This window comes from Alnus glutinosa, chromosome 13 (assembly GCF_958979055.1).
Source record: "Alnus glutinosa chromosome 13, dhAlnGlut1.1, whole genome shotgun sequence".
In the NCBI taxonomy this organism is placed as follows: domain Eukaryota; kingdom Viridiplantae; phylum Streptophyta; class Magnoliopsida; order Fagales; family Betulaceae; genus Alnus; species Alnus glutinosa.
The window spans coordinates 9471050-9543138 of NC_084898.1; the positions used below are offsets into that span (position 1 = coordinate 9471050).

Genomic DNA, 72089 nt, shown 5'->3' on the forward strand with positions numbered 1-72089 from the left:
TCCTTAAAAATGTAGAAAAATGGAAAATAAGTAGAGTTTCAGGGTGGCATTCGAACGGCTGCTGACCCTTGTCTGGGTGACCATGGCAGTAGGTTGAGGGTTCGGAGCAACTCTGGACCGACCTCGGGACGAGATTGGTAGTAGGTCGCCTAATGCTCTCACGTCCAGACGGCTGTTTATACCCGTTCGGACGGCAGTCCCAGAACCGGTTGTTTTACGTATCCAGACCATAAGAGGTCATGTCCGGACAGCGCTGGATTGAAAAACTGAGAATGGGTCATTTGGACACATTTCTTTCGAATCCTATCTCTTTCCACATGTTTTCTCTTAGGGTTTTTGAAGGAAAACCCTAGATCAATGAATATCTAAGCCCCATACCTCAAATCTAACTCGATAAACGTGATTTACGCAAGAAGATCTACGTTTTGACCGATCGTTTTGAGGTAAATCGTTAAACTTGTATTTTTTAGATTTTGATTAAATCTTGTGAAAAATGAGTTTGATCTTTGTTTATCTTTAGGTTTTCTGCGGTTTGGATCTTCCCAAAGCTTCCCAAAACTCTGAGTAGCATTTGGGTGAACTTTTGGTGAGTTTCTTCAAACCCTAATTTATGGGTATTTGATTTAGAGAGTATTTTATGAATCTAACCCTAAGATTTTCTTATAGGTTGGTGATTGTGGTTATTGGGTATGTGTTTGGAAACCTTAAAATCTTATGCGTATTCCAATGGTGTAGCTCTTGAGCGATTCAAGTGATAATTAGGGTGTTTTTAGTTTAAAATGCCAAATGGGTTGCAATGTGTTATATGTTTTGAAAAATGAAAGACTTCTAATTTACGGTATGTGAACAATGTGTAACAAAATATCATAAGTGCGTAATTTAAATGAGACAGATATTTTGTTAATGAAGTGGAAACTCAATTAAGAGAAAAATTACTCAATGCAGCCAAATCCAAGAATTCTACTATTCAGAAGACAAAGGTAGTAACAAGACAGTAACACTCACATACCCCTATGAAGCGATCGTATCTTGCACTCTGACACGTAACCCAACGTGAACGCATCCCAGACAAATGACCTACTTGAAGGGGTTTTCAATAGATTCATTTACCTTAGGGCTCCTCCCTAAGATAGACTTCACACGAACACAGTAACAGCACACCGGCAACAGCTAGAGAGCTAGCAGATCTTCACAATATCTCCATAAACACCCTATCTAAGCTATAGAGAATTCAATACCGAATTCTGTAAATATTACATGCCTAGAGGCCTCTATTTATAGGCTTAGAAGATCTAAAATGAGTCTGTCTCTGATTTCTCTAGGCAGCGTCCGGACTGAAGCATAGAGCGTCCGGACGGTGAACTATGCAACCACCTATCCATAACGCGCTTCACGCGTTTTCATATTAAGGCCGCGTCCGGATAGTGTTGTCCTAGAGTCCGGACGGATGCAAATTGTCTGCATGTAATTTCCTTATCAAGGACTACGTTCGAACGGTGTTGCCATGTCATCCGAACGGATGCAGGTTGTCTTCCTAATCCGTGTCTGCAAAGGAAAAGTAGAATCTTCTCGAACTCTGAAGAGCGTCCGGACGTGTTGCCATGACGTCTGGATGGATGCACACTGGAGTTGTTCAGAAGTTTCTCGACATTGATGGGCTTCTGGACGCATCACTGGGCCGTTCGAACAGAAACAATGGATCCGAATTTTGCTGAGTTGGAATCTGCACAGAATCTTCTTGAAACATTGAAATAGCCTTCTTGAAGCTTGTGACACTGAAACTTGTCATAATAAGGCTCTTTCCATCTTAGAGAAATAAACTCTAAATACTTTGAAGATTTTAAAATATGCGGCATCCCTGTTAAAAACAACAGCATTACATAATAGTGATTTTTGTCAACAGAATGAAATCAATTAAACTAACAAACTCTCCATTTGGCCATTCTGGGACAAAAATCACTTGACCGGTTTAAAAATACATTCCCGGTCCAAAAATACAAATAATTGAAAAATAAAAGAGACTTCTAATTTACGTTGTGTATGTGTCAACAATGTGTAACAAAATATCATAAGTGCAAAATTTAAATGAGACAAATATTTTGTTAACGAAGTGAAAACTTAATTAAGATAAAAACTACTTCAGGGCAACCAAACTCAGGAATTCCACTATTCAGAAGACAAAACTAGAAACAAGACAGTAACACTCACATACCCCTATGCAGCTATCGTATCTTGTACTCTGACACGTAACCCAACTTGAACGCTTCCCAACCAAGTTACCAACTTAAAGGGGTTTTCAATGGATTCCTTTATCTTAGGGCTCCTCCTTAAGATAGACTTCACATGAACATAGTAACAGCACACCGGCAACAACTAATGAATTAATAGATCTTCACAATATCTCCCTAAACATCGTCTCTAAGCAATAGAGAATTCAATACCGAATTCTGTAAATATTACATGCCTAAATGCCTCTATTTATAGGCTTAGAAGACTTAAAATGAGTCTGTCTTTGATTTCTCTAGGCCGTGTCCGGACGGAAGCATAGAGCGTCCGGACGGTGAATTGTGGAACCGCCTTTCCATAACGTACTTCACACGTTTCTATATTAAAGTCGCATCCGAACGGTGTTACCCGATAGTCCGGACGGTTACAAATTGTCTGCACGTTATTTCCTTATCAAGGACTGCGTCCAGACGGTGTTGCCATGTCATCCGAACGGATGCAGGTTGTCTTCCCAATCCGTGTCTGCAAAGGAAAATTGGAATCTTCTTGAACTCTGGAGAGCGTCTGGACATGTTGCCATGACGTCCGAACGGAAGCACACTAGAGCCGTTCAGGAGCTTCTCGACACTGATGGGCGTCCAAACGCATCACTGGGCCGTTCTCGTCCTGTTCGGACGAAAACAAAGGATCTGACTTTTGCTGAGTTGGAATCTGCACAGAATCTTCCTGGAACACTGAAATAGCCTTCTTGAAGCTTGTGACACTGAAACTTGTCATAATAAGGCTCTTTCCATCTTAGAGAAATAAACTCTAAATACTTTGAAGATTCTGAAATATACGGCATCCATATTAAAAATAGCAGCATTACATAATAGTGATTTTGTCAACAGAATGAAGCCAATCAAACTAACATGTTTAGTGATACATTGCGGGTTGAGCTTAGGAGTCCATTGTGAGCCAATTATCCAAGCAGCATAGGTAAGTATTCTACTTACTAAGAAAAAATAAAATGCTATTTTTATGTAACTTATAGAAATGTAAATAATATGTGATTTTCTTATCGAATCGACGATATGTTAAGGATATATGTTTTGGATGATTTAAGTAGTTTTGAGTATATTGAAATTCTGCCAATGATGTTATTGCAAATTGAAATGTGTGTGAAGTGTGATTTGAATTGTGATTTAAATGTTTGACTGCCTGTTGTGGTTAGGATTTAAATTACGCAATTATTGATTGATGAATTGATGTGTTAAACTGTCTATGGTGTATATTGAAAGCATATGTTAAAGGCATGATTGTGAAAATGAAAATATAGTATATTATCAAGCATAAAGCATAAGCATATGGCATATAGAACTGAACGAAGTGGGGGTTCACGTCCCACGGGTAACAAAGTGGGTGTTCATGTCCCACAAGAAACGGTAACTAGTGGGGGCTCACGTCCCACTATAATCGGCGTGTAGTATTGGGGGTTCACGTCCCATGCTATTCGGTCGATATAAAACTGGGAGTTCACGCGCACGAATCGTATGTGGCATAGTGTATGCAAGTGTGAGGTCGAATCCGCAGGGAAGTGTGTGTAAGAAAAGAAAAATCAATTTCTATTGAAATAAATTTTGTTTTAACCTAGAGCCAAAGATTTGGAATTTTTGTCAAATAAAATATTAAACTCAAATGACACTAAATAATAACAATTTATGAAAGTACTAAGGTTTCAGAATCTACCTCGCCAAATCAAAAACACATTCTTATATTTTACTCATACACCCGATAAACAAGTAAGTTTTATTCTCTGTTCAAAGTTCCATAAAAATTATGTTAAATCATTAAATGAATCAAGCACAATAACAAATTACAACGAATATCCAATTAAAATTAAATCATCCAATGTATCCGTTCAATGAACAAATCACAATGGATATCCTTTTTTAATCAAATCATTCGATGTATCCGTTTGGTTGAAACACATCAAATATCCAACTTTTAATAAATTAACATTCAATCAAAAGACATAAAGCAAATAATTGAATTTGGACTTTGAACAATTTAGTGGAAAAAGAGTTTGGGATCGTATAAATAAAACAACAAGAATTTATCTTTATCAATGACGAGGTTTCATTTTCAACCTTAGTTGAAGATTTAATCTCTAATGGCTGAAGGCAAAAGAATAACAAAAATAGAAAACATAAAAATAAAAAAAAGAATAGAATGATGAGAAAAAGAAAAGAAAAAAACAAAATAACTTTAAATAAATTTAAAGCGATAAATTTAATATGACAAGAAAAAGAAAGACGAATTGAAAATTAAATAACATAAAAAGAGAGCTATGAATTAAAATGACAAGGAAAAGGAAGAAGAATTGAAAATTTAAATAACATAAAAATAAAGCGATGAATCTAAAAAGAAGAATTGAAAACCGAATAACTTTGAATTAAAAGAAATAACGAAGTAACAACTTACAAAAGAAAAGAGCGAAGACAAGTGCTCTGAAGAGAAAAACTGATGCTCTAAGTGGTGCCTAGCATGGGGTATTTATAGCAGAAATTTAGGTTAAACCTAACTTTTACAAAATGACACCTCTACCCCTCTAAATCCTAATAGGAGAAAAGAACGCTAGGGTTTAGGGCCATATTTTCAAAATGGCACCTCTACCCCTCAAAAACTCTAATAAGATAAAAGAATGCTAGGGTTTGGAGTGTCTACAGCTGCGAGGAGCAAGGAAATTCGTGTTTTTATATTGCAGGACACTTATGACGTAGCAGACATTCGAATTAGGAAAATTATATTTCACAATGATTTGTAGAATTTTGAATTAGCTTTCCAAAGCCTCTAATTTCACTTTAATCCGATACTTGATCTGAAAGTTATGGTCAAAATACTATGACTTGTGTAGAACCTGAAATTTAATCCAATCTGATTTTGACTTCCAAAATTTGTATTTTTCACTTTAAAAATACTATTTTCTTTTCATGATCTGCAAAATACCAAAATACAAAAACTAACAAAAAACATTAAAAAATAACAAAGCTTAAGGCTTAACAAATGTAAATTAAGGGGTCCAAATATACAATATTTGGCACTCATCACACGTCCCTAAGGAGCTAAACGAAACCGAGAGCTCACGTCCCAAACGAATGGAAACTTGCATGAGCATGTATAACATTGTCTTTATGAGTGTGATGTTTTCATCATATGATCGTAGTTTATGCTAGACGTATTAATATGCATATGAGTTTTAATGGGGAAGAACATATGTATATTTCTATCGACTAATTGCATGTTTTAAAAGCATTGAGCTTTAACATACACTGATGTTTTCATTGCTCAGAATTGGAAAATATTAATATTTTTATATAGATAGGCGAACTGTCATTTGTTCATCAGTAGAGACGTGCTTGTATCCTAGAGTTTCACTCAAGCCCATGCATGATCGAACTATTACATCAAAGGCACTAAGCTTCAATGTACCTAGATACGACATTAACCACTTTTAGTAATGCTAAGGTCTTTGTATAGTTAAGCAATATGCCATTGTCTTACTGTTTTAAAGAGCATTGAACTTCAACGTACTTAGATACTTGTGTTGCCTAAGCTCGGGAATACTTATGCCTCTATATAGATATGCCCTTGAGCATCAATGTACCGAGATACCAGTATTGCCTAAGCCTGGGAACACTTGTGTCTCTGTATGGTAGGCAAGATGCCATTGTTTTTCTTGCTTAAAGCTTATGTGTATGCGTGAATCCATAATGGAGTAATTGTGTGCACGTAAGTTTAAGCCACCTATCCAAAAGTAATGTATTGTAGATGGGTCTATATGTAAAGCTTCAAAGGTTGAATGTCTAGAACTTCTATATATGTTCACAGCTGCATAGTATGCTTTAATGTTTTCTTAAAGGTTGGTGTTTACGGTATTAGCTACACGTGTTTTCAAAAGATAAATGTTATAAAAATAAAATGGGTAGCTATTATTATATACGTAAAAAAAAGGAAAAGTCGGTTCTTTGCAAAAACTCAGTGAATAGTATACTACTGAGGTCTCGATATGTTTTATACTGAGACAGTGAACTCATTCTTTCACGTATACGGATGTGGCTATCACTACAACCGTATAGATGCTACTCCTTTGGTTGCAAGTACACCTGAAAAGATGGACGATGATTCAGAAGCTCTATATTTGGGGTATTACGACTGAAGCCTGACGCGACAGTTGTGATGTGTTGGACCATGTGTGTCTACTCTTTGTACATTTTGTATATGGCTTGTGACTTGGTGTCACTTATTCTTTTGTATAAGACATTCTTTTGTTATATGATGTAAATGTTGTTAAGCCTTAAACAGATAGATTGATGTGTTTCCGCTATTAATATGTGTTCCGCTGCACATTGATTATGTTTTCTGCTGCTTAGATGTAACTCTGATTATCAGGTACATGTTGAAAATAGATGACTTCTAATTTAACTGTGTGTGTGCAACGTGTACAAATATCAAAAGTGCGGAATTTAAATAAGACATATATTTTGTTAACGAAGTAGAAACTCAATGAAAAGAAAAACTACTCCGGAGCAGCCAACCCAGGAAATCCACTATCAAAAGACAAAGTTAGTACAAAGACAGTAACACTCACATACCCGATGCAGCGTATCTTGCACTCAGACAAGTAACCCAACGTGAACGCTTCCCAGCAAAGTCTCCTACTTGAAGTAGTCTTCTATGAATTCATTTACCTTAGGCCTCCTCCCTAAGATAAACTTAACACGAGCAAAGTAACCACACAATGGCAACCCTTAGAGAGCTAGCAAATTTTCACAATGTCGACCTAAACACCTTCTTTAAGTACAGAAGAATTCAACACTGAATTCATACAAATTACATGCCTAGATGCATCTATTTATAGGCTAAAAAGACCTAAATGGAGACTGTATTTGATTTCTTTAGGCGGCGCCCGAACGCAAGCTGATACCGTCCAGACGGTGAACTATGCAACTGACTTTTCATAAAGCGCTAAAAATCTTTCCTGAATAAGGATGCGTCCGGACAGTAGACGGTTGCACCTCTGCTGCACATAATTACCATAATAAGGACTACCGTTCGGACGGTGTAGACCTGTCTTCCGGACGTATGCAGTTGTCTTCCCATATCTGTGTCTGAGAAAGAAGACCTAATTCTCCTCGAATTCTGACTGGCGTCCAGATTGTATTGCCACGTCGTCCGGACGGATGCACTAGAACGCTGGAATCTTCTCGAACTTTGAAGAGTGTTTGGACATGTTGCCATGACGTCCGGACGGATGCAACTTTGAACTGTTTGAAGCTTCTCGACACTAATGGGAGTTCGAACAGTATTGCAATGTTGTCCGGACAAATGTTGCTGACTGACGAGCGTCTGGACCTTTTACAAGGCCGTCCGGACGGAAACAAAGGATCCGACGATTTTGAGTTGGAATCTGCACAGAATCTTCCTGAATTTTTGAAATAGCCTTCTTGAAGCATGTGACACTGCATATTGTCATAATAAGGCTCTTTCCATATCAGAGAAATAAACTCTGAATATCTGAAAACTCTGAAATATACGGCATCCTTGTGAAAACAGCAACATTACATGATAGTGATTTTGTCAACAGAATGCAGCCAATCAAAAACTAACACATGTTATAGGGCATGTGCCATATGTTGGTTGAGCGTCAAATAGTTGTGCCACTGTGAGTCCTTTTAATATGTTATAAAAAAAATAGGTCGTCACAGTCGCGAGTTGGAAGTTACATTCTGACTTCACGACATAGAGAGTTCAAATTCTACGGGTCTTGTGTATGAGCTGCTCCACCACTTCTCCCTGATGTTCAAACAATGAATGTCGGATAGAGTACACTAGCGTGTTTGGCTTATGTCTAAGCCAAGCTTTGAGCTACTTCTGTGGTGAAGTGTGTGAAATCCACACTTATCACCAAAGTCTCTTTGCAGATAGACTTAAATATGAGGTAATATAGATGGCTTGAAGTGCTAGAAGATCTTGATAGCAAGATGATCTACTATGCAGCTTGAGCCAATTTAAAGTTTGGTACACTAAGTAGGAAATCCCGTGATGGCGAGATTGAGTTTGTAGTGCACATGGAACAACTAGCACAACAGTTTGCGGTTATGTAGAGGGTGGAAGTGCTTGATCAAGTGAGCCCTTTAGCATACATGGTTGTGATGCCTCATAGTTTGGTAGGCATTCATGATGATTTACATGTCTCTCAGTTGTGCAAATTGTTTATGATCCCTCACATGTGATAAGCCTCTTCATATTCAACCGAAATTGACTTAGGAAGAGCTGCAAAAACAAGTGTTGGATCGCAAGAAGCACCAAGTGATGACCAAAATCATCCCGTTAATGAAAATTCTGTGGTGGAATCACGGTGTTGAGGAAGCCACATGGCTGCTTGAACAACGAATGCAGGAGCGATTTCCCCATTTAGTCGAGTAAACCCCGGGCATGATCATTTGATTCATACCATATCCTTGTTATCCTTCAAGTAAAATGCATACTTGCATGTGTGTTTTGAGTAAACGACATGCTTGTATCTATGTAAAACGACTGAGAGTTAAAATTTCGAAGACGAAATTTTTATAAGGAGTGAGGGATGTAACGTACAAGATTTTAATTAGATGTTTAAAATATAAATTGGATGTTTAAAATGTAAATTAAATTAATTAAATGATTAGATTTAGCAAAATGCCAAGAAAAAACCAAGAAAACACTTCGAAAACACTCAAAAATGAGTTTCTGAGTGTCGTGTTCGGACGGGCACCAAACGGGGTGCAGACAGGAGCTCCAGAGAGTTTGAATTTACTCTCTGGGGGTTGCATCTAGATGGGCTACACCTCCGTCTAGACGGATGCCACTGTGACAACCTGTTTTTTTTTTTTTTTTATACAAACATAAAACGAGTCATCACAGTGCCACGACTACTTGTCGCTCAGCCAACATATGATACATGCCCCATAATATGTACCTGGTAAATCAGAGTATAACATATATCTAACTTTGCAGCGGAAAACATAAACCTGAATAGCGAAAATCACATCTTATACATCTATCACAAATTAATTACATCAAGAGCCATTTAACATTTATCTATTTAAGTCTTATCAATATGATAATTACTTCAAAGAATGGTTTACAAAGAATAAGTGACACAGGTGTCACAAGCCATATACCAAACCCATAAAACAGTGGATACCCATGGTCTAGTAATTACGACTGTCGCGGCGAGCTTCAGTCATAACACTGCTACAAGACCATCAACTACGACTGAAGTACCTGTAGCCAAAGGAACATCATCTATATGGTTGTGGGGGTTTGCCACATCCGTATAGGTGAAATGATGAGTTCACCTTCTCAGTACATAATACCGAGACCTCAGTGATATTAAACTGACTGAGTGTTCGCAAAGAACCGACTTTTCCTTTCTAGTCTTGCATACACTATAACAGCTACCAATTTTATAAACTTTTGTTTGAAAAACCCCATAGCTGATACAGCAAACACCGACTAATAGAAAACATTTAAAGCATACTATGTAGTTATGAACATATATAAAAGTTCCAATCATCCCACCTTAGAAGTTTCTACATATAAACTCATCTACAATATATTACTCTTGATCGGTGGCTTAGACCTATGTGCACGCAATCACCCCATTATAGGATTCACACCTACACATAAGTCTTAAGACATGGCATCTTACTCTTCCATACTAAGATATCATCATTCTCCAAAATACAAGCAACATCATCTCTAATTGTATTTCAACTTCGTGCCCTGAATGTCAGTTGATCATACGAGCACTAGAGTGGAACTCTAATATGCAAGCATGTCTTTACTGAAGAACAATGACAGTCAACCTACTTACTCATAGACATACCATTACTCATATCTAGGTAGCATGAATATCCTTGTACATTCAAGTTCAATGCTTTTTAAACACATGCATCCAGGCAATAGAAATATATATATGTTCTTTTCCATTAAAACTCATATGCATACTAATACGTCTAGCAAAACTACTTTTAGCATAAAAACATCACTCATAAAAACCAAGCTATACATGCTCATGCAATGCACATGCTCATTGTTTTTCTCCTTGGGAATTTAACAGAAGTATAGTGCTTCAAGGGAATCTAACCCAAGTAAGCACCTCATGGGAATTGAACCCATGGTGAAGCACTTTCTGGGAATATAACCCAAGTAGGCACCTCATGGGAATCTAACCCATGGTCGAGGACCTCAAGGGAATCTAACCCAAGTAAGTACCTTATGGGAATTTAACTCATGTTTAGTTTCCCGTGGGCTATGAACCTCACTTCAACCTCATGGGAATCTAACCCATGTATAATCTCCCTTAGGCTATGAACCTCACTTCAATGCACGTTTAGCGTTCATATGCTCATGCCTCATGTCTTAAAACAATACATTTCATTTAATGAATCATGTCTTTATAACTCATGCTTTCAATATAAATCCATAAACAATTTAACACATCAATTCATCAACCAACATTTACATAATTTAAATCCCAACAACAGCAGGCAATCAAACTCTTCAAATCAATTCAAATCACACTTCCCAGTCACACATCATTTCTAATAAACATAATTGATATATCTCAACATAATTGATATTACTTAACACATCCAAAAAGCATATTATTAACATAACGTCGATTCGGTTATAAAATCATTTATCATTTGCAAATCTATTAAATACATAAAAGTATAGTTATCTCAATGAGTAAAATACTCACCTTGGCTGCATTAGACTCTTGACTTGAATATTCCCTTAGATTCTAGTTACTCAAACTCTACATTGGAGAACCAATTAAAGTCTCCAATCCGGATACGATCATACAAACATTGGTAACATTAGACAATGCTATTGAACCTATACTCTATGACACATAAAGTACTCGCGTGCTCACACGTTGCATCACTCGCTTCTAAAGCTAGTTAGATACCCTGGTTACCATTATGTTAACTAATAATAGCTTAAAAGTGCATATTTTCTCTATTAAAATAAGCATTATCATACTACATTTTATTCTAATTCTCGCATTTAATATTTAATTGTGGAATATTGTTTAATTATTAAAGTTGAGCTTAAATTGATATTAATGCAATGAATTGTCATTTTGTAGAAGACCAAAAGAAAAGAGGAAATAAAAAGAGAAGAAAAGAAGCTAAGGACATGCATGTCTTTTCTTGAGAATTAAGAGAGCCCAGATTCTTTCCAAGAAGAAGATCACGTATGATTCTTTCCTTGATAAACGAAGCAGCAGCTATGATTTATTTTCATAACGAACTGGCAGTACCACATATTGATTTGACAGTATTTACTTCCAAAACTAGCAGAGGACGTGATTATTTCTATGAAGACCTGCAATACAAAGTTAAGTTTTCTCATCTCTTGTACACATACATGGGTGGCATCAAACAGAAAAGTCAAGTTTCCTTAATAAGGAAAGTGCGACATTGCAGACCTAGCCAAATTGTCTATATATGCTTTCTTTTCTCTTGGGGGGAGGAAGCAAGGAGAAGAGCCAAGGAGCACGGAAGAGCATAGAAGAGCAGAGTTTGAATTTTATTTTCTTTGTTTTCAATTTATGTTTAGTACTTTGATTATGGAATTTATTTTCATAAACATGAATGGCTAAACCTCTAGCTATGGCTAGAGATGAAGCTTAATATTTTTATTATGTGTTCTTGAGACTATGTTATTTGTTTTTCATAGATGAATGATTAAATTTTGGGGATTTGAGGGTAATTTAATGAGACAAGTTTATTTTGATTCCTTATGATTTTTGTTTATATCAAATGCTTACTTTGTTTGATTTGATATGATTCAAAAATATATTGAATGCTTAATTTATTGTGTCATGTTTTTGAAATCAAATTCTCAATCAACCCATGTTTGATCTATTTTATATTTCTCTCATGAATACGTAACAAAATACTAGGTGGATCCTTGAAACCCTAGTCTTTTCCAATATTTTCTTCCAAAGCAAATCTATTTATTTTAGTTCCATAGTTTACTTTTTAATTTAAATTATGTTTCTTTGCTCCACTTTCGAGTGGAAACCAAAAGTAAATTCTTATTTTTTTTCTTTTCAATTATTCTCTTGTGTCTAATCATTCCCTGTGGATCAAACTTACCGCGATTTATTACTTGTGAAAACCTACACTTAGGTTTGCACCATTTTTGGTCGAACATTAACCATTGGTTATAGGTTCATATTTATTTCGCTTATTATCTCCAAGATGCGTTCACTATTTTATTTACTTACTCCTTATTATTACATCATATTATCATTATTAATCCTTTTTATAGATCGTTACTTATTTACTAAGTTAACAATGCGTATTTGACTCATGTACATGTATATGTATTTATATACATATATATACATACAATGCTTAACAAGCTTACCTAATCCAATGATACACTTAAAGATAGATAGACAAATTAATTACTTAGTTACCTTATTATCATTATTAACTATTAAGCCTTATAATTTGCTTATCCACTTAGGCTAACTAAGTGTATTCGGTCTATATACATATATAGGTACATATATATATAGAAGGCTTATTAAGCTAAACATAGTCTCCTAACGCACTTAGGTATTTCATATTACATAGGTAAACACATTAATCATCCAATTACATTTACCAAATGACTCCGGAGCCGATTCTGTATTTCCATCACTTATATATACTTATTGACTTAAGATTGTATTGGACATAACAACTCTATGTTCTTTTAACCTTAATCACTACATCTAGTATTTTATTCTTATTAGTTTCTAACTTTCCAAGTAGTTTAGATTTAAGACTTTAATCTTATTTAACATACTAATTTAATAACTCTTATTAAACTAGATTACAATTACATTTGTAACATATCCGTTTACTAAAGCTTAAAGCATATACATAGATTTCAAAGCTTGGCATTATACTTAGGATCAATTTGCTATTAGTCTAACACTCCTATGAATCCTATTAGTCAATTTCAATATCCAAACTATTATCTATGTTTGTTTGATACAATTCTTGCATTTCTTTCACAACTAGTTATTCACTTACTTTATCCACCTATTCTTTTATTTAACTATTACATTTTCAATTTATTCTATTCGAAACCACAACATCTCATTTTCAATTTCAACCACATTTGCCCTTTAAACCAAGAGGATCTAAATACACCAACTTCAAGCTCTACACTTTAACAACATTCCACAATCTAACACCAACATCATAAACCATTCCATATTAGCTCACCAAAATACTCCAAATTTCGGATTCCACCAAAATACCCATTAAAATCACTCTCTCAATTTGGCTACCACAAAACAATCACTATAGAAACCTAACAAAAAACCTAACAACTCATTTTAGAACATTAAACACAATCTAACCTCATCCAAACCGAAACCCCCAAGAGAAAAATGCTATTCGGCCAACCCCCCAAAAATCACCATAAAACCCTAGGTTTTCTATCTTAAATCAAACCCATTCAAAGTCCTAACATTGTGATACAATTTTCATGCTATTTAGGCAATGGGTAATCCAAAAATACAAGGAAAGGGTTATGGATTTTACCATTTTCGTTCCCCTTTTTCTGCAACGTGACCCATTGCAACTCGGGCTCTCCCTCTCACGATCTCCATCTTTGAATCTCTCTACTCGGGTTTGTGTGTGTGTGTGTGTGTGTGTGTGATGGGGAGGAAATATGAAAGGCAAATGGGCTGGAACCAAGAGAAGGAGAGAAAAGAGAGAAAGGAAAAGAAAGAAAGAAAAGAAAGAGGAAAAGGGAGATTGGTCGTGAGGGAGAGGGAGAAAGGAAGGAAAAAGAAAAGGAAAAGAAAGGGGGGGACTGGTTGGCCTTGTCCCAAATCTCCTTTTTCCTTTCTTTTATTAATACAAAAGGATAAGATATCTCTCAAGCCAACTACAAGATGACACATGGCATTGGATATGATTCTCTTTTATTTTAAGGCTTTCATCTCCTATAAATTACTCTCTAACCCCACCTCATTTTAATTATATCTTTTATTAATTAATGTATGACCCTTATATTTAATTCAACTACAACTTATCCTTACAATTAATTATTTACTACACTAAGGTTCATTAATAATATTTACTTCTGTCTAATAAATATAACCACTTAAAATCTATTATTAGTCCCATCTATTTTAATAAATACAATTTATCAAATACTAAACTTCCTATTTATTTTCTTGGTCTTTACAGCCACATAATGCAATTCTGCGACTTTTAGCATGCGCGTTCGGGAGGCTCGCGATATAAAAGCAAAAATGACCGATTTTAGCTCATTTTTTTCGGAAATTTCTCTCCCCTACATGATTTCTCTTGGGTTTTTTTTACCCAAAACCCTTGATCCAAGAAGATCCAAGCCCCAAACCTCAAATCTAACCTCGGAAACGTGATCTACAAAGCTCAATCTACGTTTCTACCGATTGATTTGAGGTAATTTCGTAAACCCTTGTCTTTTAAGATTTTGGGTTAATTCTTGGAAGATTGAATTTAATCTTCCAATATTCTTTAGGTTTTGCACGTTTTGGAGCTTCCCAAACGTTCTCCAAGCTCCAGGTTGTGCTTGGGCAAATTTTGGTAAGTTTTTCAAAACCCTAGCTTTTTGGGTAATTGTTCAAGTTGTAATTAAATCTTATGGGCTAGTATTTTGTGTTAACGGGAAGTTGATTGAAACCCTCAAAATTCTATGGGTTTTCCACGAGTCTAGCTCTTGAGCAATTTAAGAGCTAAATGAGAGTCTAGTGTTAGAAAGTGGTAAGTATTGTGCAATGTGTTAATTTTCACTGATATATATTGCAAGGCATTATCTAGAAGTCCATAGTTGAGTTTAATATCCGCGCAGCCAAATGTGAGTATTTTACTCCCTAAGAACCTACTTTGATTTAAATTAAAGAAATGCTATGTTTGAGATTTGTCGAGCCAATGTTATTTTGATGATTATCATTGCTTGTGGATTTTTTCAGTATGTTCTATTATATTACGAAATACTTTGATGATGAATTATGTGTTGATAAGATTTCAAGTGTGTTGTTTTGAGATTTGTATGCTTGTATGACCAAGTTTTCGATGTCCACGATTTTCATGATAAATTGATGTCATGTTATGACGTGCTCGTATACCTATATTCTCCGAAAATAGTGGAATATCTGTATACCTGTATGATCGAAATATGATGTCGTGATTTCCATGTATGGATGTACCTGTATACTTATATTCTCCAAAAATCGTGGAATATCTGTATGCTTGTATGACCAAGCAATGGGATCACTGATTTTATGCTTAGAAATGCCCATGTGCTTGTGTTCCCCGAAATTGCGGAATGCTTGTATACAAATATAACTAAGACATTTGCTAAATAAGTATGTGTGTATATCGTAGTAAGCTTTTCAGTTTATGGGCACCGGTGTTTACCCTATCAGCTGCACTACTTTTTAAAATAAAAGCATCATGCTAATAGTAACTGTTATTGTAAACAAATGGTATAAATAAGAGGATTGACTCATTACGAAAACTTAGTGAGTATTATACTGCTGAGACCTCAGTTTTATACTATTAAGATGGTGAACCCATACTTTCACTTGTACGAATGTGGCTAACACCACAACCGTATAGATGATGTCAAATATATACAATTTGGCATAAAATATAAAATCAAACATTTAAAAATCAAATATATACAATTTCCTAAACTACAAATCAAATTAGATTTAATCCCAAAAACTTAACATAACCGTAACAATCCCCGGCAATGGTGCCAAAAATTGATGTGGTTGTGAGTGTATCAATAATAAAATAAACCACTCGCAATAGAACGAATCTTTGTAGATAGGATCTATGTGAGGGTGTCGAACCTCAATGACTATGGGTTGTTGTTAAGTAAAATAGTATGGAGAAGATATAGGAAATTGATTTCACCACTAACCTCATAATAATGGTAAATTGCATTTAACATGGGAATTTCACTTAGATGAATGATATGACTCGTGTGTGTTTTTCAAGCACTCAACGATGTTTTCAAGAAATGTTTTTTATTAAGAAATAAGAATAGCCATCTTTGGTTGGCACGGATCGTCCACCTAACCACTAAGATGCGGAACGATCCATCTTTCCTAAGTATGAATTATCAAATCTCTTAATTAGCATACACGTAATCAAGGGATAAGCATAACTTATCTTTCGGCAAGGCATGAATTGTTATACCTAAATTAAACTAACTAGGGTGTAGAGCAATTCATCCTTCTTAGGCATGACCTATCAAACCCTCTTGATTTTCCATTAAAATCGTTGTAAAACCATTCTTCATAGAATCACAGAAAATACGAAAGTTGAGTTCAATAAAAATAAACAACTTTCTAAGGCAAGATAAAAGGTTTCTTAAAATTGAATATGAACATTAAAGCATAATCTCAAGATTAAACAACCATCATTCATGTTATAGAATTCCCAAAGAAAAACACAATTACACCATAATTACTTGGAAATGGCTACCTCAATACCCTATGGATGAATTACCCACTCATGGAATAGCTGGAAATTTTCTTTGTGAAAGAGAAATCCAACCCAAGAAGTTGCTAGAACTTTGAACCACTTTTCTCCCTAAAACTAGCCATCAATCCTATTGATTTCTTAAAAATAAAAACTCATAATTTAACATGTCTGATCAATTGTGCAACAAAATATTTAGATGCGGAATTGAAAAGAGACAAATATTTTGTTGACGAAGTGGAAACTCTTATCAAGAGAAAAACCACTACGGGGCAGCCAAATTCAAAAGATCCACAATTCAGAAGACAAAGCTAGTTACAAAGTACTCGTACTCACATACCTCCGATGCAGTAGTCATACCTTTAACTCTGACACATAAATATACGTGAACGCTTCCCAACCAGACCTCTTGTCCGAAGTGGTCCTCAATGGACTCCTTTAGCTTAGGGCTCCTCCCTAAGCTAGACTTCAATGGGTTGATCAAATCACACGAATAAAACTATAAGAGAGCTAGCTGATCTCACAATCCCTGCCTAAACACCTTCTCTTAGTACAATGGAATTCAATACCAAACTTTTAAAGAATACATGTCTAAAGACCTCTATATATAGGCTTTAGAAGACCTAATACAATTCTGATTCGGAGTTCTCTGGGCGGTGTCCGAACCTAGACAGTGGTCGTCTGGATGGTAAGCAACAATCGACTTCTTTTCACTCGGTCTCATGCGCTTCTTCATTAATCTTCAATCATCAAGTCCAGATGGCTTTGCCCTAGCATCCGGACGGTTGCATACTATCTTGCAGCCTTCATTTTGCTGTTCGGACCCCTGTGCGAACAGGTGCTCTTAGGAGTTGGTGTCCGCTGGGCTGTTCGGATATTTGTGCGAACATGAGTTCCCTGTGGTTGATGTCTGTTGAGGTGTTCGGACACTTCTTCGAATACTGGTGGGCATCCGAATACTTCCTCTAGGCCGTCCAGATGGTAACAAGGGAATCACCTTTGCTGAGCTGTACCACGCACAAAATCTTCTGACAACTGGAAAATCATCTTTCTTAATATTTGTGACAATGAACTTATCATATTAAGCCCTTTTCCATATTGGAGATATAAACTCTGGATATTCTGAAGACTCTGAATATTCTGAAGACTCATAATAATTATGGCATCCCTGGAATAGCAACACACTAATATGGTAGTGATTTTGTCAACAAAATGTAGCCAATAAACTAACAATTTCTTCTATGTAATGTAGCTTACCCTTAAATGATGAATTAGAGATCTATTTATAGAGTACAATAGCAACCCTTGTCCAATTCGTGGTCTTCTAGGACTTCTAGTCCAAGTAGAAGAATGAAAACTCTTTCCTTTTTCCGATTTTGCCTTGTTGTCAGCGTCTGCCGCGCGACTGTGCTCGAGCTCAGGTTGCTCTTGAGCCTATCCTGAAGTGCACTCGGGCTTGATGTTGTGGGTAATATGCTCGAGCTAAATGTAAATTGTTTTGATAAGATATTATTTTTATGATGATTTATGAGCTTTATGACATTGAGAATTGAGATATGTTTTGTGACTTTTGAGAAGAGTTAAGGATTGCATTATATGTTTTATGAATTATGAATATGAAATGTTATTGATCAATGCATGTCATGTTTGCAAATAGTATGAAAGTATATGATGTTAAATGATGCATGAGTATGTGAAAGCATGAACATAATGGTTATATGGCATGAACGCAGAGAGCATGATGTGAAACAGAAACGAGAACATGAAACGCTGAACTAAGACCGTTTAGGTGAGAGTCCCATCGACACTACGAGAATAAGACCGTTTGGGTGAGAGTCCTATCGGCACCATGAAACTAAGACCGTTTGGGTGAGAGTCTCATCGGCATCATGTGTAAGACAGGTTGGGTCGAAGTCCCTTTGGCATCAAGCAACAAGACCATCATTCGAAAGTATAAATACTAGCATAATATTCCTAGTAGTTCCGTTCTTCCTTTCATCCTGCATAAACATGTATATGATTGCGATTATTACCTAAATCCCATACTGCGATCAAGTGAGTCAAATGCCTTCAATAATATCATGAAATACTGATTTACTAACAAGTATACTATGCAACAATATGATGATAGTTATATATATACACAATGCAATGATAGTTTGTAAGCACAATCTCATGATATCCTTCTTGCATTCATTCTTACTAAAGCCTTGTGCTTGGTTAACGTGTTATCTTTGAGCCTTGTGCTCTTTAATTAAAAAGATTATTCGTCTTTAGCCTTGTACCTAGACTATGAGCCTTGTGTTCGCCAGTCCATTATTATTTACGGGGGCCTTGTGCTCCACTGTGGGCCTTGTGCCCACCATCTTTGTTATTATTATATCTTTTTTGGGGCCTTGTACTCCCACTGTGAACCTTGTGCCCGCCAACTTTGTTATTAACCCTGAATAATAATTATTCGTAACAGTATGCAATATACTATTCCTGCGCATATAATTAAGTAAAGTAAAAATCACAACATTATAGAAGTCAACCAGTATTATTCTCAATGAGTAAAATACTCACAATAGTGACCTATGCAATGTTCCAAATAAAACATGTTCTAAACAACTCGCATACAATTAAATAAAGCATAAATCATAACATTATAGAAAGCCAGCCATGTATTATCCTCAGTGAGTAGAATACTCATAGTTCTTTCCTGCTTCAAAAAGTATTCACACACAAATGTTCACTGCAATATAATTTAGTACAAGTAATAGTGAATTAATACGATTCACTAAAAATTCATCTTAAAACTATTCTCATTTCTGACTTATAAACTTTAATATAATTTCCTATTATCGCTTTGATTATTAAATAACTTCGTATAACTTCTCAGTGTAGTTTTGACGTTACAACATATAAAATTAGTCAATTATAATACCACATATTTCATGTGGGCATTATTACGGCATTTATAAATTAATGTCGAAAATACCCTTCATTTAAAATGTATATATTTTTATGTCAAATAAACATAATAACTTCATTAACATAAATAATGGGTTTTACATTTAAAATAATTGGATAGCACAACGACATAAATATAAATAATTCTTATGTTAATCTGGGTGGAATAACGGCATTAGTAACATACTTTTAGAATTTTGGACAGCGTAATAACGCTTCTATAAAACGTTTACTTTTTACTTAGGCATTACAACAACGTGATTTATTATTTAAATGTGCCACTATAAAAGTCATGTTCAAAGCACAACTTAAAACGTTAGATAACTTATTAACTTAAAATAATGAAAGCTTTATAAAATGAATGACATAAAACTTACCCAAAATATCTAAGTGGGATATTTTTTTTTAAAACACCATAGACTGGTGGAGAGAGATTTGTTTTCCTTTATTCTTCTTTTCTTTTTATCTTTTTCCTTCCTTTTATCTCTTTCCTTTTCCTTTTCTTGTTGACCGAATAGTAGTGATATATATATATATATATATATATACACTATCCCCATTTTTAGAAGAGAGCATTTAAAACAGAAAGGAGGATTAAGAGAGAGAGAGAGAGAGAGAGAGAGAGAGTTCTTGTGAGTTCTTTTGTCCTTTTTCTTTCCCACCAACCGAACACTCAAGAAGGATAGGGAGAGTTGAAAAGCTACACTGCAAGGCTAAGAGGAAGGCTTCGAGAGAGAGGAAGGTGAGAACTTGGTTTTGTGTTTTCTTTTCATTTCTTCTCTTAAACATAAGGAGAGAAGAGGAAGGCTTACGGGAGAGTGGGTTGTTGCTTCTCCTTTCTTGTTCTTTCTTCTTTCCTTTTTGTTCTGAGAAAGAGGGCAAAGAGCAACAGAGAGAGAGAGCAAGACAGGAAGAGACTGAGTTCTTTTCTTTTCCCTTTTTTTTATTATTGTTGGGCCGTGTGAAGAGGGAGTGGGCTGGAGAGAATTTTCTGCACTAAGAGAGAGATTTTTCTGCACAAAGCCAAGGGAAAGACCTGCTGGTTGGTCTAAAGCAAAAGCAAGAGAGAGGATTCTTCCTATGTTTTCGGTGGTGTATAAGAGAAGACAAAAGAGTTTGGGGCTGCTGGAACTTAAAGAGAAACAAAGAGAGAGATGAAGCTTACTGCAAATTTGAGAGAAATAGAGAAGAAGAATGGGATTTGTGAGTGAATTGGGGAAGGGTGCAACTTGTTTTATAGTGAAATGGGTGGCTAGGATGACTTGGATCAAAACTTATCCAAGGCTAGAAATCTATCGTCGGGAGAACGCATGTGGACGGCAGCAGTAGAGGGCGTTGGTGTTCTGTGATTTGTCCAACAAACCATTGAAGTCTTATAAAAATATCTCTTATCTTTAACAAAGTAACACTTAAGTTTTAACTTAGTAGATAACTCTCTCCTAACTGACTTCTATGCTTAAACTGATGGGTTCATTACGTGTAGGTCGTGTAGAAAATAAAGCGGACGTAAGTTACCATTTTAATATTTCATACAGTTATGCTTTTAAATTTTAACCAAGTAAATTATTTCACCAATTAGTTTGCTTTAGCCTTCATAATTTTTAAGAGCTGGAAATTAAGGGACTGAGTTCATAGATGGACAAAATTCATCAAAGGGTAATGATGATTTTATTAAAAATTAGAGGCCTATTAATTAATAAAGCTGGATGTGAATTTTCGTCCAAATCAAGGGTTGTATGTTTTGCAGGTGTTTTCGCATCCTTAATGAAGTCCAAAAATTATGAAATTTGCAATGTAAATAGATGACTTCGAGTATAGTTTTCTAGTTTTTGAATCAACTAAAATGGAGTTCGTTTGACCCTATTTTCGTTATTCCAAAGTTTAAGGTCCGTTAAACTTTTTATCAAATTAGAATTACAAATGTGCTTCAATTAATCAATGAATATTTATTTTCATAAATATTCATATATATTCTTTTGCCTTATTATTATATCTTAAATTTTAATTTAAAACATTATGTTTTATGTCTTAAAATCTGGAGCGCTAGATACAGCCAATGCCTGCATCAACTATCGAACATGAGTGATGGGGTGACTTTTGGGAACATGAAGGTAAAATTGAACATCTTCAATGCCTTTCAGCATCCTCCAGACACAAGTGAGTGGTTCTTCCTAGACATCCTTGAAGAATCAGTGGAAAACTCACTACCATTCCTTTTGACAAAGGATCCATTAGAGGTATGTTTGACCCATTTCAGTACGGAAGATTTTGATACAGAGCAATACAATGGCCAGGTTCAGTTTTTACTTAATACTGGGGGTAATTACACTTTCCCCCCATGAACTACCAGCTATTGTTAACATGCCACCACGAACTGACACCTCAACCATAAGAGAACATTCAACTATCATTTCCGTACCGTTACCCCCCTTCCCTCAGAGAATCTTGTTGAATCGGACGGAATATAAGATTTTTAGACATTAAATTTTGTTTAAAGACAAAAATGAACTTAAACAGTAAATTAATAAAAAATATTAAACATAATTATATATATATATATATAAACAAAAAAAAAAGGAAAAAGAAATGGGGTGGCCACCTCTATGGGGGTGACCTCGAGCCACCTCTGAGGTGGCTCACAGGCCAACCTCCTTAGTTTTTTTTTTTTTTTTTTTTTGCTTCTTTTATTATTATTATTTGTTTAATTTTGAAGGTATTTTTTTGTAAATTTTGATTTTAAGTTAGAGTATTTGAGTCTTTTTACGAATTTAACTGATGGAAGATGGGTAAAGGTACATAAATGGTAGTTGAATGCTCTCTTATGGTCGAGGTGTCAGTTCGTGGTGGTATGTTGAGAATGACCGGTAGTTCATGGGGGGAAAATGTAATTACCCCTTAATACTGCCTCCTCAATCGATTGATTGCCTTGTAGAGCAGGTAGAGAGTCGTTGTCTTTGCCTTCAAGCATTCCTCCCATTCCTTCTTTGGAATCCCCACTAGTATGTCTTCTTGGATTTGAAAGACACTCCCTCTGTCATCATTGCTTCCGATTTATAGCAAGACCAGGAGAGTAGTTTGTTATAGGTATTGCAAGAGCAAATTATGATAGCAAGATGTTTTACCATCCTACTAAAGCCAACGTAGTGGCTGATGCACTAAGCAGAAAGTCTCGCGATGGCGAGACCGAACCTAAAATGCTCATGGAGCAGCTGGTGCAACAGTTTGCGATTGTGAAGATTCATAAAGTGCTAACTAACTGGTGGGCCACCAATACTGGCAACCCTAATTGTTCAGCCACTAAATCTGGACAAAATCAGGCTAGTACAAGATGTTAGTTTTTGTTGGCTGCATTCTGTTGACAAAATCAATATCATGTAATGTTGCAGATTAATATGACAAGTATCAGTGTCATAAGCATTAAGAAGGCAATTTCCGATTTCCAAAAAGATTCTGCACATGTCGGCAATTTCCAGTTAATTCTGCACACGTCTCCGTATTTTTATCATTACTTTTTGCTCAAGTATCGGATTAAGATGAAATTGGTGTCGTTGGAAAGCTAATAAAAAATGATACAACTTAATTGTTCGGACAACCCTGTGTCCGAATAGAAACTGAGTTCGTCCAGATTCTATCCAAAGTTTGAGAAGTTTCAGAATTCCTTTTCAGACACGGAAACAGCTAGCAACAGTCTGGAGGCTTGGGCAACTCCGTCTGGATGCTGAGACTGAAATTTACGCGTGAAGCGCGCTATGGAAGACGGTTGCAGTTCTCTGTCTGGACGCACTCAGGTTCCATCCGGACGCGGCCTAGAGAAGTTCGATTTAGGCTCGACTTAGGTTTACTAAAGCTTAAATCGAGTTTTTACTTTGTTAACAAAATATTTGTCTCATTTAAATTCCACACTTATGATAGTTTGTTACACGTTCACACACACACTGTAAATTAGAAGTTTCTTTATTTTTCAATTGGTATCAGAGCAGGTACACTCGTGTTTGGATTCATTTCCTGAGTGTGATCCATATTTTTGTTGACTTCTTTTATCATGAATTCTTCTATGTTATCTGAAGAGAAATCTGATAATGAGCTTCTTGAGGATTTTCTTAAATTGAGTAAAATTTCTAAAAATTCCAATAAAAAGTTCAAAAAGGTTAAGCAAAAAAAGAGTCTTTAATCATTAAACTGTCTGAATCACATGCTTTGATTGACTCTTTGAAATCTGAAAATACCATGATATTTAACACTATTGAAACACTTAAGAATTAATTAAAAAAATCTAAAGATCTCTTAAAAAAATTCTCTAGTGATAATTTAAAAGGCATTCTTAGTATTCATACAGATATTTCTAACAAGCCTGACTTGATTATTGATGATTTGAGTGCTTCTACTTCACATGCTTCTGATTCTGAATTAGATTCTATTGTTATTAAGCCTGTGATAGTAGATACAACTTGTTTAGATAATTCTGAAAATTCTTGTTTAATTGACAGTGAGAAGCCTAAGTCCAAAGAATCAAAAACACATGGTAAGTTTGTTCCTACTTGTCATAATTGTAGGAAGATTGGTCATATTAAACCAAATTGTTATTTGTTGAAATCCCACAGGCTTTGGAATAAGCAAGTTGCTCCTAAAAATGGAAATATTGCGAAACCTTCTTCTGATAAATATGTCCCAACCCATAGGAGACATTTATTTGAAGAAGGTAAGAACTTTGTTGTGTAAGAATGATAACCTTAAAATTGCAGAGCCTATCAAGAAGTATTTCAGCCAACAAAGGCAGCCTAGTTGCCATCATTGTGGTGTCACACGACATATCAAGCCACACTGTCATCAGATCGGCATCAGAAGCCTCGGATCAAGAAGCAATAGCCAAAGACAGGTAAGTCTAGCTCTAAACCTTCCTAGCCTCATCATGCTTATTGGCAAAAGCAACAATACCCTCAAAGGGGTTCTCCCTCATGCCGTCACAGTGGTAAGAATGACCACTCCAAGGCCAAATACTTCAGAAAGAAGCCTCACAAGCCCAAAGAAATTCAGATCTATGAAGGGCTTGTCTACATGATAAAGAATGTCCTAGTCAATTTGGACAAATTGGACATGGCTTACAACCCTACCTCTTAGGTAAAGAAGGTATGGGTAAGGAAGGATGATACCATTCACCCCTTGAGGGGGAGTGGACTTGCCTAGTAGAGATGCAGTCTCACCATGCCTAGGATTTTGGTTCCTAAATCCTAGTGCATGTTAGGTACGTTTGCATTGCATTATTTATCATGCCATATCTTATTCATGCATTGCATTCTATTTGAGGAACCATTTATTCTATCCCTATATTTTCTTTTGTTGTCTTGAGAAACTTCTGCAGATTTTTTTTGGAGATGATAGATAAAGCACGTCGGCCAACTGCTTTTCTGTCTTCATATTTCTAAACCTCTCCCTGAGAACAAGTTTGATTTTACCTTACATTCTAGGACTAGATATTGTTTATTTTCCTCATAGCATGTCTTTGTTCTTTTTCTGTCTATTTTTTTTTTAACATAAAAATAAATAAATAAAATAAAATTTGGGAGAGTTTTATTTTTTCTTTTGATAACGTTTCAGATATTGCATGTCTTTCTGCCTGATATCTCAGTTCATTGTACATTGATTGAATATGCTTATATATGACTGAAAGTTTATGTCTGATATCTGCTAAGTTTTCATGTTACATCTTAATGCCAAATAGTTGTTTTTCTCATGCGAAGAAAAATTGTGCACTATCCAAAGCTTCCCTAAGGTATAATTTTTTTTTTCTATGATTTTTAGCTTCTGGAAATTCTGATGAGAGATTTTTTTTTTCGCTAAGATGATCAAATTGACCAACTCGCTAGTTGAACCTAAAACTCATAAATTCTAGTATTCTTTCTAGGTTGCAGCACTAAGTAATAAAAAACATTTAAATTTTAGTTATATGGATATTTGAAAAGATCCACTGCTTTTGTGCTATAAATCTGTTCTTAAACTTGTCCCTAAAGAAACAACCAGTGACCAAATCATTGTGGAAATAGACGTTCACTAAAAGACTAAGTAAAAGAAAAAGTGCTACATCTTAGGGGGAGTGTATCAGATGAGGGTGGCTAGGCCATAGTAAAATAAGGTTTGACTTTTGACTGATCTAATATTGATTTTCTCTCTTGTTTAAAAAATTCAATTACTTTAAATCATATCAGCGAACTTCATACATTTGCTGAGAAACCTTTCACACACACACATTGCATGAGTTGAGTAATCTATTTCAAATTTCTATCTATAGGAAAATTTGTGCTGATTGAATACTTAACTCTCAATTATATCTTTGCATATTTTTGAATTGCTATTGACTGCTTTATCAGTTATTTATACATGCGTATTCTGAAGCTAACTTTAGGGAAAATTATTTTTCTGCAAATTTTTCTTTGGATTTCAGCTTTTCAATGTGAAGCGTCCGGACGGACTTGGCTTATGGTCTGGACACAAGCAGCCCTGCCAATTGCTAATCTGACAGTGTACCGTCCGGACGAGTTGGTAGCACATCCGGACGCGATCCTTACAGGTTTTTATCTATCACTTTCTTTCTCAGCTAGTCCCACACCACTGCATTTTTATTGATTTATTTTGTCAAGTTGTGTGTTTTCTCGCAAATTTCTCTCGAGATTTTGGCATTCTCTGCACATCTCTTCTCATTCCATGATATTCTATGTCTTCCTTTGTTCTTTGAAATTTTTGTGCTTTTTAGAATATTGGAATACTTTTGAAATATTATGAATAAAGATCATAATCTATCTGTGTGCCTGGTTGATATTGATATATCTGGATAATTTGGATTGCAATATTTGTTTATGTATTTTTGGCATCCAATTGACAGCCGTCATAATACCACATTGTTTTTTGACTAACAAGATCTAACCTCTCTTTGTGGTGGTATTTTTAGAAATATTTCTGGTTTTTTTTTTTTTTTCCAGAAATATGTCATCAAACGGCTTCCAGCACAATGTCCAACAGAGGATCCTTTGAAAAATAGACTGTGTTGAAATTCCAAAGGTTTTGGGATTTAAATGAGCTTATTCCCCACAGCTCATGTAGAGCCTTCCGTAACATCTTTCTTCAAATATGCACCAGTTAAAGGTTCAGTTTTGAATCTTCTCATTTATCTTGCAGACCAGTTGATTAGAGGATTTCAATCTGCGGATAACCAGTTTCAGACTTCGCAAACTCAAGCGAATGAAAGTTTTCAATCTATGATACCCGGGTTCAAGAGCTTGAAGCCGAAGTAGCAAAAATCCAGCTTATTGTACGGATTTCTTTCTGTCACTTGGTTCAGTGGATCAACAGGATTTGGTGCTTTGAAGATTTTTGTTCCTCTCTATTAGTTGTTTTTTACAGACTTTTGATTATTTAGGCCTTTTACAATTCTTTTTTTTCTTGTGTTTGGACTTTGGAACTGTCTCACTATAGTTTTTCTATACTCTATTTACCCTTTGTCCTTTTGAGACAAAAAGGAAGAGTATTTTTATTTTTGGACTAGGAATATATTTTTAAACCGGTCAAGTATTTTTGTTTCAGGATGGCTGTTTGTTAGTTTTTGTTGGCTATATTCTGTTGACAAAATCAATATCATGTAATGTTGTTTATACAAGGTTGCCGTTTTATTCAGAGCCTTCAGATGGAAATGGCCTTAATATGACAAGTAAGTGTCACAAGAATCAAGAAGGCAATTTCCGGTTTCCAAGAAGATTCTGCACACGTAAGCAATTTCCTGTTTCCAGGAAGATTCTGCACACGTCTCAGTATTTTTATCATAACTTTCTGCTCAAGTATCGGATTGAGATGAAATTAGTGTCGTTGGAAAGCTAATAAAAAATGCTACAACTTGACCATCCAGACGGCCAAGAGAAACGTCCGGACGGCCCAGAATCTGGTCGAAAACTAAGTGGGTCCGGACGCTATCCAGAGTTCGAGAAGTTTTAGAATTCCTTTTCAGACACGGAAACAGCTAGCAACTCCGTCCGGACGCTAAGACTGAAATTTACGTGTGATGCGCGGTATGGAAGGTGGTTGCAAATCTCCATCTAGACGCACTGAGCTTCCATCCAGACGCAGCCTAGAGAAGTCCGATTCAGGCTCGACTTAGGTTTCCTTAAGCCTATAAATAGAGGTCTCTATGCATGTAAAAATCATGAATTCAGTATTAAATTCGTCTATAATTAGAGAGGGTGTTTAGGTAGAAATTGTGAAGATCTGCTAGCCCTCTAAGGGTTGCCAGTGTTGCTTTGCTCGTGTTGAAGTCTATCTTAGGGATGAGCCCTAAGGTAAAGGAATCCATTGAAGACCCCTTCAAGTAGAAGACTTGGTTGGGAGACGTTCACCTTAGATTACGTGTCAGAGTGCAAGATACGATCGCTGCATATGGGTATGTGAATGTTACTGTCTTGTTACTAGCTTTGTCTTCTGAATAGTAAAACTTTTGGGTTTGGCTGCCCCGAAGTGGTTTTTCTCTTAATTAAGTTTTCACTTCGTTAACAAAATATCTGTCTCATTTAAATTCCGCACTTATGATATTTTTTTACACGTTCACACACACACACACCGTAAATTAGAAGTCTCTTTATTTTTCAGAAGTGAATGATCTAGCATTGCAAGATCTTGCGGATAAAACCAGACTTTGAGAAGCATTTGAGTTCTATCTAACAGTAGGTGGAACGTTGAAAATGAGTAGTGGTAGAACAATCATTCCAAATGATGCTAAGTTGAGAAAATACATTCTTGACGAAGCTCACCAAATACGGTATATTGTTCATCCTGACAACAAGATGTATCAACACTTAAAGAAGTTTTGGTGGTGTGGCATGAAGAGAAATGTTGCCGAGTGTGCTGCACAATGTCCTTCGTGTGAACTTGTAAAAGCTGAACATCAAAGGCCAACTGGGCAACTTCAGCCTCTCAAAATGCCAATGTGAAAATTGGATCAAATATCTATGGATTTTGTCGTTGGTCTACCAAAAGCATCAAGCAGACAAGATACCATATGGGTAATTGTTGATCGACTCACGAAGAATGCACACTTTCTCCCCATCAAGATTACAGATTCATTTAACAAATTAGTAGAAATCTATGGGCGGGAGATAGTAAGATTGCATGGAGTGCCTATTTTCATTGTGCTGGACCATGATTCACGGTTCACATCGAAGTTTTAGGAGAGATTACATGACGCAATGGGAACCAAGTTGAACTTTAGCACAGCAGAGCGTCCGCAAACTGACAGCCAATGTGAGAGGACCATTTAAACTCTCGATGATATGCTTAGGTTGTACGTATTGGACTTCAAGGATAGCTAGAAACGATACTTGTCTTTAGTTGAATTTGCTTACAACAACAGTTTTCAAACAACTGTTTACAACCTTTCGGTTTTTAATCTTTAATACTAGCTTACGGCCTTTCGTTGACCGAGGCTTAGCTGGCCACGTTTATCAAAGATATCTCATACATTAATTTGTAACCCACATCTTACACTGGAAGGTTTATGGTGTGACTCATAACCATAAGCTCACTCTAACTGATATGATCAAACGAATTAAATTAAATCATGAAATACATAATTATAATATACAATCAAGATCACAAGTGCAATCGATTTCACCTACATACAAGTGGAGGGGAAAATAATTAAGATACCTTATTTAATGCGATTTTTCTACACATGCAAACCAATTATTGAAACCTGGCACCCAATGAAAAAAAACTGCATTTTTGAAAAGGAGTTCTCGCCCATCCAATTGCAAGGTGATTAAATCATAGCCGTTCGTTTTGGATCGTGGTTACAATTGTAATGTACATTTTATATTGGAATTTTTATGGTGTCCCACAAGGCCATGAGCTCACTCCCACTAATCTAATCTAACTATTTTAAATTATATCGTAAAATAAGTAATTATAACCAACTGTCAGTATCAAACATAACGCAGATTTCAACTACACACGGCGCATCGGAAATTTTCAAATCTTTTCTTTCGAAATCCTTCAAAAATAAAAATAAATTTTTTTTTCATCCCAATCCTCATTTCTCACGCAAAAATTCAATGTATTTCCTATTTTCTTCTATCTTCTCCCTCATTCTACCACCAACAAAGCGTCACAGCTGCCACTTTATCTCCGCCAGATCAGACCAAGTATGACCAGATCGAACTAGTCTCCATTTTTATCGCCAGTGCTTTCGTTGTCCCTTTCTCCTACTTCTTCTCTAAAGGTGCACCTTTTCTCTTGAAGCTTTTTCTTCTAGGCACTGCAGTAAGTTTATACACAAGTCACAAGCGACTCAAGTTGCTTGATTAGTTTTACCAACTGCTCTTTCGTTTATTTGATTGTATATGTATTCATTTGATTTCTAATAGTATTTGATTTGTATTTGTTTCGGTTTGATATCTAAGTTTAGTTTAGGGCTAATTTCCTTTTTCCTTTATGAACTACAAACCCTTATCAATATACCCCCATGAAGTCACTCTCACAACTCTATCGCATCGAACTATCATTTACACATCAAAACCCCCTTCCATCAGTCAACTTCGTTAAAAAACTAGAAGTGACACAAATCACCTAACTTTATAAACAAAAATTTACATATAATACCCTTAAAATTAAACAAATAACAATAATAATAATAAACACACAAAAGGAGGCAGCCACCCCGTTTGGGGAGGGGGGTGGCCTGCAAGCCACCCCCAGAGGTGGTGCTAGCTTGTCGAGTACCCAGCTCGGCTCAAATGGCATTTTTAATGAGCTCAAGTTTGCCCGAGCTTTCATCGAGCCAAGCTTAAACACGCATTTCAAAGCTCAGCTCGAAATAAAGCTCAACTCATAAACGAGCTAGTCTTGAAATCTTAAAGATAAGCTTGGCTTGGCTCATTTAATAGCCCTAGTCCAAATTCATGTAATAACTTATATTTTCTTAGGATAAAAGAAAGGCGTATTGTTTAAAATTCTTCTAAATTGCTAAAATACAAAACAAAAAAAGAAAAAAAAAAGTGGGAGGGGGGGGGGGGGGGGGGGGGGGTATAATATTGCTATATGAATTAAGGAAATGTAGCTGAAAGATGACTTTGAGTACATAAAAAATAAAATTAATTTCATTTGAAAAAAAAATAATTACAAAAAAAAAAATCTGTATTGATTAGATGATTACCGATGCTTTATTGACTTGACGAAATTTATGTTTGTACTCGGCAAAACCTGCATCATTAAGGAAAGAAAGGGCTTCGGATTGGCATGTCTTAAATGAAAGATTTAGGAGAATTGGTTTGATTGCATTACCAAAAACCAGATAGTAAGCTGTTATTTATAGAGGTTACATGTACACTAGTTTAGGAATGTTAGTACGAGTTTACAATAACAGAAAAGTAAGAGAAACAAGAGATGATACAAAAGAGGAAAAAGGTGTAAGCTGATTTTGAGGAGTTGAGAATCATCAGGAAACATGGGGTTGAATTGAGCAGCAGGATTCCAGGAGGAAAATGTGTTGCAGGGCTGCTGCTGCGCTACTGCTGTGAGGTCGGCTGGTTAAGGAGAGGATCTCCTGCTGGCTATCCTCTAACATTAAAATCCTCCTAAAGCATGAACATTTTGGGCCTATGAAGACCCAAAACATATTGAATTTTCTTTCTTTCGTTCCTTACATTTGAAAATAGTGTGTTAATGTGTTGTTCGATGAAATTGAAGTAGTGGAACATTCAAACTCTCTAGTATCATTTGTATATCATATATGTGGGGGGTAGAAAACACAAATAGCGTAAAGGCATAGTTCCATACATACCCAGTACACTGGAGGGCGCATTCTAATTAAATTTTATAATATATATTGATAATACACTGCTATAAAAGGTATGAGATAGGGACACTAACTAATGTAATATTTGGTCAATAACACCATGTTGAACAATGTTGTTCAGGTACTAAATTGAATACATATGGAAATAAACCCAAAGCATTGATACTAAGCAGAACAGAGTAAGATTTCCATCAACTTCAATTGACCTTAATAAATGCAATTGACTACAATAGAAGTTAACTATAATTGAATACTTACTTGATAAGCACCATAAAGTCTAGGACGGATAAGTTCATCAATGCTGCCATCAATCACAACAAAGTTTTTTGTTCCATTAGTTTTGACCTCAATTACCTGATTAACGAAGCAACAAGTATTTGCAATCAATGATCTCCCAGGTTCAATGATGAGTTTAAGATTCCATGAAACCACCAGCTCTCGAACCTACGCCAACCACAGACGTTTTAAAATGTTCAGTGAAACTTTATATCAATCAAAGTAAGAAAGCAAATAGTTCTCTTGATAAGTATACCCCACTAGGAAGCAAAGCCTCAATAACCATGTTGTCATCTATTTAAGTAATAATGTGTACAATTTGAGGAGAAAAATTGGCAGACGACTCTTGACACACGTGCATGGTGCAGAGCAAATTCAACCTATGTGTGATGTCCCGATTATTATTGGGCAAATTTGGGAATAAAATTTATAGGGATAGACAGTTATAATTAACTAGACGACTAGGAAATACAATGGGAAGCGCAGAGAATGTTTTATGGACCAAAGATTAGATTATAAAAGGAGAAAAAGTGTGAGAATGTAGGAGAAATTGAATAAATGCAAAAGGGGATTAAATAAATAAAATTAATGTGGCGCGTCCGGACTGCTCAACAGGCTCGTCTGGACGGTACCTTTTCACCACGTGGCAGACGTTCATTCCACGCGCATCCGGACTTCTACTTTAGAGGGTCTGGACGGCCCGCAACGAGCGGCGCACGTTTCTCTTAAACGACGAGCGTCCGGACGGTCCGCAACGAGCGGCGCACGTCTTTTTAAATGATGCGCGTCCGGACGGTGACTCATGCCTGTCCGGACGATCTGTCTGAAATGGCGTGCGTCCGGACAACTGGAGATGGCCGTCCAGACAGGAACCGATTTAAAAGGGGCAGTACGCCCGTTTCCTTCATTATCAACGGTTTCCTTCACTATTTCTTCACGGTTTTTCACTCAAAAACTATGATATCTTGAAATCCAACCGTTCAATTTTAGATTCGACTTCGATAACGTAATCCTTGAAGCCCGATCTACGTTCTGACCGAACGTTTTGTGGTAAATAGTTAAACTCGTATCGTTTAGAGGTTTTTGTTAAATTTTATAGAAATGAGTTTAACTTGGTATTTTCTTTAGGTTTGGTGTGGTTTGGAGTTGCCAGGAGCACCCCGAGCATTTGGTCACTGCTTGGTGAGTTTGTGGTAAGTTTCTCATAGACAATAGTTTTAGGTTTTTTATTAAAGTGATATATTATTGTGGATAACCCTAAGTTAGGCTTATGGGTTAACAATGTGGGGATTAATAAAATACTTAGGGACGTTAGAGCTGTATGGGTAAATTAGTAAAAAAAATGGCTTTTGAGCGATTCAAACGCCACTAGATGTAATTGCTAGTTGTAATACTAATTAATGCAATGTATTGTGTTCTAGCAGCACATTGCAGTTGAGCTTAGAGTTGTCTGGATAGTTGGGAGTACAAGCGATCCAAGGTGGGTATTCCACTCACTGAGAAAATATATATTTTTATATGTATTTGATTGATAAAAATATATATATTGTTTATGAAACCGAACCAACCATATGATGAAATGTATATACTTTGAGATGATTTGATTAGTTTCAATTATGTTTAAACTATATCAATGATGTTTAAGAGATAGTGCAAGAGTGAAAAGTATTGACTAGATTTAAAGTGTTAAGTTCTGCGGTTGAGATTTAAATTATGCAAATTGTTTGAGAACATGTCATGTTGAAACTGTTTAGATTTTATAAAGAAACTAAGTTTTGAATGATTTCAAAGTGTTGGGTAAAAATGCTGGATTTGTTTAGTTTTGAGAGGATGTGATTTAACAACTGCATGTTTTCAGCATGATACAGTAGTGAAATATATACTGGTCAAGCACGGAACATAGAGCATGTAGTATAGACATTACATACCCCACCAGTAACAGTATCAGCAACGTTAACAATATCAGCAGGGCATCAGTATCAGCAGCAGAACAGTATCAGCAGCACAATGAGTCATAATGAGCCATGGTCATGCATGTCCATTGTTTTGTGAGAGATGTTTTTATGTTATGAGTAGCTTTTACTAGACGTGTTGATATGCATAAGTGTCTTAAATGAAAAGCGCTTATGTATATTTCTATCGGATGGTCACATGTGTTAATAGCATACATTGAACTTGAAAGTACATGGATACATGATTGCCCAGGCGCGAGTAATGGCATGTCTATGAGTAAGAAGGTTGACTGTTCTTGTTCTTCAGGAAAGACGTGTTAGCATGATTGAGTTTAACTCTAGTGCTCTCATGATCTACTGACGTTCAAGGCACGAAGCTGAAATACGATTAGAGATGGTGTTGCAAGTGTTTTGTTGACGGATGTTATCTTAGTACGGAAGAGTAAGATGCCATGTTCTTTGCTTAAGACCTATGTGTATGCGTGATATCTGTGATGGAGTGATCGAATGCACATATGTCTGAGCGACCGGTGAAAAGTATTATCATAGAGGGGTCTATATGTAGAAACTTCCAAGGAGGGATGACTAGAACTTCTACATATGTTCACAGCTATTTAGTAGGTTTTAAATGATTTTGAATAGTCGGTGTTTGCTGCATTGGCTATTGGTAAATTATAGCTAATATAGTGATCGCACGACTAAAAATAAAAGAAAGATTGGTTCTTTACGAAAACTCAGTTAGTCTCATACCACTGAGGTCTTAGTGTATTTCATGCTAAGGCGGTGAACTCATCATTTCACCTATGCGGATGTGGATACCACTACAACTGTGTAGATGATATTCCTGTGATTGCAGGTACTCTTGAGGCGGACGACAATCCAGTCTCACACTACTTGGGTTACTACGATTGAAGCACGTAGCGACGATCGTAGTGAGATAGGACTGTGGTGTCCATATTTTTGGGTACTTTTGTGTATGGCTTGATGTGTGGGTCACACAATGTTTTGTATCAGCCATTCTTTTGTAGTTATATGTAGTTAAACTTTAAACAGATAGACTTGTGTTATGGCTCGCATTTGTTTAGATAACGAGTGTGTTTATAGTATTGCTTCTCCGCTTATTTGATAGTATTATGATGTCTTCCGCTGTAGATGTAACTCTGTATATCAGGTGCATGTTATGAGCATGTGCCTATGTTGGCTGAGCGACATATAGTCGTGCCACTGCGATGACGCGTTTTACGTTTTGTATAAAATAAAAAATAAAAAATAAAAAAAAAAAGGGGTCGTCACACTATGTATCCAAAATCACCTCTTTCTTCAAGTGAATCGTTGGCCATACAGACATGATTTTCATACTTAACAAAAGCCAAAAAACAAGATGGAGAGATATCATCCTCACAGTATCAATGAGATCTCTGGGTTTGGGAAGAACAGTATTCTAAGACCATCTCCAATATTTAAGTAATCAACTTCGAGGCCTTAAGAGTCCGGATTTGGTCAATGCTGTTGAGTGTTGACCGTAAGAAACGCAGCATCCCTGACCATGTCCACCTAAAAATATTAAAAATCTGAGCTTTAAACTTTACATTCCAAAGAGAACATATATGTTTTATTTTTCATAAAGGCAGAAAAGTAACTAAATGCATATCATGACAATTTGCCAGAACCAGAAAACAAGTTAAAATGGAAAATGAGACCAAGAATAACATAAGAGATTAAGAGAAAGAAAAACAAAAGAAAAGGAGAGGAATATTTCTACAACATTCATCAAAAAAGTATTTCTACAGCGACAGCCAATGACTTGTTTAAAGTATCAAACTTAGTCACTCAAATCAAAATCGTAATTTCAAAACAAAATCCTAGAGCTTTTGTAATGACTCATGAAAAGTGCTAACACATCTGCGCTAACATATCCTAGAGCTGTTTCGGTAGAGATGATTATTGGAGCTGGGTGTTTATTTTGATAAACTGCATAAGTTGTTGATTTGGATTAGCTTTGAAGCTCGATTTCCCTATTTTGATTTATTTCCCTGTTTTGAGTTATTTCCCTATTTTAGCCGTGTATCCCCCTATTTCAGTTGTGATTAATTCTAGAATTAGTTGGTATTTGTTTTGATCTAACTGAATATGTTATTGTTGATTTTAAGTTTGATGCATAGCCTTGATGATGAATTATGGTTGTTGGCCTTTAATTATGTGATCTCTGTAATTTTTGGGTCTTGGCCGAATGGGTTGGAGGACTCTATTGTTCTGTTTTAGATCATTTTTAATTATGGATTAATGAGTTTTTAATGGGGTTTTGTTGACTGATTTTATATTGTGTTCGGTTTTGAATTAATTAAATGTTAATCTTGTGTTGCTGGCCAAGGATGAGAGGTTTAATGGTAGGTTTGTGTTTTTAAAGTGATTTTCTGTAATGGGCTGAGAGGAAATGATTTGGGTGTTGTTAGAAGGTTTTGGTGTTTTTATGGGGAAAATATATGGGCGTCTTGTGTTAGAAATTGATGTATGTGATTAAAGCTTGTTGGTTATAGATTTCTCTTGTAGTGGGTGAGTGAGGTTATGTTGGTCTTGTTGTATTAACGGCCGGATTAAAAGCATGTTTATGGATTAAATATGTTGAGTTTCTTTGGATTGAAAGCATGTTTATGGATTAATTATATTGAGTTTCCTTTGATTAAAATCAGGTTTATGGTAATTGTGTTGAGCTCCTTTTGATTGAAATCATGATAACAGGTTAATATGTTGAATTCCTTTCTGATTGAAATCATGATAATGGATATGAATGATTTTATGAGTAATGATAATTGCATCTATGTATGTGTGTGTGTATATATATATATATAGGCATGACTTTCATGAGTGATGATAATCAATACCTATGTATATCTATGTATATTGTTAGGGTTCTTGTTTAATCATTATGTCGCTTATATTTCGGTGTTTAAACAAAAGCTTGGCGTCAAATACTTATAAGTAATCAACTTTTGATGTTCATGATTAAAAATCGATGTAAAAGTGACAGATCTAATATTTGGAAAAAGAACTGATGAATGTGTTACCTTCTTTATATATGTATTTATTGCAAAAGATGAGCTAAGAGACTGCACTAAAGGGAGTACGTATAGAAGTACTTACTAGGAATGAATCGATGTTTCATTAGGATTGTATTATATATGTGTATTGCTTGAATAAATGTTCATGAATACATGTTGAGTCCAAATAATAAAATGGCTGAAAAGATAGCCATCAACAAAACTGATTAGTAGCAAGGGGAAGAAAGGCTAATCAGTGGATAACAAGGTGTCCAAAGGCCTAATATATAACTAATGCTAGAACCAGTAGGATTCCAGTAAAAACAGGTAAACTTCAAAGTGAGAGGTCTAAAGGGCGTTAACCAGGTTGAATTGGCAACCTAACAACGAGAGGTCTGAAGTACGATAATCATAAAATACAAATTAAATGGTCATTACGATGCATAATTTCAAACATAACATTGAGAGGCATATATTCAAACATAAAATGGTTACAGTTTGGTATCAGAGCGGTTAGCTCTGAGGACTAGTTACAACTTAGTGTCAAACTGCAACTTGGGTAAGTTACAGTTTAGTACCAGAGCAGTTTGCTCTAAGGACCCTAAGACTTGACCTTAGAAATCTAGGAATAACACAAAGAGCTATAGGAAATATGAACTACTTTTCTCTGAAAATGCTTTCTGTGGTAAGGTATTGTTTGTTGAATGTTATGTATGCTTCCATCCTCATTGATGTTTGAATATATGCCTCTCAATGTTTTGCAAAAAAAAAAAAGAAATGGAAAACATATTGATCTAATTTGCATACTAACTAAAATTTGTACTAAATATGAAACTGCTTTTATTATGAAATGATTTTCAAAATGAAGAAAAATGATTTAAGAATAAACTTTCAACATTTGTTACCTTGATTGCAAAAATAAGGTTTAGATATAATAAAACATCTTAAGAATGAAACTTTGGGAAAATGATAACTATATCGTATTTATATTCGTATATCTATTGTTTAACAGCAACGAAAACAAATCCACTGAATAAGAGGAAATCAAACTCTTATTCTAGAAAGAGAATTAATACTTATCTATAAGTTAGTAAAATGTTTTCCAAGGACTTTGAAAAACAATGAGAAATACTTGTTCATGTATTACTAATATGTTTCAAAAGGATTTTGAAATACGCTTTAAAAAGATTTTGGAAAACAATGGAGTCTTTATAAAAAGAAAGGTTTAAACTTTTAAGATGTGTATCTTAAAATATGTATGATACATGACACCACTTTTGATTTTTAAATAAATATCGTCAGCTTTCATATCTATAATTTTTATACATATTGAATGGATATTGCAAGTTTATCTGATTTATCTACAAAGCTATTAGGTAGATGGTTGTGTTAATATTTGATAAGCATTAGTTATCAAGATCTAACAGATTTAGATATCTTAGTGTAGAGATCTCCCACCCTGATGACGATCCGAGTGTAAGACGGATAAGAAGCTCGAGGTATGTAAATAGAAGTAATTTCATGATTTTGACAATCTGATATCTAGTATTATTGAGGTATAGTCATGAGATGCTTTCTGGAGAAATAGATTATAGAATCCAAGTACCTTGGCAGAATTTGTGGGTATTAAGTTAGTAAATTTATTAAACACTCTGCTAATATTTTTTGTGCTTAGAGATAATATTTTGATGACCATAATAAGGATAACCTATGGATTAAAGATAAATTTTGAGACTTTGAAGTTTATCCGATTAACCCTAGAATATAAGAAAAGATATGATATGGCTAATGGGTATCTATCATTTCCAAGCTGGTATCTTTTGAAGATAGGTGTATAAATTGTAGATTGCTGATTTATATATATTTTTGAGGAAATTAGTATATTTGGAGAGATAATCTTCCAATGCATCTGATGGATTTTGGAAAAGATTATATATTGATGAATCGTTGAGGTTTTCTAGAGCTTAAGTTAAGAATTAAATATGTAATTTATTTATTCTCTTAGAAATCCTTGCTTATGTTATTTATCAGAGTAGCGCAATGGACGCGTGATGGGTTACACAATTGAATTGAATTGATATTTAGGATCTAATCTAATGGTTTTTGAGGATAATAGTATTTATACAGGGATAATAAGAAGATCATGGTACTATATAAGAATTGTAAAGTATCAAAAAGAAATAATAGTTCAAAGGACTATGGCAGTATTAGAAGATCTTTGATATTGAGAAATAAAATGATATGTAGAAAATCATTATTTTCTTACAGCCTCTTGATAAGACTGATTAAATGTGATTGAGGAAATGTGAGGGACCCATAAGGAAGACTGCAATACTTTGAGGTATGGATTATTGATCATCCAGGTATTTTCAGATTTTTATTGCTAAAGTTTTGATAAGGATAATGAGGTATGATACCCAAGAGATATTTAGATCTGTGAATTTTGCAGTTATATAGGAGATGGGTTGCTGAATTAGATTTTGAGATAGGAATCTGGTGATAATTAAGGAATTAATCATTTGAAGAAATATTGATATCCAAACATTTCATTTTGAGGTATAGATTGATATACGTAGCATATGATGACTAAAATTGATTTGCTTTTAATTCTAAGTCATAAGAATAGCAAGATGATAGGTCTTATATTATGATTGACATTAGATTCATTGTCTTCTTTCTTATAACTTGAATGGTCGAATAATTATCCTTGTTATTGTTTGATTGATTGATTAATTGTTCTTCGTCATAATTGAACAACGATGAGGACAACGTCGACAAAGGCTTGCAACGTTCGGAACCAAGAAGGATTTTTCACATCATTGAAAGATTACAGAAACCCTTACGTCTTGATAGGCTGGGCTTTGAAAAAGGTAATGTTGCTTTATCTTACGCATTGGACTAGAGAAACATCAAAAGGAAGCAATGGTCAGCAAAATCAGAATCACACATCCTTAATGCGAATACCTACGCTCACACCAAGAAGACTAAGAGTTGATACGAGACAAAATTGTTAAGCGTACAAGGTAAGTACGTAAACCCCCTTGGATATAATTGAGTAGAGCTTGAACTTAACTTTTTGAATTAAGAATTTATATCCCTAAGAAGTACAGTATTAGCATGATAGACTTGTTCATATAGAGTTAGTACTCACCAAGACTTTCCGGTATAAATGGAGTTATGAAATTGGTATTCTCGATTTCTCAGTTTTAGTAATGATAAATTTGAGGATGAACTAGCATTCATTCCGATTCATAGTATTTTGGATTGATGCTTAGTGATGAGTTTAAGTTGCTTTGGCTACTAAGTGGTGATTATAGTAATTATGAATCTTAGCCAAATGGATAGAGGAATTCCATGATGATATTTTGGATAATCTGAGATAGATGATTTTTAATTGAGGATTTACAAATTGACTTTTCATTGGCTAAACTTGAGGAGATTTAATATTGATCTTATAGTATTCGCCAAATATTGAAGATTTGAGGATAAGTTGATATTCTTGAGGTAATCTTTAATTTCTGAGTTATGAGCAATGATTCGAATTACTAAAAGGATTTCTGATGATCATGTAGAAAAGAAGAACTCAAGTGTTTTATATTGTTGGAGTTCATTTGGATAAAAATTATTTTTATGGATTTTATAGTATTAAATGTCTGATTATTTGGAATCACGATAGAATGATTATGATAATATGGAGACTAGGTTTGATACACCGCTTGCATTGATGCCTAGTTGACTTTAGGAAAGTGAGAAATGCTACGTGGTAGATAAAGGAAGATTGTTTCTAAATCAGGTAACTGATTTTGATGTTTCATATGATATCTTGTTGATTTTGGAGTTACTGATTTCTTGAATAGACTATCAAGTAAATGCTTGATTACTAGCTGAACTATATCAAGGTTAGACCCTACAATGGAATGCAAAGATGGTGTTTAATTGAGGTTTATGAACTGATTTGAAGATAGAATTAAGAGACATTATTTTCTTACACCCTTTTTGTTGATAAAAAGAAACAAGAATTAATTGAATAAGGGTTATTATGGAACTTGATATTAAAGCCTTACACCTTTTCTTGAAGATAAGTGAAACAAGGATTATTCGGTAGAACTTGATGTTAAACTGGACACCCTAGTTAATGATATCATGAATCTTAAGAGTAATCATGATTGTTTAGACCAAAGTACCTATGCTAATGCAGATCTGAATTCGAGGTGAACTTCTGAGATATATGATGTCAATCTAGTTGATTAGATGAGGCGACTAACTATTTGAATTTTGACATTTGGAGAATCTCAAAGATTAAGACATGACTCAAGGTCAACAACAAGGAAATCTGTAAGCCGCACTTAAGGATAATTGAGGTAAGTGATGCCTTGATTTGAAATTCTTGCTTAGTGTGATCTATTGTTATGAGATGATTTAATTTTTCGAGGTAAATTTTTCGAGGTAAATTTTTCAGAGACATACGTCAATTAGATTCATCGGGCAAATAATCCACTACTTGGTGTTACTATTGGAGAACTCCATAGATTAAAATAAATATTAAGGAGATACTTTAATCTTTCACTAAGCTATTTGAGGATGGTTGAGGTAGCAATATATTTGGGAATTCTTGCTTAATATGAATCATTGTGAAAGATATGATTTACATATTTGAGGTCTAAAGAATTAAAGACTAACCCTTATTGAAGAATAGAAATAATTAGACCGGATTTATGTTCAAGGATTTTCTAATGAAAATTCCGACCCTTAAGGATGACTAAGGACGTGCTATAGCCGAGACGTTGAACCTTGAATAAGATTCTTCCGTAGGATTGGGAGCTGGAATTTCAATAACATAAGATGGAATTTTAACATATGAAGATAAGATGAAATTTCAACATGTTACTTGAGGTATTTGGAAGTACAGTGATCAGAGCAGGTACTGCTAACACGGACGGACAAAGTAGATGAAGGCCTACAATAAGAGCAGACCTTTACGTTGAAGCAGAGAAATGGAAATGGAAACGATGTGGATGGTAAAGGTCAAATAGAAGATCATATAAGATGGATAAGATGTCATGACAAGACGATAGAAAATATGCATTATTTTTCTTTTAAGTGGTGATAGTTAGAGTAATTTGTTCTGCGTCTTAAAATCTGACCTGTGACTTTAGATTTAGAAATCTAAATCTTTGTTAGGGAAAACTTTACGGTTTTCGAATTTCGAGGACGAAATTCTTTAAGGGGGAGGGGATGTAATACCCCAGATTTTAAGACAGGACGCCTTAAATAGAATTTAAAACCCGAGGTGATCAATCGCTCGATCGACCACTTCTGCCGATCGATCGACTTATTTCTCTATCATCGCTCGATCAACAATATCTATTGCTCGATCGACCTGTCAATTGATAATCGCTCGATTGTCTTTAAAGTCGCTCGATCGACATTATTCTGATAAATTGCATCTTTATGTGTCATCTGTTCCAAAACCTAAATATTTAGTAAATTAATTGGAATAATAATATTCCTAATATTATTATATTTTGTGATAATATTATTGACATATAATATTATTTTGGCCTAATATTATTAGTATAATAATATCATTAGTGTAATAATGTTATTCAAAAATTAACATTATTTATGAAACGAACTGGACTCAAAACGGATTTAAAATTACACCCTAGTGAATCATTAATGAAAAAGATTTTATATAAAGATACTCATGATTATTAATGGTTAGTTTTTATTAAAAAGTAACTCTAGTTAATTTAACTAGATAAAAAACTAACCAAGAGTTAACTATATATATATATATTATTAAAGAGTAACTCAAGTTAACCTAACTAGATAAAAAACTAACCTTGGGTTAACTAGATATTTTTAAGGTTAACTAAAGTTAGTCTAACTAAGGTAAATTTAACCATGAGTTAATCCGATATTTTACTTTTAACTCGTGTTAATTTAACTGAGGTAAAAATTAACCATAGTTTATTACTTCTATAAATTAAACCCCTCCTTCAAGCAAATTTCATATCCTTTCAAACTTCTCTTCTTTCTCCATTCTCTCTTCTTTCTTTTACTCTTTCTTTTCCCTCTTCCATCCGAGTCTCAGATAATGAGACGATCGTGGGAGGAAGGGAGATCGAGTGAGAGAAATGAAATAAAGAGAGAACATAGAAGAAAATTCCCTTTCTTTTCTCTTCTCTTTTAATTTCTTCTTTTTTCCTCTTCTATCTGAAACAGAGAGAGAGAGAGAGAGAGAGAGAGAGAGAGAGAGAGAGAGAGAGAGAGAGAGAGAGAGAGAGAGAGAGAGAGAGAGACGGTGAGAGTGAGAGATAATCTGAGACGAGAGAGACCCGATCCTTTTTCCCCTTTCTCTTCTTTCTTCTCCTTTTGTTCTTCTTTTCTGTTTCTCACCGAGAGAGATTAAGAGACAGAGGGAGAAAGAGAATCAGAGAGAGAGAAAGAGAAGAGACGTTGATCGTGAGAGGGAGAGAAATCGGAACTGAGAGTGAAACCGGGAGAAGCTCGGAGAAGACCCGACCGGAGGCCATGCTTCCGGTGGACCCAGAACCGGAACCCGTCAAACCCAGCAGAAACCCAACCCTCCGACGAGAACCAGTGGCGATTTCCGGCGGTTCTGTCCGGAAATCCGGCGACTCCTAGGGGCGATTTTCCAGTGAAATTTCTGGTGAAGCCCAGAAATGTTTTCCGGTGAATACCTCCAACCTTAAACAGAAATTCTTGATGATTTCTTGTACTTTTGTATTGGATCATTGTTAAGATGATTGTGTATTTTAGATTGTTAATTTTAGAGTATTCTTGTGTTGTTGTTCGGTTGTTCTTCACTGATTTTGAATGGGTTTGTTAAAGCTTGATCTCTAACCCCTGTTTTGGCCGATTATAGTTGTAAGTGTGAGTATATATTGATTTTGATTTACTCTAGTTCTCATCTTTTCCAGTTGAATTAGTGTGTCCCCTGTTTTGGCTATGTGTTGGTATTTTGGGGTGTTGACAGTTTTTCAGTGCTCTAACCGAATGGGTGGCTGTTCTTGAAGTCTTGATGTGTGTATACCTTTGCTGTTGACCGATTTCTTGTGGATTCTCTATATGAATATGTTTGGGTTGGATTAATGGTATTTTTGGTGTATACCGTTCATGTGTCTAGTTGTGGGGATTATGAGTTGTGATTTAGGAGTTAGCTAAGTTGAGTTATGGCTCTTGTGAGTATCATATTTATGTTGGTTTGATGATTTTTGGCCAATTGTGTTAGATGAGGTTGGACCAATTTCGATATGCGTAGGTTTTAGCTATTAGGTATTGTTTTAGTTGCTATTATGCTTTGATATTGGGAAGTTTCGACAGTGTTGATGATTCGGCCAAAATGAATGCATGTTACACAATTGGGAGTGATTTGGTTAGGTCTAGAATCGGGTATTTTGGTAATTGTCTTATTAAAGTATATTATGTTAAGTGGTTTTCCAAACTAAAATGATTAAGTGTACCTAAGCGTATAATCACAAGTAATGATGTTAACACTTTGTGTATAAATATATATTTATTGCAGAGAATGAGCCATTTTGAGAACTACATTAAAAAGGCTGTAAATATCTCTATACTTACTGAGGACGAAGCTGGTTGACTTTCCTATAATATTATGTTTACTGTTTTATTTGTTTGTTTGCGCATGTGGTTTTGCATATTTTATTATTTTTAATAATCTGTCTAATAACAAGCTGCTGGATCTAGATCCACGGTGGGTACACGAGGCTTCACATGAGTTCCTAGGTTCTCAGTGAATGAGGAGGTACCTGAAAAGAGAATAATAAATACAAAAACTGGTGTACCTAGGTCACCAGGGAAACCGAGGTTTCTAGGAGCCTAGGCTCCCAAAGAAAATAATTAAAAGTTAAAGGGGAGGAAGCCCAGGCTTCAAATAACACGCTAACCGTGCCAAGGCCAACAGAGTAGTGGAAAAAGGGAAATACCCAAAACTCTACACTTAAAACTATCATTGCTTCATGATTACGTTTATGTTCATTTTATGTCTATGATTCGCGATCATAGATTATATTTTGTATATACATGTGATTATATGGTCATTGCATTGTGTTGCATTAATTAAATAAATCAGCACTCATATTATTATTGGAAACAGTGGACTCACTTTAGTGTCTTGGTGTTTTTGTTTCTATATATATGTATAATGGTGCAGGTTGATAGACAAGGATTAGAGCTCAAGAGGTTTTAAAGCTAAGGACGCATAGTCATTTTCTTTACGAATGTCTAGAAGTATTTCAGTTAGAAGCTCTGTCGTGTTATTCATTCCAAACCAGTTGGATACCCTTTTTATTCCGCTGCCAAATCTTAACTCTGAAGATGTTGTAGTAACGACACGTGAAATTTGAAAAAATTTCACCTAAGCCTTTTTGTAAAAAGCGGGGCGTTACATGTTTTGATGCACCTAGTGTGCTTATCACATGTGAAGAAAACTAAGTAACTGCTAACATATGTATTGAGGTATTCCAGTTAGCTCTGATGTGTTATATTATCAATTCCTAAGACTTTAAAAAAATATATATATATATATTCCGTAGCGAGAGTTTCATCTCTGATGTAGTAATGTCTCGTGGAAACCGGAGGTTTCTGCTTACGACATTGCTGGTTCAAATTTGGGTCGTTACATAATTGATGTCTTTCAAAGTTCAAACAAATTGAGGACAGGCACAAGCATCTAATTCCCTTGTCTCGCTCATGGGTTTCTTACCACTTGTACCCTCTCCTTTAATTGTCTACCTAGAGTTAACTCCTTTCGATATCTAAAATAACGTTGAACTACAAGAAATTACCAAACGAAAATCAGAAAGCACACCAAGTAAAAGTGCCAAGAAAGGGCCTATCATAGTTTTATGTTTTAAGAAATTGATAGATAATTCTAAGCCTAAACCAGCCATCCGAATAAGCACATCATACCATATTACCATGGTCAAAATTTTCATTGTTCTATACTCCTAGCTTAAACATCTTAATAGGTTGTAAGTCTTATTTTGCCATTTATGTGACAGAAAATGAATTTCAATATCAACAGGGAATGATCAATATTGAGCTGAAACACAACACTTTTTAACCAAAGAAACTTCCTGCTCTGACAAAGAGTACACCTACTGTCAAAGCACTTTTTAAAGAAATCTCCTCATGAGTGATCAATTTGAACCCGAAATCAAACCAAAATTTTTAAAGAAAAACTAACACCCACTCAGTTGGAGCTCAAATACACAGAAACACCAACACTCAGTTTCCTTGCAATTGCCTTAATTTGCTTGGATCCAGAGCTAGCCTAAGTAATAGTCTAGTAAATAAAAATAGAGGAACAAATCTGTATCAGAGCTACTTCTGACAGTTAACTCTTTTAGACTAACTGTAATGCTCAAAACGTTTCTATTCTCAATCAATCTCTAACAGAACAGCTAGTAACCTTGTCCTTGATCATAACTGAATTTTTAGAATAAGGTGAGATACAAGAGAAACAAGAAAGAGAGAAGCCAACAACATTAACAAGTAAAATCTAGGGCCTGTTTGGCTCAGAAAAAATAAAAAATAAATCTAGGGCCTGTTTGGATTAAGGTAGTAAAACATGTTTCCTTCAAAGAAATCAATTTTTGAATTTGGTGATCGGAACAGAACAGCCAAAATTTTCTAAAGAACATTCATTCTCAGCAATATTTAATTTCTTAAACAAGATTTGAAAATAAGAACAAGCAACACAATTTTTTACAAACTCTAAAAACGTGGCATGTTTAATATTATTTAAAAGAATAAATTCATAAGATACTCCACTTAATGCATTTTCTGCACCAACTCAAAAATGCTACGAGTTCTTTAAGAGAGAAACTACTATAAGTGACAGATTTGAATACACATTAAAACATATATAACATCAATCTTTGTTGCAATGATAGTTCTACGACAAGGAATTCGATATATAAAGAAACGGAATTTAAAGACAGAAAAGCAACCACTGACCTAGTATAAAATCACAACATCACATATTTTAGTTAGACGAACATATACAGATATGCCCATAAACACATACATACATCCAGAAAAACTAAGTAAAACTCAAAACATGAAAAATAATCCGAAATATGTAATAACAATAAGGATCTAGATCACTCAGAAAACTATAACAAAGAAAACAATAAGGATCTAGATCAGTATGAAATATGTAATAACCACTGACCAATGAAGTTCCGTTGGAAAACAAAGAAAAAAAAACAATAATAACCCTATATCCACTCTAAAAGAAAAGGGGAGAACAAAATAAAACTGAGTGATAGATTTGAACCCAAAATTTCTAAAGAAAAACTAGCACCCACTCGGTTGGATCTCAAATACACAGAAAAACCAATGCCCCAAATCAGCCCTCCACAACCGAAACCCCCAACAAACAAACCAACACTCAATTTCTTTCCCTCTCATCATTCTGAGCCAAAATCAGCACAAAACCCCAAAAGAAACGACACAACACCTATACCCGAAAATTTTAGTTCTACCAAAAAATTATACAATTCATTCAAAATCTATTTTAATCTTTGAATGGGTATGTAAGAAGCATCAATTTGTAATCAGCCAACACAAGCTTCTCTACTAACTCAATTCACTAAGAAGTAAGAACCCATACACAAAAAAAAAAAAAAAAAAAAAAAAAAAAACATAGACAGAGAGAGAAACAGTAACGGGAGAACGGGAGAGAGAAAGAGATGAGAGGGAAGGAGATAGATTACCTCAGACTGATTTCGAAACCCAACACTCAGTCCCTCTCTCTCTCTCTCTGCGATGGCAGAGCAGGGGAGGGGCACAGCAAGGGGGTAGCTGCAGGGGAGGGAAAGAAAAAAAAAGGAAGAAGAGGAGAGGGGCTTGGTGCAAAAGAGAAGATGATGAAGACGAGAGGTTTGAGAGAGAAAAAGGTTAGGAGAAAAATGAAGTTAGAAGAGGGATATGGGTTTTTTGTGCGAAATTTTCACACAGAGCGGTAGAGCACCAAGGATGCCTTATTCGAATGTAGTGCCCGGAATTACTGACCCGGATGTAGCGGAGGCTATGGCAGCGTGGCAAGCGGCAAAGTTCTGTGCTCTCTAAGGTTTCCAGGATATCATTTTCGAAGGAGACTCGTTGCATACTGTCTCGGCTTTGAAGACCCTGGACTCCTGCTGGACACGCTCAGGGCAGTTAATCAAAGATACTAGAGAAAGACTAGGCAGCTTGAGATCGGTGGAGATTCAGCATGTTCGTTGGACAGCAAACCAGGCTACCCATTTTATTTTATTTTATTTTTTTTTGGCTAAATATGCCTCGTCATCAAATTCTGATGAGTAATGATAGGTAGGGCCATCTTACCGGCCCCTGCCTGGCCCTTTCCAACGTGGAAAGGGCCATGCCAGTTTTATACTTTTTTTTTTATTTTTTTTTTAATAAAAAAAAAAATATTTAAATTTTGAAAATAGGTTGTCGATATCTATTCCCATTTTCTTCATTTCAGTTCAGAGCTTTCCCCCATTTTCTCCCTCCCTCTCTCCATCTGCCCATTTTCTTCCCACCGTCGACCGTGAAGAACGACCCACCACCGCCGTTCTCCACGCACGACCCGCCACCGCCATTCTCAACGCACGACCCGGCGTCGCCGTTCTCCACGCACGGCCCGCCACCGCACTACCCAGCACAATCGTTCTCAACGCACGACCCAACTCCGTCGTTCTTCCAGTTCCGGCGGCGACCATTCGTTCTCTACCGTCGTTCTCCACCTCCGGCCAAGACTTAGGGTTCCGGTGACCCATTTCCGGCCCAGAACGACCCGCCACCGCCGTTCTCAACGCATGACCCAACTCCGTCGTTCTTCCAGTTCTGGCGGCGACCATTCGACCATTCGTTTTCCACCGTCATTCTCCACCTCCGGCCAAAACTTAGGGTTCCGGCGACCCATTTCCGGCTCTGGTACCGATCTCCCCCATTTTTGCGTTTTTTCAGTTGTTTTCAGAGGTGCTTTCTTTAGTTCCTTGCTGTGATTTGTGGTTTTTTGCTATTGGGTTTCCGGTTATAAAATGCCTTCTTACATGTTTGTGTTATGTGGATTGTGAAACATTGATTGTAAACCGAAAAACCCCTATGGAACATGAAGCTTCAGAAGCCAATACCCAAAAGCTTGAGCTTCTAGATCTTTGAACCGGGGGAGCAGATTTTTGCGTTGATTAGGGATCTCATCGAGCTCGGTTCAGCTCATTTCCTTTCCAGGTAATCTCTCACAGTGGTGAGTTTAAATTCCTCTTTTTCCTTTTGGGATATGAATCCCTTGTACGCTGAACCCAAAACTAACCAACTTAAAGCATGGTAGTATTAATACTATTTTATTGTGACAGTGTTTATTGTAGTATAACAGAAAGGAAAGAGGAAATTTTGTATCGATTTATTATTTTCTTCAATTAGTTGGCTTAAGTGATCATAATCCCTTCTTTATCTCGTAAGTTCTGCCTTCAAATAAGACATCAAACCTGTTATCCTTATTTTCACAGCCCTGTCCAGCAATTTTTGCCGTTATTGAAGGCATGCCATTATTTCCTGTCTCATCCAAAGACCGTACACACTAGCTTTTGATTAATTTTATTGATACTTTGGATCAATATAGTTACTTTATTTGTTTGTTTCTTAGGAATCTAGGATGAGTATAACCAAACTATTGTTTAGTATATGCATCTTCGTCGAGTACACAACTAATTGTATAATATAATGCAAGATAATAATATTTTTAAATAAGGGCGCCCAACCTGTGTACTGGTCTTGTGCAGGTTTAACTGTACCACCCATGCCCAAATAAATCCTCAGTTGGGAAATAGCTCTTGATTGGATAATCTATTCACGGAATGGTTAATGGTGTTCTCACTCTTACCTTGTGATGATCTTGTTAGATATCAAGTAGGCTTAATGGACTTGCTAAAGTTTTCTTTCAAGCCTCTCTTATCCAAACTTTGTAGACCATTTTACACTTTTACTGTCTAATTTAACCCCAAACCCTAAAAGGTGGGGTAAGATTGCCAAAAATTAATGTTCAATACACTAAATTTTGAGTTTTAGGAAAAATTACAAAAGTGATGAAAATTCATTAAGTTTTTCGTATTTATAATTATATTGGGTAGATATAGTAGCTGAAATTGGGGGTTATGTCTTTATTTTGGAAGGGTCGTTCATCATTATGTAAACTTCACTTCCCACATTTGTGCTATGTGGAAAAATTGTCATTCGGCATCACTGGCCATGGAGACATGAAAATTTGCCATTTTTCATGATCTTAGAAGCCCTGCATCCAATCTTTTGGCTATCAATCTACTTGTAACGAATGCTCATGAATTAGATTTTAAGGTTGTCTGTGTCCCTAAAACAGGCTTCAGAAGCTTGAAAGGTGGTTTGCAGAGGGGCTGCTCTTTCATATTTTTCAGTATTTCAGAAGTGATAAATGCTTCTAACCGACAAAACTTCAACCATTCAACTTGAAAACAATGGTTGAGATTTGAAAAAATTCATGTAATAAAATACCCTAAAAATTTCAGAAGATGTTGATCAGATAAAAGAAATTAGAAAAATAATACCACATGGTAAATAGTAATGTTAGAAATCACATTTTATCCTATATCAATGACATGAAAGTCACAACCAACCCTTGGATCAACTTATAATCTAATAGGCGGGTTTCCATTTCAGCAAAAATAATTGGTCGGTTTTCATCTAATATACATGGAAATAATAGATCACCCATATAAACTACCATATATCTTTCCTCCAACCAGTTTACTTGCGATGTTGATAAGGCACTGAAGTATTTGATAGAATATTCTATAAAGGAAATCAACAAAACAAATTTTGGCCAGAATACTGACTTATCTCATTAATACAAAGTTGTATGTCATTAGATAACATGAATTTTAAAGAGAAGAGAAAATGGGGACACCTGGTAACGTGGCACCTGCATCAACAATGAACATGTTGCCCGGATTTCCTTTTTTTAGTTCCTTGCTGTGATTTGTGGTTTTTTAGTTCCTTGCTGTGATTTGTGGTTTTTTGTGTTATGTGGATTGTGAAACCTAGATTGTATCTGAGAGTTCAATGCTGGTGTATCTGAGAGTTTGTGCTGAGTCAAGTTATTCATGGTCATGTATGCCAAGTCTCCATATGATTTTCATCATTATTTTTGTTTAACAAGCCAATTCCTTACTCTATGTATCTTAAATTTCTTCAATTTTCAGTCAAAGTTGCATTCTGGAAATCTTCTGCGTTTTGCTATCAGTGATAGAGGGTTAGAGTTTTGTATATTGCGTACCTTGACATGTCCAGCATTATGGAATGATCTTATCTTAAAGAAAACAAAATGATTTTCATATGATCAGTTTTTGTGTGCTTGTGCTTCGTTATTTCTTTATTTTATTTTCTGATCCTCCTAGTTATTCGTTAATAACCGCATGCATAGAAGATTGGTAGAATTTGAGGATTTTTTGGTTTTTATTATGTTAGATGGATTTTGGTGGAATCTGAGCTTGTCACTTATCTAAAGGTTATGATTGTATATTTCTTGTTTGAGTAACATATATTTAGCCCCCCAATTCAATATATAGAAGATTCTCATGTCATGTGCTTCTGAATTTTGGCACAAGTAAATGTCTACAACAAGTGATTTGTCAAGCGGTCATCCGTTATGTAAGTGTGGAATTCCTGCACGTCTAAGGTACTCTTGGACCACATCCAATCCCGCTAAAAAGTGGTATGAATGTAATAACTACAAGGTAATTTTTGTTATATTTTGAAATTAGTTGTGTGTTATATTTCGTCGTTAGTAGTTCATGACATTTTTGTTGACCCTTGTTTTTTTCATGCAGAAAGCCGGTGATTGTGATTTTTTTGAATGGGATAAGAAGATGTCTGCATACGAGAAGGGATTAGCGCAATATCTGAAAGAGATGGAGGAGAGAAGACAGGCTGACAATGACAAAGTTGAGGAATTAATTGAAAAAAAATGCAAGGAACAATTAGCGCAACATTTGAAAGAAATGGAGGAGAAAGTTGAGGAATTGATTGAAAAAAAATGTAAGGAACAATTAGCGCAACGTAACGAGAAGATGTTTTGTGTTTTGTTGTTAGTTGTCATTTTGCTGTTAGCCTTTTATTTTTGTAGTTATAGTGAACCTAGACATACTAACTTGATGTTAAAATGAAATTATGAAAACAATTCAGTTGTAAAAGACTTTTGACTTTTTTCTGTTTGTACGAATTTCCTAAATGTATGTTAAACTTAATTGATGACTGTGAACTTTTGGTCTTTGATCATCTTTGATCTCATTTTCACAATAGACTGGTGCTCTACCTGCTTCAAATGAATTTGGTTCTACACTATTGAATGTATCGTATGTTTAGGTTCTAATTTTTTATTTTTATTTTATTTATTTATTTTTTTTGTGTGGAGATGCCATGATGAAAATAGATGAGTTTGACCATGCACAAAAAGGTCGACGAATTTGAATTTTGACTGAAGGTGGAGGTAAGATTTTGGTGATAGCTAGAGCTTACAACTTACAAGAGATCTTAGTCCTACTCCTTTTTTAATTCCAATCTCAGGGGGAACATGATTCTAATGCCAACCTCAATCCAAATTGGATGCCTCCGTTCTAATGCGTTTGCTTTTCTTCTGATTGACTTTGTGTTGTATATAGGCTCGATCTATTCAATTAAAAGAAGAAAAAAAAAAAAGAAGTCTATGTTTAAATGTCGTTTACACCCGACTCGTCACTGTTTTGGCACGCTCACTTTTCATTAAAATGAACATCGTGTAGATATCATATGTTAACACGGGTCCAAGATTCCATGCAATTAGCCTCCCAAATTGTGCATGCAGGGTGCAGAGCCTATCTAAACCGAGCAGCACAAGTATTAGCGCCCATTTACCCCTCTTTGTGTCGCAAATGAACATCATGTGAGAGATACCATGTAGCACTGAACATCAAGATACAGCAACATAAAAAGATCTAATAATCATTTTGCTAGCCAAGAAAATCTTGAAGATAAAAATTACAGTTCCCTACTACACTTCTGAAGTAATCTAACCAAATACAGAACAATCGCATGAATATATTTCACGTGCTCCAACAATCCCCTAAAATACAAGAAATAACCATTCTGAATCATACTAGTGTCATCTCATCATGATCTCAACATATTAGCTTAAGACAGACAACAAAGCGCTACCAAAGTGACTCTACTTAGTTCCTCAAAAGCAAATAAAATGCAGAAACATGAAAGTAATGCATTCAAATTCAAGTAGGTTTTCCAGCTAGACAAAAGCTATCTCTGTGACAATTAATTCTAGTCAATAAGATAAATGCACACAGAAGCACCCTTCACACCAACATGCTCCTTCACACCAAAAACCTTCCAATCCAAGGTTCCATCCTTGATCCCGGACTCAGGAGACCAAGAGTTAAGCACAATGCCTTCGCCTTGTGGACCTCGTTGCCCGCCCACCACAAGAAGTTCCTCTCCACAAGCCTTGAAAGCAAAATCAGACTTGTAATAGGAGAGTTTGTAAACGAAAACCATCTCTCTGCAAACAAAAACCAAAACATAGATTGCTAACTAAAATGAATTACATAGTAAGCTACAATATCATCCAGTTCCTTTGCCCAAAAAAATAAAATAAAATCCAAAAGCTAATTCTGTACCTCAAGTTCATCCAACTCCCAATCAAATTCACAGAAAATCTGCAGGGACAAAAAGAGAAAAATCAATTTACACAAAGCAAATCAGATAATGGAAAAGTTACGTTGATGGAACAGAGACAAACATGAGTTGAATCTTTGTATGTCTCAATAACCATAACCATGTCATGTGACAAAATATGGCCACGAAAAATATAAGGCTTCTTCTGAAGTTTCCAGGATTGTCCAAATAGTTTTATCAAAAAAACAAAGAGATTTATTAATTTATTGACCCTTCTTTTAACTCCTTATAACCCAGTTACACTGATGTTTGCCATCCAAACAAAGATCAAAAAGTAAAAAAAAAAAAAAAGAGCTCCTCGTCTTGGATCCTTTGCTAAGTGGTGACAAAGTTTATGTAGGATGCAACAATTTAAACGGAGGTAGTTTGAGAACTAACAAGACAAGCTTAAATTTTCAAGTAATCAAACAGAAACTTCAAAACATTGTGCTTACCTACGAAACTTAAGAAAAAAAAACAATTAACAAAATAAAAAATAAAAAAACTAAAGGTTTCACTTGACAGAAAACAAACCTGAGTGACTCTATAATTGAAATAAAGATCGAATTTACTTTAATCAAAGAGACCTAACCACTTACGACAAGTATATAGAATCTCCTTCGAAAATATATGACGATTGTGAATTCCCAAACGTCTGAAACAAATACATCGAACGATTAATATATATGAAATTAAACTATTCATCAACATGTATGAATCAAATGCACGTATATGAACTTTTTTTTCCCTCCTTTCAGTACCTGTGTAAGTACACTATGTGTGTTTCAATCACTTGGTCATGCTGCACATCAGTTGAAAAAAGCAACGGATCTTCACTTGTGTCCAATTCATCTACTAGCGATCTTTGGCATGTCTTCAAAAAATAAAATATTCAAAAATGTTAAAATTAATATTAAAATTACACATCAATAAGTACACATACAACGACTTTTGAATAGTTGAATACCTTCTTTCTTTTCCTTCGCTGCTCGGGATTTGTGTTGCTCTGTTTCTTATTTCCTCCTTTTGACGACTTTTTTCCCACCACTTTTTCAACCACAAACACTTTTCTGATTGATGGTCGCGCACCTTTAGTTTGAGCCACAAGAGGACTACACACCTCCACCTCCATACAATCCATGGCTCCATTATCGATCATAGGTGCACTTGGGAGATCTTTTGCACTTGGGAGTGATTGGGAAGGTTGACTTTGTTCACAGCTTGGACCGCTAAATTTCTTAATTAGCATATCAACATACTTTTGCACTTCCATGCAATGGTCCACGTTTGGTGCTGCAATAGCGGCCAACTTCAGCACATTGTTGCTTAGTTCAGCATATCGATCTGCAGTAGGGTTGCCACTCAAAGGATCATAACTACTCTTGATTAACTTATATGGCCGCTTCAAATCCTTCCTCCATCGATTTAGAAAATACTTTTCGGGCAACAAATCCACATCTTCAAATGTAGTCAACACGGATATGGCATGTTTGCACAAAATTCCTCTTGAGTCAAACAAACGGCAACTACAATTCACTTCACATACAGGGCCATTGTAGCAAACATTAAAAACAATTTTTTTCCTATAGGATTCATTAATTTCTACCTGTTCGATCACCTGATAGGTACGAATTCCACATTCACTTTTTAAAAGAGAAGAACCACAATACATAATCGATGAAATCTCCTTCTGAACTTCTCTAAACTTTGCATGGGTGTAAATTTTTTGGAATTGCTTCTCAAAGGGCCAATAGCTCACACATGAAATGGTGGTATTGAAGGAATCGAAATCAGCAACATTCTCAACCTCAACCTTCCTGCACAAAGCGTTATCGTATTGATCCACAAATTCCTTTAATGAGGTGGACGATTGCACATAACTATCAAAAAAGGCATTCATACTCTCACTACGTTGTGTGGTAGTCATGCCGGCCCAAAATACATCATTCAAATATGTTTGTACCCAAAAAGTCCTTTCACTGTATAAACCACGCAGCCATGCATTCTCCTCTAGATTATAACACTCAAGCATACTCTGCCAACATGCATCAAACTCGTCACATGTATGAGAATTATACACACAATTTCTTATGGCACTCTTAATGGCATAGTATTGTGAATGTGATCCAAACTTTTCCGGAAGTTTTTTCAGTATATGCCATAAACAAAATCTATGACAAGCATTCGGAAACACCTTCTTAATAGCATTTTTCATGGCCCTATCTTGATCTGTAATAATTGCCCTTGGCGCACGGCCCTTCATGCATTTCAACCATGCCTCAAACAACCAAACAAATGATGCCGTATCCTCACTTGAAATTAATGCCGCCCCTAAAAGAATTGATTGACCATGATGGTTTACTCCCACAAAAGGAGCAATTGGCATTTCGTATTTGTTGGTTAAGTATGTTGTGTCAAATGTAACCACATCACCAAAATCTTCATATGATGCCCTACTTCGTGCATCAGCCCAAAAAACATTTCTCAGCCTACACTCATCATCCACATCTATATCAAAATAAAAATCATCATTTACTTTCCGCATTCTATTGAAATAGTCACGAAGTGCTGCAGCACCTCCTGTACCAAGGCAAAGGCGTCTTGAGTTCGCAATATAATTACGACACTCTTTCTCTCCAAATGTAAGATTCTCATAACCCCCCGCTTCAATGGCTAGTGCGTTATAAATTTTGTTGGTGCGGATTCCAGCTCTATCATCTATATCAAGCTTTCTCTTCGTAGCAGGATCCAACTTCTTGTTGCACCGAAAGTATCTTGCTTTACCTGGGCTTAAGTCGTGATTATGCCCTAGATTTACATTTGTCACATACCATGATGTATCCACTAACGTTGCATTCAAAGTAGCCTGATACCCCGTTTTGCTTGTTTTGCTAGCCTTGCACAGGTTATTACTTGAACTGGATGATGCTTTGCCTCCGCGAGCACATGTCAGACTGATGTAGTGTACATCTCCATTTTCATACTTTTTCTTCTTCTTTTGTGTCACACCAAAGCCCGCTTGCTTTCCATAATTCCTATAATAGTCAATGACTTCCTCTATGGAGCCAAATAGCATACCGCTCTTAGGCTCCTCAACAACTTTATCTCCATCTATGAGCTTGGCCTTGGACCGACAATTATCCACACCATCATTCAATTGGTCATTAGCAACAATTTCATTTCCATCTATCACAAAATGAAAAGAAATAAATAAATATGGTGTAAAGAACCCAACTATAAATAATAACATTTATTATGTTACAAAAATTAAAGGTAAGCATGAAGTGTCCAACATACCATTTTGAGGGTCCATTTCGATGGGCACAACATCATAAAGTTCAATATGTGTCAATGAATAATCATCTTCGTGTTGTGAAATCAAGTCAAATTGTGATAAATCCATTTAAAAATTTCTGTAACAAATAAAGATTCATATCAATGCATTATCATTTAGTTCATAATTACAAGAAAAGCACTCAAGAAACATAGCACTCAATAAAGGCCTAAGCATAAGAACAATATTAGGTTACTAATTAAAGTGAAGGATTTGGCCTCACAATCACAATTCACAGCAACCCACCACTCACCCAAAATGCAAATCCTCAAGCCTTAAATAGAAATCCAATCACAACAACAAACATTCAGCCACTAACCGAAGTTACACACGGCCACTAGAGTAAAAAAAAAACCCAATAACAGACTTCAACCAAATTCGAAATCCACACTAAAAATGAACACATAAGGCTATAGCGAAAGAGAGAAACCCCAAAGAATTACAACCCACGTGAAACGGATTCAACCACTACTATCTACAATTAACCTTTAATTGAAGCCCAATCGTGGTCTCGGCCAAAATGCTTTACAAGCCAAATTGGCACAAACAAGGAATGTAAAACTTACATTCTTCCCATGTCTCTCCATCAGCATCACACCCTTTTTTGCAAAAGACTCGCCCTAAAGAACCCATGTTGGACCCAATCAGTAAGTTCAGATTTTAAAAGAGCAATAATCTGGTCGAAACAATTTCAAGAACAAAGAGTTCAAAGTGAATACTACTTGAAAAGTAGCCCTTAACCTGATTGAAGGTTTAATAGACAAGTTTTGAAGAATCTTGCGTGAACCAAAACCTCTGATGCACAGCCCCATCTTAAAACAATTTGACTAAATTGTTCAGATTCATACATGAAGTATACTTGCTATAACCTAAGCAAGGTAACTCACATGCCCAAGTGACCAAACAAAGTAGATTTTATGGTAAAATGACATTCATAAGATGATGTTGCATCACTATTGCTAACATCGATTACTAATCAGGCTTATTCAGTACAATATAAAAACTACTTACCGATTCTATAAGTGTAATGAAAACCCAATGGATTGGAAACGATTAATACAAGCAAAGCACTTCAAAATTTCCTCAAATAAGCATTGGTAGAGAAAAATAACAATTTAACAACATTAAACATCCCAGTCTAGCAACATCCCAAGTAACAACTTGGTGATAAAGTAATATAGTGAAAATAGCGAAACAGACTTCAACCAAATTCGAAATCCACACTAAAAATCAGCAAATATGAACACATAAGGCTATAGCGAAAGAGAGAAACCCCAAAGAATTACAACCCACGTGAAACGAATTCAACCACTACTATCTACAATTAACCTTTAATGGAATCCCAATTGTGGTCTCGGCAGCACCCGCGAACCACCGGATATGGCGGGACCAGCAGTTCCCGGATTTGGGGGGAAGCCGAAACTGGAATACGGCCGGAGATGGAAGAGGGCCGCCACTGGAAGACAGCCGGTGGGTGGGCTTTGGCCGAAGATGGAGAACGACGGTGATGGCCTGGCAGTACTTAGTGGCCGGAGATAGAGATGGAGATGGAAGTCGACGGTGGGGGACCTCGTCGAAACCGGAAGAATGATGGAGAACGACGGTGGGGGACCTCGTCGGAACTGGAAGAATGACGGAGAATGACGGTGGCTGGCTCATGCGAAACTGGTCGCCGGATCCAGAAGAACGATCGAGCTCGGAACGGTGGTGGGCTCGTGCGAAACTGGTCGTCGGAACCGGCAGAACGACGGTGATGGGCTCTGAACGGTGGTCGACGGTGGGAAGATTTTGGGTAGATGGAGAGAGGGAGGGAAAATTTGGGGGGAAGCTCGGGGAAGAAAAGTGCGAAAATGAGAAAGACGAGGTGTTGCTGCAGGTTTTGTTTTCAAATTTGAAAATTTTTATTTTATTTTATTTTATTTTATTTTATTTTATTTTTTATAAAAAATCAAAAAAAAAAAGTATAAAACTGGCATGGCCCTTTCCACGTAGGAAAGGGCCGTGCAGGGGCTGGTAAGATGGCCCCTGCCTATCATTACTCAATTCTGATATTTCTTGGAGTGAAGATTGCCCTCCTCTCCAGCAAATTGTAACCGAGGAACAAGTTTCGGCTCTCCTTTGAGTTATAATAAAAACTCAGCTTTTCAAAAAAATAAAAATAAAAAAAAGAGCGGTAGAGCACCAAGGATTCCCGCGTGTTGACCCAGCAATGTCGTGGGCCAGTGGTTGACATGTATTTAAAAAACAAAAAAACAAAAAAAAAATGGTGGGTAAATTACATTTTAGCCCACAAACTACCGATCGTTTTGAAAGTAACTTACCAAACTATCAATCCTTAAATTTTGGCCCTTCAAACTATCAAAAACTTTCAAAAATACCCATTTTGTAAAAACATGCCTATAATATCTCTGCCACATGTAATTTTTAAATTAAAAAATAATAAATTTAAATATATATATATATATATATATATATATAACTAAAAAAAAAATTTTAAAAAAATATATATATATATGGCCACCCCCATTTTGGCTAAGGGGTGGCCAAACTACCCCTAAAGGCCATGGGGGTGGTTTGGCAACCCCCGTTTGGCCTGGGGTGGGTTCGGCCACCCCGAAGGCCAAACACTGACATTTTTTTTTTTCTTTTTGGCCTTAGGAGGTGACCGAACCACCCCTGTTTGCCTTGGCCAAACCATCACTGTCTTCAAGTACTCTTCATGTTTGACATGATTGGCCAAGTAGACTAATATGTCATCTATGAAAACCACCACAAAAGCATCTAAGTATTCATGGAATATCGATTCATCAAATCCATGAACATAAGAGGTGCAGTTAACTCAAAGTGCATCACAAAAAACTTGTAATGGTCATACCGTGTTCGGATCGATGTCTTTGGAATATCTTCTTCCTGCCCCTTTAACTGATGGTAGCCCAAAAGAAAATCTATCTTCGAGAATACCGAAGCTCCCTTGAGTTGATTGAACAAGTCATTGATCCTTGGTAAGGGATACTTATTTTTAATTGTCACCCTGTTCAGCTCACGGTAATCTGTGCACATCCACATAGACCCGTCCTTCTTCTTCACAAACAATACCGGCGCTCCCCATGGCGATACACTAGGCTGAATGAAACCCCAATCAAGCAACTGTTGAAGCTGCTCTTTCAACTCTCTCAACTCTGTCAGAGCCATGCGGTAGGGTACCTTGTCAATAGGCTGAGTTCCTGACATCAATTCAATGAAGAACTCAACTTCCTGATCCGGAGGCAATCCCGTGACTTCATAAAAAACATCTGAATAGTTGTGTACTACTAGAATGTCTTCCAACTTCACACTGACTTCCGGTTTGGCTTGGACATAAGCCAAATAAGCTTGAGCACCCTCTCTGACCTTCTTAATTGCTTGAATGGCAGAGAGAAGTGGTAGAGTAGATTGCACTCTAGACCCTTAGAACTTGAACTCTCCCATACCATGAGGTCGGAACGTTACTTCCTTCGCATCACAATTTATGTTAGCCTTATACTTCGATAGTCAATCCATTCCCAAAATGACATCGAAGCCCAATATGCTAAATACAGCTAGCCTTACTGGTAAGGTCTTCCTTTCTATCACTATAGGATAGTTGTCCACACACTTTCTACAAGTAATGGCGTCGCCAACAAAAGTGGCCACGCATATATCCATATCTAAAGGCTTTGTGCATAACTTACACAAGTTCACGTATGTCGATGAGATAAATGAGTGCGTAGCACCTGAATCAAACAACAGGCATGCAACACTACTGAATAATGGAATAGTACCTGTGACCACATCGGTAGCATTGTCCTTAGGGAAGACATTCTCTGGAGTCTGGAGTGAGTGCATACACTCTGGCAGGAGCTATCTGTCTTAGCTGGTTAATGCTTGCTTGCGATCCCTGTCCTCTGTTCGCACTTGCTTGCGAACACTCTCTAGCGAAGTGGCCAGCTTTGCCACACTTGAAGCATACTCTCGTTCCCATTTTGTACTTGATAAGTAGTGAATATTACACATTTAAGCCCCTTAATTTACATATGTTAAACTCTTAGTTTTGTTAATGTTTGAGGTTTTGTATTGTTTTTGTGCTCTCTTGTTTTTTACAGGTTTTGGAAGAAAATCCATCAAATTCCAAGATTACAACGAAGTCGGGAAACTCAGTTTTGGAAAGATTCAACTCCAAATCAATTTTGAATTTAAGGAAAGAGAAGTTGGCAAAAATTCGTTATTTTTGGAAAGAATTCAAAATGAGCACGTCTCTGTAATTTAATCATAACTTTTGGTTCAAGTATTGGATTGCGACAAAATCGGAGGCGTTGGAAAGATAATGAAACATTACACAAATATGTCAGAATATATTTTTCCAAATTTGGAATTTTAGTATGCCAAAATCACCCCGAAATAAAGGACCACAAATCTGTACGAATTTTGGAATCCTTTTCCTACTTGGATTGAAATTTCAAGAAAGGAAAATACTTGCACTTATTCTATTTGGACTAAGAGACCCATTTACAATTTTTCTAGGATTCCTAGGGCTTCTAGAGCTTCTCTAATCCCTAAAAATAGGCCTCTAACCTTTGAATAGAAAACACACAAGCTTTGGGGAAAGAATTGGCGGCTACTTCAAGAAGGATTTTTGTTTTTCTTTCTTCCTTTATTTATTTTTTGTATGTATATAATTTTAGTCAATATTAGTTGTAACTTATACTTTAGTTAGGGCTCGATTGAAGCCCTAATTATGTCTCGTTAATGTTAGTATTTTATATTGACAACATTTTGGTTGACAAAAACAATTTATGTAATGGTTGCTTTTAACAGGATTATCGGTTCTATTCAGAGTATTCAAGTAATATGGACAATGTCTCATTTCATGCCATGTGTATGGTCACAAGTTTCTAAGAAGATGTCCATGAAGATTCCATGCAATTTCCAAGTCAGAAGAGCCAGTTCCTATGCACCCGTCTGGACGGGCCTTTGAAGGCGTCCGAACGCCCCGCAGTGTCTAGAAACTTCAGTGTTGAAGACTTCCAGACGTCAGAGCAACATTGTCCGGACGCTAGGTCAAGCTTCTCCAATTTCTACATGGAGTTGGATTTCAGCAGTCGACACTGTTTGGGAAGTTTCTACAAGACATCCGAACGACGTGGCAACACATCCAGACAATGTCCAGCATTCCAGAATATTTGGGGTTTCCTTTACGAGCGCAGAAAGGAGATAAAGTGAAGATCGTCTGGACGCTCAGCCAAGCTGTCCGGACGTGAACCCATTATGGGAAGAATTGCGCTATTTTGGAAAGGTGGTTGCAATTGATCTTCCGGACGCTCGATCAAGCCTTCCGGACGCCCTCCAGTATTTTGATCATAACTTTCTGGTCAAATATTGGATTGGGGTGAAATTGGTGTCATTGGAAAGCTAACAAAAAATCATACAACTTTACCATCTAGAAGGCCGAGAGAAACGTCCAAACGCGCACCCAAAAACGTCCGGATGAGCGCCTAGAGTCTGAATCTTTGTTGGTTTAGGCCTCCTTATTTGAGTTGAAATAGGATTTGTAAAGCCTATATAAAGAGGGCTCTAGGCATGTGTTTTGTACAAAATTCAATATTGAATTCTCTTAGTTTTGAGAGGGTGTTTAGGGAGAATCGAAGATCCGCTAGCTCTCAAGTAGTTGCTGGTGTGTTCTCAATAGTTCGTGTGAAGTCTATCTTAGGGGTCGGCCCTAAGGTAAATGAATCCATCAAAAATCCCTTCAGGTAGGAGATCTGGTTGGGAAGCGTTCACGATGGGCTTCGTGTCAGAGTTAAAGGTATGACTACTGCATAAGGGTATGTGAGTACGAGTGTCTTGTAACTAGCTTTGTTTTTTGGATAGTGGAATTCCTGGGTTTGGCTGCCCTGGAGTGGTTTTTCTCTTCATAGAGTTTCCACTTTGTAACAAATATCTTGTCTTATTTAAATTCCGCATTTAAGATATTTTGCTGCACACAAACACACACACTTGGTTAAATTAGAAGTCAATATTTATTAACAATTGGTATCAGAGCGGGTACACTTGTGTTTGGATTTATTTCCTAAGTGTGATCCATGACTTCTTTTAACATAAATCTTCTTGAGTTCTCTGAAGATGATTTTTATGATTTCTCTAAAGATACCCTTTTGATAGGTAAACTCTTTAAGAAATCCAATAAAGAACTCAAAAAGATTAAGCAAGAAAAAGAGTCTTTGATTTTACAATTATCTAAATTACATGTTTTGATTGACTTTTTGAAATTTGAGAATACCATGCTTTTTGATACTATTGATGCACTAGAGAATAAATTAAAAGAATCAGAGGATCTCTTGGAAAAATTCTCTAGTAATAATTTGAAAAGAATGCTTTGTATTCATACAGATATTTCTAACAAGCCTAATTTAATTGTTAGTGATTTAAGTAATTATACTTCACATATTTATGATTCTGAATTAGATTTTATTGATATCAAGCCTGTGATAGAAGATACAGCTTGTTTAGATAATTCTTTCTTAACTAATCATGTGATGCCTAACTCCAAGGAATCAGGAATACAAGGTAAGTTTATTCCTAAGTGCCAAATTGTTATTTGTTGAAATCCCACAGGCCTTGGATTAAGCGGGATGCTCTGAAGAAAAGTGAAGTTGAAGATTCTTCCCCATCAAAATATGTCCCTCCGCATAGGAGACATATAAAAGGTTAGGGCAATATTATTTATAAGAATGCTAACCATATTTCTGCAGAGAAAGTCAAGCAGAATTCCAACAAAAGAAGCCTACCCACCTGTCATCACTGCGGCATTACCGGCCACATCTGACCCAAATGTCCACAGCTCCAAGCTCAAAAGAAGAAGGCTCAGAGGAAGTTGCCTACTAAGGCCACATCAGGTACTCTACCTTCAGCGGGACGTCAGGTTCCATGGCATCAGCGGCAACAACAGCGGTCTGTTCCGAAACACATCAAGGCGCTATAAGAGAAAGCCGCAGAAGCCCATTAGCAACTGTTAGTTTGTAATTGGCCACATTCTATTGGACAAAACCACTTTTTTGTAAAGATACTTTTTTAATAGGGATTCCGCTATTCAGAGTGCTTCCAGAAGATTCTGTACAATTTACAAGTAAAAAAAAAACCAGTTCCCTGCCAGTAGTCCAGACGCCCATCTGTCCATAGCATCATCCGTTCGAATGACGTGGATTCCCGTCCGGACCTTCCTCTGTGTCGAGAAGCTTCAAACTGCTCCAGCTTGCATTCGTCCGGACGATTCAGTAGCCTGTCCGGACGACACTCAGTGTTCGACCAAAGCTTCAGGATTTCTTTCCAAAACACAGTTATGGGAAGATCGCTGCAACCGTCTGGATGACTTGGATTCCCGTCCGGACGCGCTCATCCATAAGGCAAGTATCGCAATTCAAATCCAGACGTCTGGACACCAGTCATCATGGTTAGGACGCGCGAGCATCAGATATGAAAATTGCGTGCATCAAATCAGTCGTTCAGACGCGCGAAGCCTCTATATGGAAATTACTTACGGCGGACGTGCGACTGTCCGGACGACAGGGCACCACCGTCCGGATGCGGCTCATTTTAGGAAAGAATTTCAGCAAAATTCTCAGACAATTGATCGCACAGTTGTCCGTCCGGACGGCGCCCAGTTTTTATCAAGCCAGACGCTCATTTGAATCGTCAGCCTATAAATAGAGGTCCCTAGGCTTGAGAACAGCAAGAATTCGGTATTGAATTCCATTAGTGCTTAGAGAGCTATATTGTGAGATTATTGAGCTGAGTTGATCTCTCTGAAGCCGTTGTTGTGTGTACTGTTGTTGTGCTTAATCTGAAGTCTATCTTAGGGGTTGACCCTAAGGTAGGAGACCTGGTTGGGAGGCGTTCGTGTTGGGTTACACGTTAGAGTGCAAGGTACGACCACTACATCAGGGGTATGTGAGTGCTACTACTTTGTAACTAGTCTTGTCTTCTGAATAGTGGATATCCTGGGTTTGGCTGCCCCAGAGTGGTTTTTCTCATATTGAGTTTTCCACTTCGTTAACAAAAATTCTTGTGTTTTTTAAATTCCGCACTATTATTATTTTGTTAACACTTTGTGCACACACACACTTAGAAGTAAAATTTCAATTTTTCAACAACCATAGCTATGAAGGGTTGCTGAGCCTAATGTAATGTATGCTAAGAAGAATGGACAACATAAACAAGACCTGCAAACCACCGCCACGGGTCAAGCAGGTATGGGTCAAGAATGATGAGACCATTCACCCATTGAGGGGAAGTGGACTCACCTAGTAAAGGTGCAGTCTCACCATGCCTAGGATTTTAGTTCCTAAATCCTATTGCATACCAGGTATGTTTGCATTGCATTGATTGTCATATCTTATATATCCTATTTTTTCCTTGCATTCTGTTTAAAGAACCACCTTTTTTATCCCTAGATTTTCTCTTGGTTGCTTTAAGAATTTTCTGCAGGTACATTCTAGGGATGATAGAGAAAGCATGTCACTGCTTTTCTGTCTTGATATAGTCAAACCTCTCTCCCTGAGGTCAGGTTTGCTCTTATCTTACATGCTTGGACTAAACTGTCTTCTTTTCTATGTAAGCATGTTTTTGTTGTTTTATGGTTTTCAACAAAAAAAAAAAAAATTGGGGAGAAGATGCAGAATTTTTATTTTTTTTGAGAGTTGCCTTTCAGATAATGAATGTGTTTTTGCCTGATATCTCAGTTCATTGTGTATGAATTGAGTATGCTTATATATGATTGAGAGTTTATGTCTGATATCTACTAAGTTTTATTGTGCATCTTAATACTAGATAGTTGCTTTTCTTATGCGATGAAAAATTGTGCACTATCCAAAGCTCCCTTAAGGTACATTTTTTTCTCTCTTACTTTTAGCTTCAAGAAATTCTAATGAGAGATATTTTTTTTGCTAAGATGGTCAAATTGACCAATTAGCTAGTTGAACCTAGAACCCATAAATTCTGGCATTCTTTCTAGGTTGCAGCACCAAGTAATAAAAAGCATTCAAAACTAAATAAATATGGATAAATAAAAAGATCCACTGCTTTTGTACTATAAATCTATTCTTGAACTTGTCCCTATAGAAACAGCCAGTGACCAAATCATTGTGGAAATAGATGGTCACTAAAGGATGAAGTAAAAGAAAAGTGCTGCAGCTTAGGGGAGTTTATTAGATAAGGGTGGCTAGGCCCTAGTAAAATAAGTTTTGACTTTTGATTGATCTAACATTGATTTTCTCTCTTATGTAGAAAATCAGGTTGCTTTAAGTCATATCAATGAAGTTCATATCTTATTGAGAAAGCTTTTACATACACAAGCATTGCACGAGTTAAGTTTACTATTGAAAAATTTCTATCTGCAGGGAAATTGTTGTGCTTATTTATGAGAATGCAAAATGTCATATTTTTCTCTTTTAATGTTTAGTCTTTTATCCTTATTTGGTTCCTAAATGTACTCATTATTCTTTTATTTTGATTTAGGATGCAATAGAGGTGTTAAATGCAAAACAAAGATAATTGGGCGATTTTGGACAGTTTCGACATCACTTCGTAATATGGGCATAACGCACTCATCCAAGCTCTGATTGAGATGATTCAAGATGCTATGGAACACCAAGAAAAAGATATACAACTTTTATACCTTGTGTTTTGATAGATACGGATTGAATCAAGGTATAAATCGGGCTTGAAGTTGACATTCTAATAAGTGGTCTATGTGCGGAAGTTTTCAGATCTTGTTCACGAAAGTCCAGCTGAAAATACCACCTTCCTAGTTATATTAGGACTTTATCTTATTTTTAATATTTTCTTAATTAGTCAGATTTGGATATTGTTATTTTAGGATAAGCTTTATAATATCTTTAGAAGATAAGGGATAAGCTTTAGCATATTTTTAGGAGATTTTGTAGGCTTCTAATATGGGGGATGAATGTGTATAAAATGGGAGAATCATCAGACTAGAAAATAATCATTCTCTTCCCTCTTCTCTAACTTCTCCTTTTGGTTTTAATTATAGCCCTGCGCGGCTAAACTTTCATAATTGGTTGAAGGAAACAGAAGCCTCCGAATCAATAAAACTGTGAGATCTAATTTGTTTTTATTATTTAATTTATGCTTTGAGTATCGAATGTTCTTCTATGCCTATTTTTATGATTGTCTTGTTTAATTACTAGAAGGCCTACTAGTTTATTATTCGTTGCAATTTACGGCTGGGTTAGATATCAAATCTGTAATTGTTTGATTCCTCTAATTTATGAAGCAACTAAGATTTAATGATTTGTTGCGTCAAAAATTATTAAATCTTAGGAAGAACGCTCGACAAAATTAAATGCAACCGCTTATGCTTGTATTGTTTCACTTCATCGATCTTTCTAATTCTTAAGGCTGCTACTAGATTAAACCTTTAGCGCTTGTCTTGGGTTGTTTAGTAGTTAGGTTTAATTAGAGCGCTTGTCTTCTAATTAACTATGTCTAAGGAGAGATAAGAAAATAATTCCAATGGTGAATATTCAAAGTATGAATTGATATATACTAGCATCGATGATCAGATGTAAAATTCCAATGGTGGATGTTGACTTAGACCAATGTTTGTTCTTTTGATTTATACTTTAATTTGAATTGTTCTTTTAAAAATTACTCTCTGTGGGATTGACCCTTACTTGCACTACTACATATATTTTCAGAAGTAAAGGTTTTATTTTTGGTTGCCTGCGATAGGACACCACTTATTGACTCTTAACTCTCAATTATATCTTGGTATATTTTTGAAATGCTATTTGACTGTTTTATCATTTATTTATACATGCGTGTTCTGAAGCTAACATTAGGAAATTTTTGTTCTGCATATTTCCCTCTGCTTTTCAGCTTCTAGTGTGAAGCGTCCAGACGAACATGTTCTTGCATCCGGACGGACATGTTCTTGCGTCCGGACGCTCTTGGCTCTGTCGATCTCTTATCTGACAGCATGCTGTCCGGATGAGTATGTACCACGTTCGGACGCGAGCTTTTTGCTTTCTCTACCAAACACACACACACACTACTTTTTGCATGTTCTATCATGTTATGTTGTGTGTGTTTTCTCTCGAACTGATCCTGAGATTTTGGCATTCTCTGCACATCTTTTCTCATTCCCAGGTATTTCCTTTGACTTTCCTTATTCTCTTAAGCTTTGGTTCTTTTTAGAATATTGAAATCTTTAATTGATTATGATTTGAGAGATTGTGCATGAATATCTTTTTCTGTCTTTATGCTGGATGGATATTACTAATCTATGTTTTTTGGATTGCTATATCTACTTTTGTATTTCTTTATGCATCCAATTGATAGCCATCATAATACCACATTCTTCTTGAAACTAACAGGATCTAATGTTTCCTTGTAGTGTTATTTTTGGATAGATTTCTGTTTAAATATTTTCAGGAATATGTTGTCCGGCGGCTTCCAACATAGTGTCAGACAGAGGGCTCTTTGGAAAATAGACCAGTGTTGAAATCGTATGTTCCAGAGATGTCAAAATTTAGATGAGCTCATTCCCTCTGCACGTACAAAGTCTTCTATAACCTTTTCCTCTAGATCTGCACCAGCTAGAGATTCGGTGGTGAATCTTCTTTATCATCTTGTAGACCACTTGTCTAGAGGATTTCTTTCTGCGGATGATCCGTTTTGGGCTAGAAGACTCAAGTGACTGAAAATTTTAAGTCTATGTTTTCCCGGCTTCAGGAGCAAGAGGCCGAAGTGGCTCAAATTCAAGAAATGTGATATCTTGAGGTTTTGGTTTTCTCTTATGTTGATTTGAGCTTTTGATGAGACACTTTACTATTATTCCTGTTGTTTTGAATTTTAATAATTGTGGTTTTCTCTTATACTTTGTTTACCCTTTGTCCTTTTGAGACAAAAAGGGGGAGTATTTTTTGTTTTGGACTGGGAATGTATTTCCAAACCGGTCAAGTGTTTTTTCTCCGAGAATGGCCAAACGAGGAGTTTGTTAGTATTTTATATTGGCAACATTCTAGTTGATAAAAACACTTTATGTAACGGTTGCTTTTAACAGGATTATCGATTTTATTCAAAGTCTTCAAGTAATATGGACAGTGTCTCATTTCATGCCATGTGTACGGTCACAAGTTTCTAAGAAGATGTCCATGAAGATTCCATGTAATTTCCAAATCAGAACAGCCGGTTCCTGTGCAATCGTTGGGACGAGCCTTTGAAGGCGTTCGAATGCCCCGCAGTGTTTAAAAGCTTCAGCGTTGAAGACGTCCGGACGTCAGAACAACACCGTCCGGATGCTAGGTCAAGCTTCTCCAATTTCTACACGAAGTTGGATTTCAGTAGTCGACACTGTTTGGGAAGTTTCTACAAGACGTCCGGATGACGTGGCAACACGTCCGGATGATGTCCAGCATTCCAGAATATTTCAGGTTTCCTTTACAAGCGCGAAAAGGAGATACAATGAAGACCGTCTAGATGCTTGGCCAAGCCGTTAGGACGTGAACCCGTTATGGGAAGAATTGCGCTATTTGGAAATGTGGTTGCAGTTGATCGTCCAGACGCTCTGTCAAGCCATCCGGACGCCCTCCAGTATTTTAATCATAACTTTTTGTTCAAATACCGGATTGGGATGAAATTAGTGTCATTGGAAAGCTAACGATAAATGATACAACTTGACCATCTGGACGGCCAATAGATACATCTGAACATGGGCCCAAAAATGTTTGGACGTGCGCCCAGAGTCCGAATCTTTGTTGGTTTAGGCCTCCTTATTTGAGTTGAAATAGGATTTGTATAGCCTATATAAAGAGGGCTCTAGGCATGTGTTTTGTACAAAATTCGGTATTGACTTCTCTTAGCTTTGAGAGGGTGTTTAGGGAGAATCGAAGATTTGCTAGCTCTCAAGCCGTTTCTGGTGTGTGCTCAACAGTTCGTGTGAAGTCTATCTTAGGGGTCGGTCCTAAGGTAAAGGAATCCATCAAAAACCTCTTAAGGTAGGAGATCTGGTTGGAAAGTGTTCACGATAGGCTTCGTGTTAGAGTTAAAGGTATGACTACCTCATAAGGGTATGTGAGTATGAGTCTCTTGTAACTAGCTTTGTTTTTGGATAGTAAAGTTCTTGGGTTTGGCTACCCCAGAGTGGTTTTTCTCTTCACAGAGTTTTCACTTCGTAACAAATATCTTGTCTTATTTAAATTCCGTATTTAAGATATTTTGTTGCACACAAACACACACACTTGGTTAAATTAGAAGTCAATATTTATTAACAGTTAAGGTTTTCAATTGGCACATTTGCTACAATCCATATATTGATGCTTAACTTGATTATTTCCTATTTTCTTGAATTCATCTCATGTTTATACTTGATCATCATATGCATGTGGTATTGATTTGTTATTTGTGTCAATTTGGATGACCGAGTCCTGGGCATAATAAAGTAACAAAAGAACCCCATCACAGGTTCTTGGATTAATCAACATGAAGACAACTGGAATAGATACCATGTTCCAGCCTGAGTGTGTTTACCGATTTTCATAGATTTATGCTTTCTTGAAGAACAAGTTAGTAGGTACCATGCTAAATCCTTCAAGGAAGAAAATATTTAGAGTAGATACCATGCCTAACTCGTGGCTTAAGAAAATCAATGGCTTTAGGAGTAGATACCATGCCCTTGTGGCCGATAAACATTAAGTATCAAGTTATGATTGTAGCATTGTCATTGTGAATCTTAATTGAGTATGATTAGTGGTGGATATTAAAGCCATACCTTACTTCTTATTATATTTCATCAATATTTTTCTCTACTCATTAATATTTTTAGTTTTTCTCACTCATCTCAGTTATTTAGGAAATCCTTTTAAGCATAATTTACCAATCCTAGTGGGAATGATCTTGTATTTGCCTACTATACTATCATTTTGATCTTGTGCACTTGCGAGTAAAACGTACAAATATTTATCTATTTATTTAGGTAGAAATTTTTACAACAAGTTTTTGGCCGTTGCCAGGGATTGTGTTAAATTGTGCTTTTAAAATTTTCCTTTTATTTTACTTATTTCTGTTTATGTTAATCTAAAAAAAAAAAAAAAAAAAAAATCTTATCTGTTTCCCAGTTTTTTAGCTGCTGAATTTTGAGTATGATCTTACAATCAAGCGCACTCGTCCAGATTCCAATTCTCCAAGGTTGCATCTCCGGGCTGGTTGTAAGCTTTTCTTTTAATTTTAATGTTAATTTTTCATTTTTATTTCCATTTTGTTCTTTTAATTTATTTTTTTTGTTATTTTATTCATGCGGGGAGATATTCTTACATCCCATGGACCATGTTCATATTGCTTTAATCCTTATCATCATGTTAGAGATTGTCGTGAAATGAGACAATTTTCTAACTATCATTATGAGCATATGAACACACCGTTCTCTAGACTAAGGAATGACTTCTACTTTGATTCCTATAACCCAGCATGGAGCCAATAGTCTAATTTCTCATGGCAATCTCACACGCCTCAAAATCATGCTCCGACATTGCAAGAACTACTCCAACAAGCATATGCACAGTTCTATGATCAATCATGCTCCTCTCAATCAGTTCCACAACAATAGTGCTAGGTCGAGCCACGCCCACTAGAGAGTTCTAACTTTAAAGAAAGGGTGTCAACTATTTTCAACCAAATAGAGGCAACTAATCAATTGCTACGATCTATCGGCAATAAAGAAGCTCATGAAGAGGAACCATCTCCCATCTTTTGGCCATAACCACACTAAGAGGAGCCATCTCTCCTGTCAGATTCGGACATTTATGATAAAATGTTGAGTATTATGAGCGAGATAGAGAAAACGAATTAGATATATACCCAATTCATCACCAAGATAGATGCCAAGTTTTTGGGTGCGTGTCCGAATGGTCAAGTTGTATCATTTTTTGTTAGCTTTCCAATGACACCAATTTTATCCCAATCCAATATTTGAGCAGAAAGTTATGATCAAAATACTGGAGGGCGTCCGGACGGTCAACTGAAACCGCCTTTCCAAAATAGCGCTGAAAGCTTCCATAACAAGGCCGCGTCCGGACGGTGTTGCCCTAGCGT

The 72089-nt window shown here is 36.1% G+C and overlaps 1 protein-coding gene and 2 long non-coding RNA genes across 4 annotated transcripts; 1 reads left to right on the forward strand and 2 right to left on the reverse strand.

The window, feature by feature from the left end:
- Positions 1-31885: 31885 nt before the first annotated feature.
- LOC133855024 (uncharacterized) lies at positions 31886-48164 on the reverse strand. Of its 2 annotated transcripts, XR_009896914.1 has the most exons (3): positions 47626-48164; positions 35221-35372; positions 31886-32034 (listed from the first exon to the last, which is right to left on the reverse strand). It is a non-coding gene; the product is annotated as an uncharacterized LOC133855024 (long non-coding RNA). The 2 variants fall into 2 exon arrangements; XR_009896913.1 differs by lacking the exon at positions 31886-32034 and having other exon boundaries at positions 35118-35372.
- Positions 48165-51541: 3377 nt separating this feature from the next.
- On the forward strand, positions 51542-52219 carry LOC133853816 (uncharacterized). Its single transcript, XR_009896750.1, has 2 exons — positions 51542-51666; positions 51764-52219. It is a non-coding gene; the product is annotated as an uncharacterized LOC133853816 (long non-coding RNA).
- A 1020-nt stretch (positions 52220-53239) lies between these two features.
- LOC133853878 (protein FAR1-RELATED SEQUENCE 6-like) lies at positions 53240-57035 on the reverse strand. The gene is made up of 6 exons (XM_062289899.1): positions 56930-57035; positions 56090-56818; positions 54600-55963; positions 54394-54506; positions 53596-53634; positions 53240-53477 (listed from the first exon to the last, which is right to left on the reverse strand). Exons 1-6 carry the CDS (start codon positions 57033-57035, stop codon positions 53240-53242), a joined length of 2589 nt encoding a protein of 862 aa, XP_062145883.1.
- Positions 57036-72089: the final 15054 nt, after the last annotated feature.

Coding starts and splice junctions, on each gene's coding strand:
- LOC133853878 (XM_062289899.1), bottom strand. CDS start 57,035: ATGGATTTATCACAATTTGACTTGATTTCACAACACGAAGATGATTAT. Junction 56,819..56,929: donor CGAAATGGACCCTCAAAATG/GTATGTTGGACA, acceptor ATTTTGTGATAG/ATGGAAATGAAATTGTTGCT. Junction 55,964..56,089: donor TTTTTGGGCTGATGCACGAA/GTAGGGCATCAT, acceptor CAATTCTTTTAG/GGGCGGCATTAATTTCAAGT.